Source organism: Aegilops tauschii, chromosome 3, assembly GCF_002575655.3.
Source record: "Aegilops tauschii subsp. strangulata cultivar AL8/78 chromosome 3, Aet v6.0, whole genome shotgun sequence".
Classification (NCBI taxonomy): domain Eukaryota; kingdom Viridiplantae; phylum Streptophyta; class Magnoliopsida; order Poales; family Poaceae; genus Aegilops; species Aegilops tauschii.
This window is the reverse complement of record NC_053037.3, coordinates 587,661,480-587,733,166: the sequence shown is the minus strand read 5'-3', so window position 1 is coordinate 587,733,166 and position 71,687 is coordinate 587,661,480. Positions and strand designations below refer to the sequence as shown.

At 46.8% G+C, this 71,687-nt stretch overlaps 2 protein-coding genes and 2 long non-coding RNA genes across 7 annotated transcripts; 2 read left to right on the top strand and 2 right to left on the bottom strand.

The window, feature by feature from the left end:
• Positions 1 to 23,293: 23,293 nt before the first annotated feature.
• LOC109775622 (uncharacterized) lies at positions 23,294 to 26,598 on the bottom strand. 2 transcript variants are annotated; one of them, XR_012205687.1, is made up of 4 exons: positions 26,378 to 26,598; positions 24,819 to 26,304; positions 24,269 to 24,683; positions 23,300 to 23,536 (listed from the first exon to the last, which is right to left on the bottom strand). It is a non-coding gene; the product is annotated as an uncharacterized lncRNA (long non-coding RNA). The 2 variants fall into 2 exon arrangements; XR_012205686.1 differs by lacking the exon at positions 24,269 to 24,683 and having other exon boundaries at positions 23,294 to 23,536.
• Positions 26,599 to 34,199: 7,601 nt separating this feature from the next.
• Positions 34,200 to 36,649, bottom strand: LOC109732334 (uncharacterized). Its single transcript, XR_002225377.4, has 3 exons — positions 36,555 to 36,649; positions 34,518 to 36,399; positions 34,200 to 34,430 (listed from the first exon to the last, which is right to left on the bottom strand). It is a non-coding gene; the product is annotated as an uncharacterized lncRNA (long non-coding RNA).
• Positions 36,650 to 38,237: 1,588 nt separating this feature from the next.
• Positions 38,238 to 45,357, top strand: LOC109732366 (disease resistance protein RGA5). The gene is made up of 6 exons (XM_073511203.1): positions 38,238 to 39,149; positions 39,630 to 41,571; positions 41,710 to 41,760; positions 42,432 to 42,630; positions 42,743 to 43,415; positions 43,981 to 45,357. Exons 1-2 carry the CDS (start codon positions 38,323 to 38,325, stop codon positions 41,554 to 41,556), a joined length of 2,754 nt encoding a protein of 917 aa, XP_073367304.1. The 5' UTR covers positions 38,238 to 38,322; the 3' UTR covers positions 41,557 to 41,571; positions 41,710 to 41,760; positions 42,432 to 42,630; positions 42,743 to 43,415; positions 43,981 to 45,357.
• A 366-nt stretch (positions 45,358 to 45,723) lies between these two features.
• LOC109732368 (disease resistance protein RGA5) lies at positions 45,724 to 52,210 on the top strand. Of its 3 annotated transcripts, none has more exons than XM_073511202.1 (5): positions 45,724 to 46,182; positions 48,517 to 48,924; positions 49,316 to 51,265; positions 51,375 to 51,411; positions 51,782 to 52,161. In XM_073511202.1, exons 1-3 carry the CDS (start codon positions 45,764 to 45,766, stop codon positions 51,249 to 51,251), a joined length of 2,763 nt encoding a protein of 920 aa, XP_073367303.1. In that variant the 5' UTR covers positions 45,724 to 45,763; the 3' UTR covers positions 51,252 to 51,265; positions 51,375 to 51,411; positions 51,782 to 52,161. The 3 variants fall into 3 exon arrangements, with proteins under 3 accessions (XP_073367303.1, XP_020147133.2, XP_073367302.1); XM_073511201.1 differs by lacking the exon at positions 45,724 to 46,182 and adding an exon at positions 47,953 to 48,143 and having other exon boundaries at positions 48,230 to 48,924; positions 51,782 to 52,210; XM_020291544.4 differs by lacking the exon at positions 45,724 to 46,182 and having other exon boundaries at positions 47,807 to 48,924; positions 51,782 to 52,210.
• Positions 52,211 to 71,687: the final 19,477 nt, after the last annotated feature.

Here is a 71,687-nt window from a genome sequence, read left to right as displayed (position 1 = left end):
GTGATTCTTCACAGGCACCGGGCCTTCTTCACGGGCACTTGGCCTTGCTTCATGGGTAGAACTTTCGATGGTGCTGGATGTTCCAGGCGTTCTGGATGGGTACCCCGTCCTGCGTTTCCAGGCGCGCGGCGCGAGGCCTGGACACATGGATGACCTTGAACGGGCCCTCCCACATAGGTGAGAGCTTGTGCAACCCTTCCCTGGAGAGGCCCGCCTCAGGACGAGATCACCCGCCTCGAGCGTCCTGGAGCGGATGTTGCGGCAGTGGTATCGCCCCAGCGCCTGCTGGTACCTTGCCGCCCTCAGTGCAGCCTCGCGGCGACGTTCCTCCCCCAGCACGAGGTCCATCCCCCGCGTGGCGTCCTGCTGCGTTTCATCAAACACCAGTACCCGTGTGAAGCGATGCTTGACCTCGTGAGGGAGGACCTCTTCGGTTCCGTAGACGAGGAAGAACGGGGTCTCACCCGTTGGCTTGGTGGCGGTGGTGCGGATGGACCACAGCACGGCCTGGAGCTCGTCGTGCCAGCCCCTGCTGCAGGCCTCGAGCTTCTTCTTGAAGGTCCTGGTCTTGAGGCCCCTCAGGACCTCTGCGTTGGCGCGTTCGGCCTGACCATTGCTCCTGGGGTGTGCCACTGAAGCGTAGTAGATCTGCCATCCAAGGTTAGCACAGTATGTTCTGAAGAGATTACTAGTGAACTGGGAGCAGTTGTCGGTGATGATGCGGTTGGGAACCCCAAAGCGGCTCACGAGGCCCTTGATGAACTTGACTACAGAGCCAGCTGGGATAGTGCGGACGGCTTCCACCTCCGCCCACTTGGTGAACTTGTCGATGGCGACGTAGAGGTAGAGGTAGCCCCCAGGCGCCCGAGCGAATGGGCCCAAGATGTCCAGCCCCAGACCACGAACGGCCATGTGAGCGGGATGGTCTAGAGGCCCTGAGCCGGCTGATGGATCTGCTTGGCGTGGAACTAGCAGGCTTCACAAGACTTCACCAGCTCGGCCGCGTCATTGAGCGCCGTGGGCCAATAGAATCCGTTGCGGAATACCTTGCCGACGAGGGTCCGTGATGACGAGTGGTGCCCGCAGTCCCCACCGTGTATGTCCGATAGCAACTCCTTCCCCTGGTCTCTGGAAATGCAACGCAGTGAGACGTCATTTGGTCGCTTCCTGTATAACTCACCGTCCCGGATGCAGTATGTTGTGGCCTGTCGGGCCACGCGCTCCGTGTCCTCCTCTTTCTCCGGCAGCGTCCCTTGCACCAGGTATTCCTTGAATTCCTTGGTTCAGCATCCCTCCTGGGGCTCGAGCGCCAAGAGTAGGCGCGCTCCCGAAGTCGGGCCACAGGCTGGGGCTCCTGTGGCAGGTGGCTGCGGGAGCTCCTCCCGAGGCTGGGCTGTTCTTGAAAGTGGTGGCGTTGCTGACGGCTTGAAGAGCCGCTCCTCGAAGACGCCAGGCTCTTGGGGCTGCCGCTTGGACGCCCTCTTGGCGATGTCGTCAGCTTCCTTGTTAGTGCCGCGAGGCACGTGCTGCAACTCCAGGCCCAGGAACTGCTTCTCCATCTTGCGCACCTGTGCGAGGTATGCCTCCATGTGCTCGTCCTTCGGCTCGTACACCTTGTTGGAGAAGTTGACGAGGAGCTGCGAGTCGCCCTTAACGGTGAGGCGCTTCACCCCCAGAGCTGCCGCGGCCTTCAAGCCAGCTATGAGGCCTTCGTATTCTGCGATGTTGTTGGAGACCTTCTCACCCCGTTGAAAGCAGAGCTGCACAGCGTAGTAGAGCTTGTCCTGAGTGGGCGAGATGAGTACCGCTCCAGCCCCCGCGCCCTGGTGCGCGAAGACGCCATCGAAATACATGACCCATCCGTCTGGCGCCTCACTCCCCGGCGAGGTGGACCGGTCCTCGCCTACTTCACACTACTACAAAAACAGCTATAGCCAATATGGACACTAATGGCGCACTGTACATGTGGTGCGCCATTACTAAATACTAATGGCGCACCATGTGTTGGTGCGCCATTAGTGTGCAAATACTAATGGCGCACCACATCCACGGTGCGCCATTAGTAAAAAAAATTAATTTTTTCAAAACTACTAATGGCGCACCGTGGGATGGTGCGCCATTACTAGTTCTAGTAATGGCGCACCATCCCACGGTGCGCCATTAGTAATTATGTTTCAACTTTTTTTTCAAATTTTTTTTATTTTTATTTTTTAAACTACTAATGGCGCACCGTGGGACGGTGCGCCATTACTAGTTCAACTACTAATGGCGCACCACTCCCACGGTGCGCCATTACTAGTTGAACTAGTAATGGCGCACCACTCACAGGGGCGCCATTAGTAATTTTGTTACAAATTTTGTTTCAATTTTTTTTTTTAAAACTACTAATGGCGCACGGTTGGGGTGGTGCGCCATTACTAGTTGAACTACTAATGGCGCACCACCCCCACGGTGCGCCATTAGTAACTTGGCCCATTCCACCGAATGCACCCCCCCCCCCCTCGTGGACCGCCTTTTCAGTTTTTTAAAAAATAAAAGAAAATGATGGAAATGTCAAAAAAAATAAAATAAAATAAGTTTCCCATGTGATATGCGGTCTAGTTGTTGGGAAAATTAACAAATATGAATTTCGACTTTATTTGCAAAATCTCTCTGGAATTTCTTAAAATGGGCATAACTTTTGCATACGAACTCGGATGAAAAAGTTTTTTATATGAAAAATCATCTACAGTAGGTTTAACACCAATATTAATAAAGAATGAGTTCATTACAGCACCTTTAAGTGGTGGTTTGTTTTATTTCGCTAACGGAGCTCATGAGATCTTCTGTTAAGTTTTGTGTTGCAAAGTTTTCAAGTTTTGGGTAAAGATGCGATGGACTATGGAATAAGGAGTGGCAAGAGCCTAAGCTTGGGGATGCCCCGGATGGCATCCCCTCTTTCGTCTTCGTTCATCGGTAACTTTACTTGGAGCTATATTTTTATTCACCACATGATATGTGTTTTGCTTGGAGCGTCATTTTATTTTCTTTTGTTTTTCTTGCTGTTTGAATAAAATACCAAGATCTGAAATTCTTAAATGAGAGAGAGTCTTCACATAGCTACATAATTATTTAACTACTCATTGATCTTCACATATATCTTTTTGGAGTAGTTTGTCATTTACTCGTATGCTTCACTTATATCCTATGAGTAAATGGTTGAATGATTTGAATGACATAAATCTGAAATTATATATGTTTCATATGCCTTTCCCATGGGGAGTAATGCCTTCACACATAAGAAGTAGAGGTGGTAAATTTATTGAAGGTTAGCAAATATTGTATTGGTCACTTGAACAATTCATGAAACAATATTGAAGGAAGAGAGATTTCACATATAAATATACTATCTTGGACATATTCTATGATTGTGAGCCCCATTAATTATTTTCAAACCTGAGCAAATTAGTTGAAGTTGGAAAAGGAAGATAGCATAATGAGTTATGCTTGGGTATATATTTGTATAGAAGTTATATTGTTATGGATCCTCTAACATGTGGTGCTTGCTATTTAGAATCCTTTGCTAGCCAAAATTTCTGTACTAAGCGGGAATACTGCTTGTGCATCCAAACTCCTTGAACCAAGTTTCTTCCATGAGTGTCCACCATATCTACCTATATGCGGTATTTACCTGCCGTTCCAAGTAAATTTGCATGTGCCAAACTCTAAACCTTCAAATAATAATCTGTTTTGTATGCCTAAATCGCGCATGCAGCGACTAGGGGCTGTCAGTATCTTCCATGCTAGGTGGGTTATTCTCACGATGAGTGGACTCCGCTCATCATTCACGAGAAAATGGCTGGTAACTGGGATGCCCAGTCCTATGATCAAAAGATCAAAAACAAAATCGCAAATAATTTTAAAAAAACTCCCCCAGGAATGTTGATAGTTGGACGGCACCCGTTGTTTCGGACAAGCCGTGGAGTGTGAATGTTGGTGGAGGGGGAGTAAAATCTTTACCTTTCTGCGTGGGAACCGCCTATAATGTATCTAGTATGGAAGATATTGGGAACTCTTGGTCGTTATGTTGATAATGAAGTTTTTGCTTCGAGCTCTGGCACCTCTGCAAATCCCTGCTTCCCTCTGCGAAGGGCCTATCTTTTACTTTTATGCAAGAGTCAGTAGCATTCCTTCTCATTCCAACCTACTCTTTAGTTGGCAAGCATCATGTGGTGGAGAAAGATCTAAGCATATATGGCCATTCAAATATATTTGATCATGAATTATTATTGTTGACAATTATCTATATGATAAATAAGTTGGGAGGCGAAACATTAAGCCCCTATCTTTCTCTGTGTTCGATGGATGCTATTTGTTCTAAAAATATGCTTTGAGTGGTAGCAATCATGGAAGACTATATGATAGTTGAGTATGTGGGGTTTGCTAAATCAAAGCTCTGACATAGACTCTTCCAGAAAATAAGATGAATTGTAATTGTTTGATGATTTATAACACGGTTTGTTAGTTTTCAAGAAAGTTTATGATCTATACTTTAACATGTGAATAGTTTGTTACTTGATCATGCAAAGTTCTATGAGTTGAACTACTGTTATGACATATACTGATGCTACAAAAGGTGATTGAAATTATCATTGATCAAATTTATGCACCTGCTAGCATTCACACTTCATAAATTCTTTCTTTTATCATTTACCTACTCGAGGACGAGCAGCAATTAAGCTTGGGGATGCTGATACGTCTCCAACGTATCTATAATTTATGAAGTATTCATGCTATTATATTATCCATCTTGGATATTTATGGGCTTTACTATGCACTTTTATATTACTTTTGGGACTAACCTATTGACCCAGAGCCCAGTGCCAGTTTCTGTTTTTTCCCTTGTTTCAGTGTTTCGCGGAAAAGGAATATCAAACAGAGTCCAAACGGAATGAAACCTTCGGAAAAGTTATTTTTGGAAAGAACTCAATACAGGAGACTTGGAGTGGACGTCAGGAGATCAACGAGGAAGGTACGTGGCAGGGGGCGCCCACCCCCTGGGCGCGCCCTCCACCCTCGTGGCTCCCCTTACCGACTTCTTTCGCCTATATATCTCCATGTACCCTAAAACCTTCGAGGAACAGAATAGATTGGGAGTTCCGCCGCCGCAAGCCTCTGTAGCCACCAAAAACCAATCGGGACCCTGTTCCGGCACCCTGCCGGAGGGGGGAACCCTCACCGGTGGCCATCTTCATCATCCCGGCGCTCTCCATGACGAGGAGGGAGTAGTTCACCCTCGTGGCTGAGGGTATGTACCAGTAGCTATGTGTTTGATCTCTCTCTCTCGTGTTCTTGAGGTGATACGATCTTGATGTATCGCGAGCTTTGCTATTATAGTTGGATCTTATGATGTTTCTCCCCCTCTACTCTCTTGTAATGGATTGAGTTTTCCCTTTGAAGTTATCTTATCGGATTGAGTCTTTAAGGATTTGAGAACACATGATGTATGTCTTGCGTGGGATACCCGTGGTGACAATGGGGTATTCTATTGATCCACTTGATGTATGTTTTGGTGATCAACTTGCGGGTTCCACCCATGAACCTATGCATAGGGGTTGGCACACGTTTTCGTCTTGACTCTCCGGTAGAAACTTTGGGGCACTCTTTGAAGTACTTTGTGTTGGTTTGAATAGATGAATCTGAGATTGTGTGATGCATATCGTATAATCATACCCACGGATACGTGAGGTGACATTGGAGTATCTAGGTGACATTAGGGTTTTGGTTGATTTGTGTCTTAAGGTGTTATTCTAGTACGAACTATATGATAGATCGAACAGAAAGAATAGCTTTATGTTATTTTACTATGGACTCTTGAATAGATCGATCAGAAAGAATAACTTTGAGGTGGTTTCTGTCAGGACCCCGATTCCAAGTCACACCGATCTAGCCTGTAACACCTCATATAACATTGCGGCCTCACGCACGGTACTCCCACGGGTGTCGCCTTACCATGGCCTGGGACCGTTTGCGCCTTTTGGCTCACGTATATGATAATGTCGCTAGCATCCATATGACAGAGAACCCGGGCCGACATGGCTAGTCGTGAACCCAAAGCAGCACTAACGTATGGGGACAGGCATACATGAATCAACATCGAACGTGTCGGTCAGCAGCGTGTGAATCCGGGCTGTAGCACTGGGCTAACAGGACTCCGGGAACCCGGGCTGTAGCAGGCTAGGCAGGACTCCGGATGTCACCGCGTGACATTTCCCCGAAGGGACAGACACAGGAACGATATGACTCACATGCCGGCCAGTCGAGTGTCCAGAGCAGTAGTGCTGGGCTAGCAGGACTCCGGGAACCCGGGCTGTAGCGGACTACTATGGCTCAAGGAGGCACTAGGCTACATTTCCCCATAAGAGAGGCTGCTAAAGATAAACAACTAGATTGTCGGATCCCACACATACCAAGCATTTCAAACATACACACAATATGCTCGATATGTGCAAATACAACATGGCATCACAACAAAACTCTACAACTCAAGTACTTTATTTAAAGGGCTCCGGAGAGCCTTACATAACTTGTTCATACAGATAGGGGTCACATGACCCGACACTCAAGTCATACAATCATACAAGCACATGCGGAAGCAAACTGTCTGGGTACAGACACTAGAAAGAAAGAAGGCTTGACGAAGCCTGTCTATCTACATAGGCCCTTCACAAGCCTAGATCACCACCTGGGTGGCGCGTCACTCGTCGTCGTCGAGTTCTACGTAGAACCCGTCAGAAGGGGCGGTGTTGTCGTCTGAAAACAGTAATTAAAGCAACATGAGTACAAAGGTACTCAGCAAGACTTACAACAGATCCTACTATACATGTTCATTCTCAAGAAGGTAGTGGGGTTATTGCAGCAAGCCAGCTTTGACTCTTGGCTAAGCTATCCTACGATACACCACTTGTGAAATAGTTTTCGCACACGAGTCCACTATTCACCAACTCAATACTCCACCGTGGATCCTCCCTCGTCATCCAACGAGAGGGCCATCCGCGGTACTCACACTTATCTTGAGGCTTTTAGTAGTATCCATTTACTTGTCTATGAACTGCATAAGCGACCAAGTAGTCCTTTACCGCGGACGCGGCTATTCGAATAGTTTCATACCCTGCAGGGGTGTACTTCATCACACACGCTCTCACCACTTATCGTCGCTACACGACGTGTACTCGGCAACCTTCAAGCGGAAGCCCAACGTGGGTGTCGGCCACAGCCTACCTAAACACTCGAGTCTCTAGTCCAGGTTTATCGCCTATTCAGGTTCCATCCGCAGGGAGTCCGGCCGAGGTTTCCACTTACGGCCCCGAACGATGTGTGCAGGGTTCCCGGTCACCAAACGGGCGACTCGGTACACCGGGCCACGAGCCTACCGCATCACAGCCCACCCCTTGGTCAGCGCTGTCCATGGCCTCCAGCTTACTACAAACACCAGAAACTACGTGCAACTCCTGGACAGAGGACAAGGGTGGATAAGAAGCCGAGGGGGTCCATTGGTTTCGGGCCCAATGTGTGGTAGTAGCTGAATCTTAAATCACGCATACAGATCTCAGTTCTTAGGGACGGTCTCAATGAAACAACCCACCATGTACTCCTACATGGCCTCCCATCGATACCTTTACCAAATCGTGTTCAACACTTCACTCTCTTTACCGACACACACACTTTCACTCCAGTTCATCACCCTGATGAGCCAGACCTGACACCACTCTAAGCATAGCAAGCATAGCATTGTAGGAACACAACATGGCTCAATCAACTCCTACACATGCTAGTGGGTTTCATCTAGTTACTGTGGCAATGACAGGTCATGCAAAGGAAAGTGGGTTCAACTACCGCAACACACAGCAGTTTGAATCGCGTTGTCTTAATGCAGTAAACGAGAGCAGAAGCGAGAAGATGGGTTTGTATCGAAATGATCAATGGGTTGCTTGCCTGACAGAGTGGTGGTGGGATACTGCCCTTCAGTTGGATACTCGTGAATATCCTCGGAGGCAGGACCTACCACAATGAACACATCGAAGCACAATCAACACCAAGCAAGTGCAACAATATGATGCATGCATGAGACATGGCAAAATGGATGTGTTGGGCTAATGCAACTAAGGCCAGAAGGGTTTGGACTAATTTGAATCAAAGATTCAAATTCCAAGTTCATAAATGGCCCATATTAGTGCTTTATCTTGTTCTGTATAAAACAGTAGGTTAACTTGCTTAATCATGCATGAAACCAGTACAGATGGATAGAATGGATTTTTCTGATCATTTTTCATATATAAATCTTTTCATTCTGAGCTATAGATTATTTTCTATGATTTTTTGAAGTTTGTGATAATTTCTGGAATTTCCAATATAAGAATAATTCCAGTAAATGCTTTACTGCGTCAGCCTGACGTCAGTGTGACGTCAGCAAGTCAACGGGGTCGTCCAGGTCAAACCTGACGTGTGGGTCCCCTGTGTCAGTGTCACTGTTAGGTAATTAGTTAATTAGGATTAGTTTTAACTCTAACCCAGATTTATTTAGCAGGCGGGCCCCACTTGTCAGTGACCCTGGGGGGTCAAACCGTGGTCAAACCACGCTGACTCGCCGGCGTTTAGCCGCCGGCGACGTCCAGACGCGGCGGTGGAGTGCGGGTTTGCTCCTCCGGCGACCAAAAGGACGGCGGAGAGCACCTACGTGTAGCTGGGGGCGTACCGCGTCGACTGGTGGTGGTAGTGGAGCTCGGGGTCGCCGGAATCGACGCCGGCGACGAGCCGTGCGGCTGCCGGGGTACGGGCGTGGTTGAAACCGTAGCTGGAGAGCACGGCGAGGAACGTACGAGGGTGCTACGGGTTCCTGGCGTTGCGGTGAAGCTAATGCTACGGTGGTGTGGCCGTTGGATGGCCGGAGCCTCGTCGGCGACGAGCTCGTGCGGCGGCGCGTTCGGGTGAGCTTCGTGCGGTGGCTACAGAGCTCGAGAGAGAGAGAGGAGAGGATGGGAAGGTGGCCATGCTCACGGCGGTTGCGACGGAGCAGGCGGCGAGGTCGGAGACGAGCTGTAGCAGTGGCGACGGCGGAGGGGATCTCCGACGGTGAGCGGCGAAGGCGAGGTCGGTGACGAAGCTTCGGGGCAACCGGGCGCTCGGGGCTCGGCTTGCTCGAAGGAGTGGGCGACGGCGGTGCTGTAGGACACGGTGGAATGGCACGAGGTCGACGGTGGGCGCGGTTACTCCGGTGGAGTGGCTGCAGCGGCGTCGGCCATGGTGGGGAGAAGGCGAGGGAGAGGCGACGGGGAAGAATGGCGATGTCCAGGGGCTCGGGGCGCGTCGAGGGAGGTCGGCCAACTCATCCGCGGCGAGGGCGGCAAGCAGGTGGCGCGGTGGCGAGCTCGCGCTCGCCGGCGTCACCTCTCTGCCTGCTCTGGCGAGAGCAGGCAGCTGACTGGCGCGGGCCAGCACAGTGCTGGGCCGCCAGGTGGGCTGCCAGGTGAGTTCTCTGCCTTCTGTTTCCTTTCTCTTTTTATTTATTTCTGTACTGTGTTTTGAAATAGTAAAAATACTATTTCATTTGGAAAAATCCTGAAAATATTCTGGGGCACCTTTGAGATTATTCCCAACAGCCTAAAAATACCTTCAAGATTATTTGGACATTTGAAAATATTTATAGCATTTAAAATGCCCAAATGCAAATACTTATGGCTTGTGCAAAAATCCAAGATGGCCTCCAAAAATATGAAACCATTTTTGGCAGAGGTTTTAGCCAAGACCAAAGGTGGTGAACATTTGTGGAGGGCATTTCAGGTTCATTGAAAAGAATTTTAGTAAACCCTAGTTGTTCCAGGGGGGGTGCTGGGGGTTTCTGACATCCCCATTTCAGGTTTCTGTGAAATGTAGACATGATGCAACACTCTAATGCATGAACTAACTAGGGATGTGACAACTCACCCCAACTCAAAAGAATCTCGTCCCGAGATTTAGGATCCGTTGGGAAGAAGGTGGGGTACTCAAGTCGAAGACGATCCTCCCTTTCCCAAGTAGCTTCTTCCTCGGAATGGTGTGACCATTGAACCTTGAGAAACTTGATGTTTTGGCGTCGAGTGGTACGCTCGGCTTGATCAAGGATTCGAACGGGATACTCCCGATATGTGAGATTATCTTGGAGATCAAGCGTTTCGTGGTCCACTCCACGGATAGGATCCGAGAAGCAACGCCTGAGTTGGGAAACGTGGAAGACGTCATGAACCTTGGAAAGATGCGGGGGTAGTTCCAATTGGTAGGCAACTTCTCCTCGCTTGGCAAGAATGCGAAAGGGTCCAATGTAGCGAGGGGCCAATTTGCATTTGATACCGAATCGATGGGTTCCCTTTAAAGGAGTCACCCGAAGGTAAGCCTTCTCGTCAACCTCAAAAGTTATAGCCTTATGTTTGCGATCATAATGGCTCTTTTGGCGAGATTGGGCTGTTTTCAATTTCTCACGAATAATGCGAACCTGCTCTTCTGCTTCCTGGATCATATCCGGGCCAAAGAGTTGTCTTTCCCCGGTTTCTGACCAGTTAAGAGGTGTTCGACATTTTCGTCCATAGAGAACCTCGAAAGGGGCTTTGCCCAAGCTAGCTTGATAACTATTGTTATAAGCGAACTCGGCAAATGGAAGGCATTTCTCCCAATCCATGCCGAAAGAGATGACAGAAGCTCGGAGCATATCCTCCAGAATTTGATTAACTCGTTCTACTTGACCACTTGATTGAGGGTGAAAGGCGGTGCTAAAAGAGAGACGAGTTCCCATAGCATCTTGGAAACTTTCCCAAAATCGAGAGGTGAAGAGACTTCCACGGTCTGAGTTAATTTCCAATGGAACACCATGAAGAGACACTATTCGGGAGATGTACAAGTCTGCTAGCTGGCTAGCGGTTATACTCTCACGAACAGGTAGGAAGTGGGCTACTTTGGAAAGACGATCGACAACAACGAAGATAGCATTATTCCCTCTCTTGGTCCTGGGAAACCCGGTAATGAAATCCATACCGATTTTATCCCATTTCCATTCAGGAATAGCTAGAGGCTGAAGGGTGCCAGCAGGTCGTTGATGCTCTGCTTTAACACGTCGGCAGACGTCGCAGTTAGCAATGTGTTGAGCAATTTCTCTCTTCATCCTAGTCCACCAAAACCTCTGGCGTAGGTCTTGATACATTTTAGTACTACCGGGATGAATGGTGAGAGGAGATTCATGAGCTTCCTTAAGGATCAATCGCCTCAGGTTGCGTACCTTGGGAACCACTAGGCGGTCTCCAAAGAACACGACACCTTGGTCATCAACGGAGAAACAATCCGCAACTCCCTTCTTGATGTTTCTCTTAATACGGGAGATTCCCGGATCTACCTTCTGAGCTTTGATGATCTGATCCGTAAGGGTAGGTTTCGCCACCAGGGTGGATAGAAATCCTTGAGGAACAATGTGAAGGTTAAGCCTACAGAATTCCTCGTGGAGAAGTGGTTGGCTTTGTTGTAACATCAAGTTGTTACAATAGGATTTACGGCTTAGCGCATCAGCCATGACGTTGGCTTTGCCCGGGGTGTAAGTTATTTCTAAGTCGTAGTCTGAGATCAACTCGACCCAACGTCTTTGCCTGAGATTTAAATCTGGTTGGGTGAAGATGTATTTCAGACTCTGGTGGTCGGTGAAAATCTCGCAACGATTACCGAGAAGGTAATGTCGCCATGTTTTGAGTGCATGGACTACGGCTGCAAGCTCTAGATCATGTGTGGGATAATTATCCTCATGTGGACGCAACTGTCGGGAAGCGTAGGCAATCACATGACGGTCTTGCATGAGTATGCAACCTAGTCCTTGTCGCGAGGCGTCGCAATAGATAACAAAATCCTTAGAAAAATCTGGTGGTACGAGTACGGGGGCAGATGTCAGGCGTCTTTTCAGTTCCTGAAAGCTGAACTCGCACTGTGGGGTCCACTCGAACTTCTTATCTTTCTTGAGGAGTTCGGTTAGAGGTTTAGCAACCTTGGAGAAATTCTCGACGAAGCGGCGGCAGTAGCTCGCTAAGCCAAGGAAACTCCGAACTTGCTTGACCGATTCAGGGGGAGTCCAGTCAAGGATGGCTTGAACTCGCTCGGGATTGACAGCAATACCTTTACCAGAGATTACATGGCCTAGATAGGTCACTTCTGGCAACCAGAATTCACACTTAGAGAATTTAGCGTAAAGGCGATGCTCTCGAAGTTTCGTCAGTACTAGCCTTAAATGCTCGGCATGTTCTGCCTCGTTCTTGGAGTAGATGAGTATATCATCGAGGTAAACTACGACGAACTTATCCAAATACTCCATGAAGATTGAGTTCATTAACCGAGAAAAGGTGGCTGGAGCATTGGTTAACCCGAAGGACATGACTGTATACTCGTATTGGCCGTAACGAGTAACAAAGGCCGTTTTAGGTATGTCCCCGTTCTTGATTTTGATTTGATGGTAGCCCAACCTCAAATCCATTTTAGAGAAGATTGAGGATCCAGCGAGCTGATCATACAGGTCGTTGATCCTGGGAAGCGGATACTTGTTCTTGATTGTGACTAGGTTGACGGGTCGGTAATCTACAACCATCCGATCCGTACCATCCTTCTTCTTGACGAAGAGGACGGGGCAAGCCCACGGAGAAGAACTAGGACGGATGAAACCCTTTTTCAAGGACTCATCGAGTTGTTTCTTAAGCTCGGCTAGCTCTAGGGGTGCCATCTTATAGGGTCTTCTAGAGATTGGGACGGTTCCTGGAACAAGGTCTATCACGAACTCAACATCCCTGTCAGGTGGAATACCTGGCAGTTCTTCAGGAAAGACATCCGGAAAGTCACGGACTACCGGCACATCTTCGAGGTCTGGGAGAGGGTTGGCATTTAGTGAGTAGAGCTGACGCTTAGACACTCGGGTCAAAACATTGACTGTCTTGCCCGACGGATGGGTGAGTTGAACAGTTCTAGTAGAGCAATCAATCTTAGCATAATGGGCTGACATCCAGTCCATACCCAAGATGATGTTTATGTCCGAGGACTTGAGAGCTATTAGTGATGCAAGGAAGACCAGTCTGTCAACAAGAATTTCATTTCCATGGCTTATCTTAGAGGTTTGCCATCTAGAACCAGGAGTTTGAATTTCCATGGAAGTAGGCATGTCACTAAATGTGGTGTTGTGTAATCGAGCATAGCTCTCAGAGATGAATAAATGAGATGCCCCAGTATCGAAAAGAACAGTTGTCGGATGGCAATTAACAAGGAGCGTACCAAGGACGACGTTGGGATCCTCATGAGTTTCTTCAGCTGAAACATAGTTGACATGGCCACGTGCAGTGGTGGCTAGCTTGGCGTAGTAAGTCTTTCCTGCTGGCTTACCACGGCCAACGGACTGTCCAGGTTGATTGAGGTTGTTTCGGGGGCACTAGCGCAGATAGTGACCCGTTTCTCCACACTTGAAGCATGTCACAATGTTGGGGCGTGGAGCAGCATTAGCAGCGGGGCCACCATAAACCTTGGGCGGTGCATGCTGCTGGTTGGGGCGAGGCGCCTCGAAGGATGGCCTCGGAGTGAACCTGGGTGGCAGAGCAGTATTTGGAATCCAGACCCGGCGCTTCTGAGATCCGGAGCCAGATGAGGAACCAAAGTCACGAGAGTGCTTGCGTGTAGCGTCATAGTCAGTTTGTCCTGTCTCGGCACTGATGGCCTTATTGACCAACTTCTGGAAAGAGGTGCACTCATGCAGACGGAGATCACGGCGAAGCTCGGGGCTAAGTCCCTTGCGGAACCTTGCCTGTTTCTTGGCGTCGGTGGATACCTCTTCAGGAGCATAGCGTGCTAGATTTCCAAACTCACGGCTGTAAGCATCCACGGTCAGTCTGCCTTGGGTGAAGTTGCAGAATTCTTCCCGCTTACGATCTATGAGACCCTCCAGAATGTGATGCTCACGGAAAGCCTCACTGAATTCAGCCCAAGTAGTGATTTGGCCAGCTGGGCGCATAGCCTCAAAGTTCTCCCACCAAAGGCTAGCAGGGCCTTCGAGGTGATAGGCAGCGTAGGTAACCTTATCAGCTTCGGCTACGTTGGCAGAACGTAGCTTATGGGTAATGCTGCGAAGCCAATCATCCGCATCAAGGGGCTCGACGGAGTGGTTGAATTTCGGTGGGTACAGCTTGATAAAGTCATTGATAGACACCAGGTCATTCCTCTGGTGACGTGCAGTATTCTGCTCAATTCGCTCTAGCAAGCGGTTAGTCTCACGCTTGTTTCTTTCTGCCTCCAGCATAACTTCGGCCAGTGAAGGCGGTTGGGGCAGATCCTCCGCCCTGGCTGCATTGGCTTCATCCTGCGCCTGGACAGCAGGGTTGTTGCGGGTGTTAACCATCCTAGGAGAAACAAAGCAGCGGTTTAGACGAGGATGGCTAAATCTTGATAGGGAAAAGCGGAATGTAATGGATAACACGGAATGCAGAGATGACCATCAGTATGACATGGTAACATAGCTACAACATACACCAACGGTCATACACGCCATACATAGTTTAGTACAAGCCCAGGCTAAGGTACAACTACGATGAAAGACGATACATCTCATCAGAGGCATTCCAAGCTCCTATACATTATTTTTCTACACCTCCGGAACGTGATACACACCAAGTCGTATCCCACAAGACACGCAGGACTGTGGAGATTACAACTGTTACATTACTAGTGGAACTACTACCAACTCAGACGTCCCCGTAGTAATCCTCATAGAAGTCACCACCATGTCCTGGAAGCTGAACATGATCATCTGGAAACAGTCGGTCCTGTGGAACTTGCGGTCCATGGGGACTCGGGTGTGGCCTTGGTCCAACAAACGGTGGCAGACGGGGTCCACGAGGAGGGGTGATGCCTCCTACATCACGCCATTCCATACATTCTGGCAGACCAGATCGCACGGGGTATATGTCCCTCATGTCCATGAACCCAGCTTGCACGGCAGGTGCAAACCGTGTCAGAGTGGCCCAGTGATCAGCACGAGCATTAAAGAGCTCCATTCGCAAGGCACGATTCTCACGGTCCTTGTCCTCAAGCATCTCGGTGGTGGTACGGAGTAGTGAGCCCTCATGGGTAGAATCACAGTAAGTGGCCTGATAGTACCCCTGTGCCCCAGGGAGTGCTGCTGGCATATAGCAGAAGTCGGTGTTCTAAAGCAAGGCAGTTCTGGCTCGCATGATAGTCATCATCGAGTAAGCTGCGTCCTGCACGGACATCTCGATAGTAACCCCAAGTCCATAAGAACAATGGAGGGGTTCAGTGGCTCCAGGGTAGGATGGGAAAATCCTGACGGTGCAAAGATATTGACTTTGATTAAAGTCTCGGAACTGCTCCTCGATGGTATACTCGGGATACCAACGATAGCCTGTCTCAACCATCACTCGGACCAACATGGCCGTGTGACCAGGTACGCCGATGCACCGGGTCAGACGAACCACTTGGTTCTGGGAACGGGTGGCCATCTGAAAGCACGAAATAATGCAAGGCATTAATATTTCTAGGAAAATTTGGACAGCATAACTGTTGTAAATGCTCGAAAAGAGGATTTGAGACATTCGCAACAGTTTGCAATACCACTCAACAACATCATGTCAAGGTTCTGGTTCAACCGACAACATACTAGGGTAATAGAAACTGAACCGAAGCATGGAACCAACAATCCTATAAGTTACTACAGATTAGTAACACGTGAACCTGATAGAGAGGAGAGAGCCTAATCCTTAACCCGCGTAGAATGGGAAGAGTATGACTCAGATCAGAGGGCATGAGGTAAAGGAGTAAAAGCACCTTACGTTCCCTCCCACAATCAATTCCCCTACATATAACTAAAGCATTTCTACACTCGACATCGACCAGTTTGGCTTATCGCACCTACAGGCAGTCCGGCTCTGATGCCAACGCTGTCAGGACCCCGATTCCAAGTCACACCGATCTAGCCTGTAACACCTCATATAACATTGCGGCCTCACGCACGGTACTCCCACGGGTGTCGCCTTACCATGGCCCGGGACCGTTTGCGCCTTTTGGCTCACGTATATGATAATGTCGCTAGCATCCATATGACAGAGAACCCGGGCCGACATGGCTAGTCGTGAACCCAAAGCGGCACTAACGTATGGGGACAGGCATACATAAATCAACATCGAACGTGTCGGTCAGCAGCGTGTGAATCCGGGCTGTAGCACTGGGCTAACAGGACTCCGGGAACCAGGGCTGTAGCAGGCTAGGCAGGACTCCGGATGTCACTGCGTGACATTTCCCCGAAGGGACAGACACAGGAACGATATGACTCACATGCCGGCCAGTCGAGTGTCCAGAGCAGTAGTGCTGGGCTAGCAGGACTCCGGGAACCCGGGCTGTAGCGGACTACTATGGCTCAAGGAGGCACTAGGCTACATTTCCCCATAAGAGAGGCTGCTAAAGATAAACAACTAGATTGTCGGATCCCACACATACCAAGCATTTCAAACATACACACAATATGCTCGATATGTGCAAATACAACATGGCATCACAACAAAACTCTACAACTCAAGTACTTTATTTAAAGGGCTCCGGAGAGCCTTACATAACTTGTTCATACAGATAGGGGTCACATGACCCGACACTCAAGTCATACAATCATACAAGCACATGCGGAAGCAAACTGTCTGGGTACAGACACTAGAAAGAAAGAAGGCTTGACGAAGCCTGTCTATCTACATAGGCCCTTCACAAGCCTAGATCACCACCTGGGTGGCGCGTCACTCGTCGTCGTCGAGTTCTACGTAGAACCCGTCAGAAGGGGCGGTGTTGTCGTCTGAAAACAGTAATTAAAGCAACATGAGTACAAAGGTACTCAGCAAGACTTACAACAGATCCTACTATACATGTTCATTCTCAAGAAGGTAGTGGGGTTATTGCAGCAAGCCAGCTTTGACTCTTGGCTAAGCTATCCTACGATACACCACTTGTGAAATAGTTTTCGCACACGAGTCCACTATTCACCAACTCAATACTCCACCGTGGATCCTCCCTCGTCATCCAACGAGAGGGCCATCCGCGGTACTCACACTTATCTTGAGGCTTTTAGTAGTATCCATTTACTTGTCTATGAACTGCATAAGCGACCAAGTAGTCCTTTACCGCGGACGCGGCTATTCGAATAGTTTCATACCCTGCAGGGGTGTACTTCATCACACACGCTCTCACCACTTATCGTCGCTACACGACGTGTACTCGGCAACCTTCAAGCGGAAGCCCAACGTGGGTGTCGGCCACAGCCTACCTAAACACTCGAGTCTCTAGTCCAGGTTTATCGCCTATTCAGGTTCCATCCGCAGGGAGTCCGGCCGAGGTTTCCACTTACGGCCCCGAACGATGTGTGCAGGGTTCCCGGTCACCAAACGGGCGACTCGGTACACCGGGCCACGAGCCTACCGCATCACAGCCCACCCCTTGGTCAGCGCTGTCCATGGCCTCCAGCTTACTACAAACACCAGAAACTACGTGCAACTCCTGGACAGAGGACAAGGGTGGATAAGAAGCCGAGGGGGTCCATTGGTTTCGGGCCCAATGTGTGGTAGTAGCTGAATCTTAAATCACGCATACAGATCTCAGTTCTTAGGGACGGTCTCAATGAAACAACCCACCATGTACTCCTACATGGCCTCCCATCGATACCTTTACCAAATCGTGTTCAACACTTCACTCTCTTTACCGACACACACACTTTCACTCCAGTTCATCACCCTGATGAGCCAGACCTGACACCACTCTAAGCATAGCAAGCATAGCATTGTAGGAACACAACATGGCTCAATCAACTCCTACACATGCTAGTGGGTTTCATCTAGTTACTGTGGCAATGACAGGTCATGCAAAGGAAAGTGGGTTCAACTACCGCAACACACAGCAGTTTGAATCGCGTTGTCTTAATGCAGTAAACGAGAGCAGAAGCGAGAAGATGGGTTTGTATCGAAATGATCAATGGGTTGCTTGCCTGACAGAGTGGTGGTGGGATACTGCCCTTCAGTTGGATACTCGTGAATATCCTCGGAGGCAGGACCTACCACAATGAACACATCGAAGCACAATCAACACCAAGCAAGTGCAACAATATGATGCATGCATGAGACATGGCAAAATGGATGTGTTGGGCTAATGCAACTAAGGCCAGAAGGGTTTGGACTAATTTGAATCAAAGATTCAAATTCCAAGTTCATAAATGGCCCATATTAGTGCTTTATCTTGTTCTGTATAAAACAGTAGGTTAACTTGCTTAATCATGCATGAAACCAGTACAGATGGATAGAATGGATTTTTCTGATCATTTTTCATATATAAATCTTTTCATTCTGAGCTATAGATTATTTTCTATGATTTTTTGAAGTTTGTGATAATTTCTGGAATTTCCAATATAAGAATAATTCCAGTAAATGCTTTACTGCGTCAGCCTGACGTCAGTGTGACGTCAGCAAGTCAACGGGGTCGTCCAGGTCAAACCTGACGTGTGGGTCCCCTGTGTCAGTGTCACTGTTAGGTAATTAGTTAATTAGGATTAGTTTTAACTCTAACCCAGATTTATTTAGCAGGCGGGCCCCACTTGTCAGTGACCCTGGGGGGTCAAACCGTGGTCAAACCACGCTGACTCGCCGGCGTTTAGCCGCCGGCGACGTCCAGACGCGGCGGTGGAGTGCGGGTTTGCTCCTCCGGCGACCAAAAGGACGGCGGAGAGCACCTACGTGTAGCTGGGGGCGTACCGCGTCGACTGGTGGTGGTAGTGGAGCTCGGGGTCGCCGGAATCGACGCCGGCGACGAGCCGTGCGGCTGCCGGGGTACGGGCGTGGTTGAAACCGTAGCTGGAGAGCACGGCGAGGAACGTACGAGGGTGCTACGGGTTCCTGGCGTTGCGGTGAAGCTAATGCTACGGTGGTGTGGCCGTTGGATGGCCGGAGCCTCGTCGGCGACGAGCTCGTGCGGCGGCGCGTTCGGCTGAGCTTCGTGCGGTGGCTACAGAGCTCGAGAGAGAGAGAGGAGAGGATGGGAAGGTGGCCATGCTCACGGCGGTTGCGACGGAGCAGGCGGCGAGGTCGGAGACGAGCTGTAGCAGTGGCGACGGCGGAGGGGATCTCCGACGGTGAGCGGCGAAGGCGAGGTCGGTGACGGAGCTTCGGGGCAACCGGGCACTCGGGGCTCGGCTTGCTCGAAGGAGTGGGCGACAGCGGTGCTGTAGGACACGGTGGAATGGCACGAGGTCGATGGTGGGCGCGGTTACTCCGGTGGAGTGGCTGCGGCGGCGTCGGCCATGGTGGGGAGAAGGCGAGGGAGAGGCGACGGGGAAGAATGGCGATGTCCAGGGGCTCGGGGCGCGTCGAGGGAGGTCGGCCAACTCATCCGCGGCGAGGGCGGCAAGCAGGTGGCGCGGTGGCGAGCTCGCGCTCGCCGGCGTCACCTCTCTGCCTGCTCTGGCGAGAGCAGGCAGCTGACTGGCGCGGGCCAGCACAGTGCTGGGCCGCCAGGTGGGCTGCCAGGTGAGTTCTCTGCCTTCTGTTTCCTTTCTCTTTTTATTTATTTCTGTACTGTGTTTTGAAATAGTAAAAATACTATTTCATTTGAAAAAATCCTGAAAATATTCTGGGGCACCTTTGAGATTATTCCCAACAGCCTAAAAATACCTTCAAGATTATTTGGACATTTGAAAATATTTATAGCGTTTAAAATGCCCAAATGCAAATACTTATGGCTTGTGCAAAAATCCAAGATGGCCTCCAAAAATATGAAACCATTTTTGGCAGAGGTTTTAGCCAAGACCAAAGGTGGTGAACATTTATGGAGGGCATTTCAGGTTCATTGAAAAGAATTTTAGTAAACCCTAGTTGTTCCGGGGGGGTGCTGGGGGTTTCTGACATCCCCATTTCAGGTTTCTGTGAAATGTAGACATGATGCAACACTCTAATGCATGAACTAACTAGGGATGTGACAGTTTCGTACCCTACCATAATCTCTTCGTTTGTTCTCCGCTATTAGTGACTTTGGAGTGACTCTTTGTTGCATGTTGAGGGATAGTTATATGATCCAATTATGTTATTATTGTTGAGAGAACTTGCACTAGTGAAAGTATGAACCCTAGGCCTTGTTTCCTAGCATTGCAATACCGTTTGTGCTCACTTTTATCATTAGTTACCTTGCTGTTTTTATATTTTCAGATTACAAAAACCTATATCTACCATCCATATTATACTTGTATCACCATCTCTTCGCCGAACTAGTGCACCTATACAATTTAGCATTGTATTGGGTGTGTTGGGGACACAAGCGACTCTTTGTTATTTGGTTGCAGGGTTGCTTGAGAGAGACCATCTACATCCTACGCCTCCCACGGATTGATAAACCTTAGGTCATCCACTTGAGGGAAATTTGCTACTGTCCTACAAACCTCTGCACTTGGAGGCCCAACAACGTCTACAAGAAGAAGGTTGTGTAGTAGACATCACTTCACTGGGCGCATGTTGGGGCATACCCTTAAGTGATGCTGAATCACCTCTCTCGGGACCCCCACCAGCTGATTGGGCTCCCATGCAAATATATCCTTATTGGCGCGCAAGAACTTCACCAATGCTTTCTCTTGGCTTGGGTCGAGGCCGGCACCTATGGTAAAGGTGGCTCCTGAGGTCCCGTCCTCATCGACCGGCACTTGATTAGTTTCCGCCTTGTCTTGGGTGAACAGCTGCTTCTTCTTTGTTGGCGCGGCTTCCTTGGCCTCGAGGGTGCCTGCGTCGACGGGCTGCGCTGTCGCGGCGGTCTTGAAGGCAAGCTTGAGCGCTACCAGGGCCTCCTTGGTGTCCCCCTTGATGGTGAGGACACCCTTGCTTCCAGGCATCTTCATGAGGTTGTAGGCTGGATGGGTCGCTGCCATGAATTGGGCCAGTGTTGGGTACCCGAGGATGGCGTTGTACGGGAGGCCGATGCTGGCGATGTCGAAGTCGACCAGCTCGATGCGGTAGTTGTCGCGCGTGCCGAAGGTGACAGGGAGACGGATCTGCCCCAGGGAGTGGGCGGCGCCGCCGCCAACTCCTGAGAAAGGCTTGCTGAGGCTGAGCCGCTCGAGTGGCACGTGAAGAAGGCTGAAGGCCTCTACGGAGAGCACATTGAGACCGGCGCCGCCATCGATGAGGGTTTTGGTGACGGCCACGTTGCAGATGGTGGGCGTGCAGAGCATCGGAAGCACTCCCAAGCCGACGGTGGTGACGGGGTGGTCTTCTGAGTCGAAGGTGAGGTCGGCTTCGGGGGCAGCCCAGCCCGGCAGAGCCCCCGAGCGCTTGGAAGCGGCTCCGACCTGGCGAAGGAATGGCTTGATATGGCGATCTGAGGGCGGTGCTTGGGAGCCGCCTAGGAGGGCCACGACCGCGTGGTGCGCCGGGGCCGCGTAGCGCGCAGCGAAGAGACCGCGCAGCTCCTCCCAAGATGCCACTGTGGATCCGGGGAGGTTGAGCAGCCAGGAGCGCGGCTCGCCAGCGAGGGCCATGGGAAGCCAGTTGGCCATGACCTTGTCGTCGCCTCCGGCCTTGAGGACGGCCTCCTCGTATGCCAGCAGGAAAGCTGACGGGTCCGCCGCTCCGTCGTAGCGCGACGGCATCTCCGGCTTGAACTTGGGTGGCCACTGCACTTGTCGCAGGGCGGGGTCCAGGGCTCGGAGCCCCCTGGCCGCGTTGTCGGCGTCTGCTGTCGGAGCCGGGAGCGGGACGCCTGCCATGCGGGCGGTGCGTGGTGGTGATGAAGCGCAGATCGACAGAAGGAAAATCACGGCGCACCCCTACCTGGCGCGCCAAATGTCGGATCACGGGTTCCGGCAAAACCCTTAAGGTTCGAACTCTGGGGTGCGCGCAAAGATCTTTCTTCCTACCGATCTAAGCCCTGGATTCGCTAAGATCTCGCGGACGAACTCGCAACACAAAGGACACGAAGATTTATACTGGTTCGGGCCACCATTGTGATGTAATACCCTACTCCAGTGTGTGGTGGTGGATTGCCTCTTGGGCTGATGATGAACAGTACAAAGGGAAGAACAGCCTCCTGAGGTTGAGGTGTTCTTGTGCTTGTGTGTGGCTAAGGATCGGCTCAGAATCCCTTTTGTGGTGGCTAGTTCTACTTATATAGGCCCTGGTCCTCCTCCCAAACATTGAGCGTGAAGGGAGCCAACAACGGCCAATTCGAAAGGGGACAACTAGTACAGCTTATCCTGACAAAAGCAGTCTTCGCCTGCAAAAGGCTCTGGTCATGACGCTTCCTTGGGCTCCATGGTGACCTCCGTCTTGCTATCCTCATGGTCTTGGTCTCGTTGCACTGATATGGAAACCTTTGCCTGATGCCTCGGTACCCCGTGCCTGCGCTTGCCCCCCTTAGCACCAAAGGGGAAACAAGGACGCCGCACGCGCTGGTGCCCGTCTGGCGCCCGCCTGATCTCGATCGTCATGGCTCACGTCGCGAGAGCCTCGTGAGGTTTGCCTCGCCTTGATCTCTCCGCCCCTCGCGAGCCAACCTGGCGAGGTTGCTCCTGAAGAGGTCTTGTGTCGTCTGCCTCGCGAGGCTTGGCCCCTCGCGAGGGTCTTGAATGCCTTGTTGATGAAGATGGGCCGTACAGGCTTGCTAGCACAGCCACGCCGTGGGCCGCAGGCAGACAAGTCTGGGGAGCCCCGTTCCCAGAACGCCGACAACTGCTGGTTGGTTAATTTGCCTGTTCAGACTTGTTTTACTCAAGGCTTGATAAAAGGTTGTTCACTTGATAAAATCTTCTGAAATTTCGCTTTTAACTGTAGCTGCTGTGTTTCTTGTTTCTTATCGCCTTGTCATGGTACAAATTTCACCAAAAAATACTCGGAAAGACAGTGGGTGTTAGTGACCATGAATTGATGTCGGTGTCTGAAGTTAAGAATAATTTCGTGAGCAAACCATATGATGCAACTTGTTAGTTTTCTAATGTAGCTGCTCGTTAGACGTTAGTTTACACCACATGCCATGATGGTACATAAGCATGATTTTAGGATGACAAGGTACACAGTAAGCAAGCAATAGGAAATACAAAATCATCAAAATAAATAAATTTAGTTTTGAAAGATAACATTACATAATATGACGTGCACACCCGTCATGAGCACCTATTCACCTATTCAGTAGTTCTTGCTTTCTGCGTGTTTTCGCCTCTAGTTTGGCTGCACTTTTCATACCCCCATCTTTTCTAATTACTAGTATAATGCCCGTGCGTTGCCACGGACTTTTGAAATATTTTGGTCATCGCCCCCTACCCGAGTCGCCGCCTCCGCCGCCGGCCAACCCTCTAAATCGTGCCACAATCTCAGGCACATGCGTTGCTACGGGCTTTTGAACTCTTTTTTCTGGTTGCATCCCCTTCCAACGATATCGTCAGGACCCTTGCCAATGGATCTTTTTGGGCGTCCACATAATCCACCTCCATCTCTCTCATAATCTGCAAAATAAACATATACAGAAATACATCTTCTGTATTATCGCATGCAATATACAGTATATGTAAAGAACAATTATTTCTATGCATCCCTTCTAATTCTAAAATTTCGATTAGTTTTCAGTCCACTCGGTTAGTTACGTCTGTGACTTTGTCAATCGACATTTTCAAAAGCATCATCCGAAGCCATCGGGTTTTCTCTCTGATCTACAAGTGAACATATAATAAAAATAAATGGCTTATATACATTGATCAGCTGCTAGATGCAAGCAGGTGATCACTTTTAGTCAGAGTGAGTGTCATCATGCTTTTTATTATAGTGAGTCGTATCCCAAGTTTTAGTACAAATGACTTGTTAGGGTTTGTTATATTTTGGTGACAAGTCATTGCCCGCCCCCTCCTCTTCCCTCCACGGCATCCCAGGCCGATTCCCGGTGCCAAGGTGTGCACTCTATCGTAGCTGAGGGTGACCACCATGATGATGCAACCTGCTGCTCATCACAGCATCGCACCTTCCCCGAGTACGGCGGCCATAACCAGGTCTCAAACTTATATGTCCACCCTTTAATCTAGTTATTTATGTGTCTTTGTGGGTCATCTTTTCAGTGTTAATATGGAAAAGTAAAAGCAAAATCTGTGGTGTGTTTTTGTTGCCATAATATACGCACAAGCAAGCAAGGAAATGGAATCCTATGTAATTTGTATAAGATAAGAAAATTAAGTATCCATACTTACCAGTTATGATAAACTCCAATCAGGCCCTATCATATATTTCTCCAAGTGACAACGTCTTTTTAGCAGCAAAAAGATTTATAACCATGATCAGGCGCTGCTGCAACCACCAATCCTCAAAAGAATGCATTCATGCCCATTACATTACGTATTAGTCCAACATCTAGTTTCACACCAACTGATCTGTTGTAATATGACACTCTTTTAGCCCACTTCTGTTTATCTACTTGAAACAAGGTTACACCATCATCCCTGAGGGAGACCTAGCAAAATGTTTAGACAACCTATTTGGCCAATAACATCACGGATAGCGATCGCTGCTGACTTCACCCGACTAACATGTGTCTTCCTCTTCCTTGCCCTTCTTCAATAACCACATTGCACTCCCTTTATTCTCATCATCCTTGTCACTCATTTTCTTCAGCACTCATGCAAGAAAATAAGCTTCAACCGGAAAGTGGATTATGTGTATATGTTCACGTCCATCTGGTTACTTGAAATATTCAAAATGTAATATGCACATAATAAAAGAGGTAGTGATGTTGCTATTTACCTGCACACGCCACCTACCACTGCTCCGACACATGCCACCATGACCTCGCGTCGCGCCGTCCTCACCAAGATCTCCAACCTCCACGCCACCTGCCGCTGCTCCGCCTCCCTTGGGGCTCCCGTGCTCCCCTCCCTCCGCGCTTGCCGCTGCTCCCCTCCCTTCAGTGGCACCCGTTGCTCCTCCCTTCCCCAATCGACGCATGTTGCTCCTCCCCTTCCTCACACATGAGCCTTCTCTCGTGCCACACGATCTGGCCTCCCTGGCCGCCGATCCAATGAGGAGGGGGCAGAAGAGCTCGCTGCTCAGGCCTGACCACCCGTGCCGCTGGCGCATCAGGATCTAGTTGGGTCAACCTTGAGGAGAGTATCGGGAGGATCTCTCGTGCCATCGACACATGAAAATGCTTCGAGTCCCTTTTAACACCCCCTGTAATTTTTGGTAGCTGATTGGTTAGTTGATTCACATACTAACCAAATATATGAATGTAAATATTTAATTTCGTATTGATTTAAATATTTATATTTCAAACAACAGATAATTTCCAGAATTAGATCGGTTCGGACAAAATCTACTTTGATCACATGGCTAAACGTTTCATATTTTATATTTATATCCCTTGACAAAGTACAAAAATTGATTTGAATGTAACATATGTATGACTAATGTCTTGGATATAAATGATCGCCCAGTTCACATTTTTTTACAAAAATTACAGAAATTGTAATATGGACATATATCTTGTCCCCTTTGTTTGGAGAATAGAACTACATTTTGTAGTTTAAATATATGACTAATGTCTTAGATCTAAAATGACCACCCAGTTCACATATGTTAAAAATAATACAAAAATTTCAGTTCAGCAATATATCTTCTCACAACCGGTTGTAAAAGAGGAGAAAGCATTTGGTACTTAAAAAATAATAGCTTGCTCTTGCTTGGACATGTTTCATTGGTATATGTAAGAGATTTATTCCCTCCAAATGGAGGGTGTTTTTCTTGATAGAACAGTACAATATAGTATAGTGGCGTCAGGGCATCTTCAATGGGCGGCGCTTATTCAGGCGCTTGAGCAAAGGAGAAAATGGGATCTTAAGCGTAGCGTCCCCGTCTGTCCAACGCTAGTAGAGGTCTATAGACGCTTAGTGATTAAAAAAATAAACGCAAAAGAGCTGGAGCGTTCGGCGCCAGACCTGGCATCGGCGCCAGGCCAAATCCTGGTCACGGGCGGGAACCAGGCAAAATAGCCAGGAAATCAACCCTGTCGCCCGAGCTAAGCGGCCGCGTTGTACATGCCCTAGTACGCGTGATTTCATTTTAAGTTCACACATTTGGTAGAACCAGGAGTTTATTATTTCTTTTACCTTATATTGAACATGGGACGCAACAGGACCTCCTCAACATTTTCCTAGTTAGCACTATGACACGACAATTCTCTCCAAACATGCAGGCCCCACCCAAAAATTTCTCCTATCAGCCTGTGAAAGCGCTGCAAGATCATGGGTTGGTTTGTTACATCCTCTATTCACTTTCTCAAAAATTCCAAAGGCAAGGTAGCTGACCTGATTTCTCTGTACACTGCATGTTTCCCGCATGGATCCTGGTCACAGTTAATTTTGGTGATTACGCAGAACAGTCAGATCCAAACAATATAACAAGTACCAGCGATGTGTAAAAACCTAGATCTATGGACAAAGAGAGGATGTAGCATCAATCATAATGTCTCTGATCACATCAGCATGAACCACATTATCTGGAAAACTAAAAATAAATAAAATTCAAACCTTGTCTCTGATCACATCAGCATGATGCCATCAGGTTCTATGCCAAGATCGAGGTAGTAGAGCTCCCTCAATCTCTCTTGCCAAGCCCTCCCTTTGACCATCAATAGAACAGTCGCTCTCGCTTGCCCTGCTTTTGAAATCTCCTTCTGCACCGCTGCAGATCAGTTGGCAGCATAGGCCGAGCTCTCCCATCTATCATCACGTTGAGCGCATCTATGCTTACTTCCCTTGTATCATCACAACGGATGCTATAAATTTGCTTGTGTCCTTGTCATAAATCTGCGTTCTGCACAATATGAAAAAGAAAGAAAGTCTGTTAATACAACATAATGATAGATCCAAGGAAACATGTACTACGCCGAAACTGGCCATGATAGTACGGATGTCATGTGGATGGACGTAATTGTGCAGGAATAACCGGACGAGTACTCGGATATCGACAACCCACCGGAGAGATCAGTGCACCCTACTTCAAACGTAGTTTCCTGGTGTCGCCACGGTGGTTGATGTTGCAGCAGTACCTGAGTCTTACCTCGAACTCCAAAGAACATGGCGCCGCCGACAACGCCCCAGGATGCAGGGAGAGCACGGAGACCGCTCGGCCAAACGCATTCAACGCCACGTTCAGCAGGAACAGGTACTGCCGGCATTGGGCACGGGCCGAGAAGACGTCACTACCAGAAAAACTTCGTTTGCCGACGGCCAAATCTATGCCGACGGCACCCGTCGGCATAAATGCCACTATGCCGACGGCCAAGGGCAGGCCATAGGCGTAGAAAAGCCGTCGGCATAAATACATATATGCCGACGGGGCCGTCGGCATATACGAGGCCGTCGGGACCGCTCGAGGTACGCCTACGGGGCCCGTCGGCATAAGAGCGGCCGTCGGCATAGCCCTTGCCGTCAGCGCTGACCGTTTGACGACGTTGAGCCTACGCCGACGGGTGGTAACGGCGGCCGTCGGCATACCCGTGCCAGCCCTATAGCCGTCGGCATAAACCTGGCCCATACCCCTCTGCCACGTCATCGATCCGTGTGCTATGCCACGTCATCGATCCGTGGGACTGCACCTCCGTGTGTGCACAGATATGCCGACGGCCTAGCCGTCGGCATACATTTTTTTAGTTTTATTTTAAATTTCGCTTTATACAACCTATGGCAAATATATGCCTACGGTATAGCCGTCGGCATAGGCCCCTCTGCCACGTCATCGATCCGTGCGCCATGCCACGTCATCGATCCGTGGGACTGCACCTCCGTGTGTGCACAGGTATGCCGACGGCCTCGCCGTCGGCATACAATTTTTTTATTTTTACTTTATTTTCTCATTTTTACTTTATTTTAGTTTTTGTTTTTGCATAAGATAATTATGTCTTATCTAAAAAAACATACCCTGATTGTATATCGATTGCCCCCCGTTACGAACGTCGCTATCGCCGTGTCACAAATGGGGGAAACGGTCGACACGGAGGGAATTCTAGTTGGTAGGGGGATTCGGGGTGTAGCTATGTCACCAAAACATCGCACGGGTCCCGATGCATATGTGAAAGTGTTCAGGCATGCGTAGACGCCCGTCTTGGGGCTCCGCGGTGTGCCCCCCTGCACGCAAGGCAGTGCCGCCGTCACTTGGATGGGGGCACACCCCGGAGACGCGTGCCGCCTCTTCGGACATGCCACCACACCACCCCGCATGTATGAGGGCCCGGTGCGACGCTCGGGTGGCATTGCTACCCCCCAGGGCCCCCGTCCCGCCTAACCCTGTAGCGACCACGGGATCTAGCCCTTTGACTTTGCACGGACGGGCTTTGAGCAGTGGACCTATCCACCCGGTTGTGGTAGGTCAGTCCATAAGAACACTTTGGAGCAACATCCGGGCCAGACCCACGGCAAGATCCCCTCCGTGTAGACCCGACGCGTCCGTTTCCCCCTCCAGGTGCCGGCGGCGGCGCCGTCCGTGAGGGGGGGCACACCCCGGAGACGCGTGCCGCCTCTTGGGACATGCCACCACACCACCCCGCATGTATGAGGGCCCGGTGCGACGCTCGGGTGGCATTGCTACCCCCCAGGGCCCCCGTCCCGCCTAACCCTGTAGTGTTTGACCACGGGATCTAGCCCTTTGACTTTGCACGGACGGGCTTTGAGCAGTGGACCTATCCACCCAGTTGTGTTAGGTCAGTCCATAAGAACACTTTGGAGCAACATCCGGGCCAGACCCACGGCAAGATCCCCTCCGTGTAGACCCGACGCGCCCGTTTCCCCCCTCCAAGTGCCGGCGGTGGCGCCGTCCGTGAGGGGGGGCACACCCCGGAGACGCGTGCCGCCTCTTGGGACATGCCACCACACCACCCCGCATGTATGAGGGCCCGGTGCGACGCTCGGGTGGCATTGCTACCCCCCAGGGCCCCCGTCCCGCCTAACCCTGTAGCGTTTGACCACGGGATCTAGCCCTTTGACTTTGCACGGACGGGCTTTGAGCAGTGGACCTATCCACCCGGTTGTGGTAGGTCAGTCCATAAGAGGCTTAATTACCGAAAGGGTTATCTGTAAGATAAACAGGCAACTAGTCAAAGGTCCTGAGAGACAGAACAAGCATCTCCGACGGAAATGTGGAGACAAAGCTAAGATTGAAGCTTCCATAGCTGAGGCAGTTTTCCTAGAGGAGGTGTCAGACCTCAGGACATCATACTATCCAGACCACGTTCCCCATCTGCATAACAAGGTGCCTCGATACAATATAGAAGAGCCGAATTATCAACCCAAGCTCTATCTATTCAACGCGCAAGGTGGGAGGGCTGGGGCCTCGAAACCTTATAACATGCCACGACAAGAGTGGGAGGACCTCATGTTCTATATCTTGCACAACATCAGGGAAGTTGAGGAAGTGTGGATGAGGTAATACCACTACACCATTCCTTTATGTCTTCCACATCATCATGTTTTATGTTCACTTAGTCCCGGTTTAACACCGGTTTTCTTTTTTTTAGTGATTTCGTTCAAGAGGAATGGACGGGAATGAATCCTCCTACTGAGGCGGAGGCACTTACTCTTCTCCGTCATGGAAACCCTGGACGTAAAAAATTTGTTGCTTGGTTCATGGAGAAAGTAATTGTCCACACTCCCCTATTAAATACCTAGTTCAACATTTATTAGTTAACTAATGCACGCAACAATTTCAATTATACTTGTAGGGAAAAGATCCGAACATATCTATGGATGATGAATTGAGATGGGTTTCCATGGGTTTTGACCCTGCCGTCATGACATGTAAAAAGTATGATGTGAATGGGTATCGCTTCCATACAGAGGATCACCAGAACAGCCGGCCTGATCCCAAAACTATAAATACCGGAGTGTACACCCCCGGTCAAAATTCAGTAGACTACTACGGAAGGGTACAAAATAGATACGAGATTAAATTCCACCAGGGGCGCGAGACCCTAAGTCTGCCTGTGTTCAAATGTCGATGGTTCGATCCGCGGGAGGGTGTAAAACATACGCCTTCCATTGGTTTGGTCGAAGTTAAACCATCAACCGTCTATGCCGGAGCCGATCTCTTCATTGCGGCTACCCAAGCTACACAAGTATATTATCTGCCTTACCCATGCCAGAAAGAGTACCTAAAGGGTTGGGAAGTTGTGTTCAATGTGTCGCCACATGGTAAGCTATCGAACCCGAATGAAGACGATTACTACAACATTAGCCCCATGACATACGAGGGAGTGTTCTATCAAGAGCAACCTGATGATGATGATGTGGTTAGAAACGATGACGCTAGACCATTGGGTGATGATGATGTGGATCCAAACGACGACGAAGCACGGAATGATGGTGAGACCATTGTCAATGAAAATGACATTCTTATGCTAGAAAAGTTAAACTTAGACGCTGACGACGAGGAAGAGCCTCCACCTCCGTCAGACAACGAAGATGATATGATTGATAGTGATGATGAGACGGACCGAGAAAGAGGTTACAACAGTGATGATTCATATGGTTTCTAGCAGATGTACGTGTCAAGTCTTTTTTTCTATAGTTTAGGAATATGCCTTTTATGCCTTTTTATTAATGTGTTTATTTTCATGCCTTTTCCTTCATTTCATTAATTCACTAATTGCTTATTCTCTTTTCAATGCAGGTTCGTGGAACATGGGCAAGGGGAAGGCCGACGGCGTGGGTTTCCTACGCAAGGTCGTTGGCCTGCCTAGTCGGAGTGGTCGAGCACGTAATCCTCCCCCCCCCCCCGGCTACTTGATGATGACTCCTCACAGGGAGGTCGAGGGAGAGGTGCCCCTAGAGGAGGAGGGGGCGGGGGGAGAGCCCCTAGAGGGCGAGGTGGGGGAGAGCCACTACAGGGGGTCGCGACCAGAAAGAGCGCACCCTCACCGACTTAGGGGTGTTGTCTTCGAGGCCATCCTCTAGTGAGGTACCCTCCTCTAGTGAGGTACCCTCCTCTGGTGAGGAGGAGGAGGACGACGAGGCAGGCGAGGAGGAGGAGGTTCGAGATGGGGCCGAGGAGGAGGTGGAGGAGGAGGACGAGGAGGAGGAGGATGAGGAGGAGGTTGGAGAGGGGAAGGCAGGCGAGGAGGAGGGTGGTGGCGGGGATGATGGTGCTGGCGGGGAGGGGGTTGACAACAAGGGGTGGCTGCGTGGTAACGCAAAGCTACCAAAGCAGGTTCCTGCTACTGAGGAGCAGAAGTGGCTCATTGAGCCCACGGGGAAAGAGTAAGTGCCACTTTATAATAATTTCATTATTTTGCTTGTCACATGCTCATTCCGGTAGTTATTTATTTTGCTTGTCACATGCTAATAGTTCATTCTTTTGCAGCAACTGGATATATTCTAAAGGGGCCCGTATTCCCAACGGCCTCATCACCGTCCTGCTGAAGTTACACTGGACGGGGTTGTACTGTCCGGATCCAGTCAGGCACCCGGACCATCGGGTCTTGGCCACGAGCTGGGAGCACTGGGAAGCGGCCCTCCACGCGGAGCATGGGACCCATGCCAAGGCCGTGATCACCACTTTCTGGGTGAGTTCTCTTCAGAAGCACAAGTCCATTCTAGTTTCATGAATGATTTAACTCATGGCTTCTTCCATTCTTGTTTCGTGCATGATTGTAGAAATTCTATCGAGTTCTCCCGGAGCACAGGGGCAGAGCGGACCAGATCGTGCTACGCCAATGCAAGAAGAAGGCCTGCCAGATGCAGTACGAGGTGCGCTATGTGGCCATCTCGACATACTACCACGACTATCTTGGTGTGAAGATGACCAAGGAAGAAGCGCGGAGGATGGCCATTACCTTGGAGAGGGACGAGTTCTTGGCGGTAAGTATAAAAGATTTTTCATTATGCTTTCATTACCTTGTGGTACATTTCACCGTTTCGTGTTGACATGTATTATGTAGGTGTGTCCAAATTGGTGTTATGGAAAAGACGAGTCCTGGGCGGCATTGGTGGATCTTTGGTGTGATGAGGCTGGAGCCTGGGCGGCTATGAGAGTCAAAAACAAGGCTAACCGAGGGAAGGAGGGAGTACATGCTCAGGGAAACCGAAACCACTATCTCCACAAGGCAGTTAATGTATGACTAGCTAACCCCATTAAACATTCTTCTTCTTCTATTTACCATCACTTTCTTATGTATGACTAACCTCTGTTTGGTGGTGCAGGAGGAGAAACTGAAGCGGCCGCTCTCACACATGCAGGCGTGGGAGATCGCCCATACGTGGAAGGACCCCAAGCCTGGCGAGCCCAAGTACTACGGCAAGAAGACCGCGGGGAGGAAGAAGGCCTACTCCGAAGGGTATCTGGCATTACATCCTGACACACCTGACCCATTGCGGCGGATCTGGACGAAAGGGTGGTGGTGGGCATGGGGCCGAAGGAGCACGGTCGGGAGGCGGTTCTCGATGCTGTGATCGCTCCGTCTATCTCCTACACACAGCTCCGTCGGATCGACCCGACCCTGAGCCAGCGCACGCGCACGCGCATGAGCAGTGCACCGTCACTGTCCCTCTTTCAGGAGCAGCAAACTGTAAGTATTTTCCCTTTTATCTTCATTGTTCCCTTTATTTTCTGCATTTAGTAGTTTTATGAGTCTCATCATGTCATATTGTAGGCCTAATGGAGTACACACGCCAGGAGACCATGGCGTGGCACGACCGCCTTCATGCATACCATCAGCAGAGGGATCGCGAGATGCAGCATGCTTTTCAGGAAATGGCGGCCGGCAGGTGTCCTCAATGGCCATCAGCAGAGGGTCCTCCAGCACAACCAGTGCTGCTGACCTTTGAGGAGTTTGTGGCACAGAACGCTGGCCCCTCGCCAGTTAGTTCATCCCCAATCAATTCACCCAAAGCATGTCATGCCTTTCAACACAGTCTTATATCCCGTTAATATATCTTTTCAACATCCAGGGAACATGTGCATCTACCGTTGGCGGTGGTCTTCGCAACACTCCCGAGAAACGGAGCCCGACCACTCCGATCCACGGAGACGGAGACGGAGGCGGTCTTGGCGGTAGCGCTGCCGCTAGCAGTGATGACCTGGGCTTCGGCGGTCTTGGCGGTGACGACCTCCGCGGTGCTCGACGTCCTGGCGCTTAAGCCTTTCTAGATGCTATGATACTTGCTTGTTCTCGATGCTATGATACTTGTATGCTTGTGATGATACTTATCTTATTGTTGTTTGTGAGATTCTTATATGCTTTGTGGTGATGATACTTATATGTGTGATGCTTTGCGATGCTTCTTAGCGATGCCAATTTGTTGTGTGATGTTGTGTATATGCTGTTTGTTCTATATGCTCTTTGTTATATATTCAAATGAATTGCGCTGAAAAGAAACAGAAAAAAAAACTGGACAGAATCTATGCCGACGGCCTGGCCGTCGGCATAGGCCTGGCGTGAGCTCCCAGTGGACGACACGTGGAAACTATGCCGACGGCTAGGCCGTCGGCATAGGCCTGGCGTGAGCTCCCAGTGGCCGACACGTGGCACGTCTATGCCGACGGCCAGGCCGTCGGCATAGACCTGCCCCAGGAGCGCCCAGTATCTGACACGTGGCGTGTCTATGCCGACGGCCTAGCCGTCGACATAATTTCAAACTAAGCCGACGGCCTAGCCGTCGGCATAGACACGCCCATGCTGAACGGCGTCTCGCCACGTGGCGAGAAACCATTGGGCAGCACTTGACGGCGGCCGCCGTTAGGCGATGACGTTGCCGACGGCCAAGGCCGTCGGCATAGATGTACGGCCATCGTCGGCATAGGGTGTATGCCGACGGCTTTTCTATGCCGACGGTCATCCTGGCTACGCCGACGGATATGTTGCCGACGGCCCTATGCCGACGGGGGCCGACGGCCCTATGCCGACGGGGGCCGTCGGCATAGGCCTGACCCGACGGCTAGTCATGGCTATGCCGACGGCCAGGGCCGTCGGCATAGGGTGCGATTCCGGTAGTGCGTTGAAGCCGTCACAGAGCTGGACCTCGACGCACGCCCAGGCCCAAGCTCGGTCATGCACGGCCACCCGTGCGTGTCGGCAAAGTGGTCCAGGAGTGCCGCCGTGGAGCTAGCGGAACCGCAGTCTGCCTGCGGGCAATAGCACGGCGTCGTGAGGGCATGCCTTGAGGTGGTCGGGGTGGTCATAGTAGGCCGGCGTGGCAGTGCAGCCGTGGGCGGCGTTGGCGCACGGCACCCGGATGGACTCTGTTAGCCTCTCCAGTGCGATGTTCCAGCGATAGCCGCCGGTCAACCGGATGTGACACACACACGGCACCTCCTTGCTGCCACCATCTTGTCGCGGCACCGCGAGGATATGGTATGACCGACGCCACACTGCACCCGAGCAGAAATGATGTTCAAGTGTTATTGGTACACAAACTTGTAATGGATCGGCCTAGGATGGACGACGAGCGTACGCACCTGGAAGACTGGTGGCTTGAGAGGGAGGTAGCAGATGCCGCAGTTGAGGGTATCGTCGCCATCCACTATCATGTTTGCGAGCGCCATGCGCTTCGCCGCCGGCTCCATCGTACCTGGAACCCGAGATTGCCGTCGTTGTTCTTGTTCTTCTTCTCTTGTTTTTTCCTATGGAAATACTAACATCGTCTCCTCCCTCGTCGGAGGTCTAGGGCCAACACCTTGAATCCACGGGCGCTCCTCGTGATGCCACAAACCCTCGCCGCCGACTGCCTCACACGAATGGCCGTCCCATCCCGCATCCTGACCTTGTACCGCACTGCCGACACCAGCACCACCGATCACCGTTCCAGGCCCCATCGCTGCCATCACAAATTAAATAGGTACATAAATGCTTTCATCGTGAGGTTTATTTGTCATGATAGGTATATGCACGTGTGTTGCACCGGAAGTTGATTTTTTTAAGCAACAGGGGAACATATGGGCACACATCATGATGCAAATCAAATAACAAAAAGGAGATTATGTTTTGGTTATGAACCATAGAACTTCTGACAACTTTGTCCTGAGATATACTAAAGCCAAAGAATATCATAGAGGGAAATCAAATTATCTGAACGACATGATGTTATTTCACAAAATAAGTTAAATTTACATTTAAATTTTAAAATTACCAATTGGTCATCTTTACATGTAAATAAAAAGGTGGGAGTCAATATTACAATACGCTTACCAAAAATGTTCCTCTACAAAAAACTATCATGAAGAATCACCTGCCAAGAATAAAAACTGAGAGCAAGTCTGCAAAATAACAAATTGTTAACAATACATTCAGTAATATAAATCTCACTGTTCTTGCACACCCTTCAGAGCATACCAATTTTTCCCTTCAGACTATACTCTCGTCTATGAACAAAAAAGAAAACCATAGAAACTAAGTTCAAGTCTGCAGAATAACACAAAGAATCACTAACAGTTCAGTACCATGTGAATGGAGACATACCATACCATCCTTTTTACCTTCTGACTGCACTTCTATTTGTGAGAATTCCAGTAAGTAGATGGCAATTTAGCAAAATACAACCATTGGAATATGGGAAGCCGTATAAACTGAATTATGTAGATAATATCACATGTGCATTATTGGCCTCTAAGATGGAACAAAACTGAATACTACCCAAAACAACACACAAATCTGGCTAACAATTTTAAAATTTCATATCTCTCCTATAATACCTAATAAATTCAAGTTGTATACACCTTTTTCAATTGCACAAAAATTTAATTCAGTTTCTAAAGTCTGCAATACCCCCATAATTCTAAACAGTCTGCAATACCCCCATTACTAACTCTAGTTCAGCAAATCCCTGAGGAAGAGTCATTGGTGAGGATGGGCTAACTCCGCTATATACCATAACTATTCTCAACTACCATGTCCAGAAAAAGTATTGTCAATTTGAGAGGATACCGAAATTGAGTTACAAATAGAAATAACAAAAGTAAAATGTCAAGCATAAGTAGTCTATTCAGAGGAATCATTCCCAAAAGAAATTCTGAGCTGAACACCAGAGCACAGCGAGTTGTGACAACTCACATCCCAAATGATAGCAGATTTATTTAAACTGCCAGTAGCATCACAGTACAGACGTTAAAACCAGTAGCATTATAGGAACACTGTACAGTCAGTTCCTGCATGCATACCTGCCGGTAACCTTGGTACCATCACCGCTCACACTCCTTTGTGTGTCCTTCATCGTCATCTTTCCTTCGTCAAACAAATCCAGCAAACGCACACAATCGAATCACCTAATGCTTCGGCAACTCCAACAGTACGTTGTTGCTCCAAGCAATCAGTGAACACCACGGAGAGGGGCGTACTTGGATCCTAAACTCCAAGCAAACAATTAATTAAGATCCCTTGCACACACACACACACACCGAGAGAGAGAGAAAGAGAGAGAGAGAGAGAGAGAGAGAGAGAGAGAGAGAGAGAGAGAGAGAGATCAGGGTATCCCAGGGTGAGGGATGAGAGGAGCTGACCTACGGAGCGCGGCGCCAGCAGGTTTGGTGATCGCGAGCAGGCGGCCTCCATCCGCGGCAGCGTGCGTGGGCGAGCAGGGGATCGGCGTTGTTTTCCGAAGGGGATCGGCGGCGGCGACGATCCAGAACTGACGACGAGGGCGAGATCCGGTGGGGTCTTCTCGAGTCGTCCGCCAGCTGCGAGATCCGACGGGGCCGATGGGGTAGGGGTGGTTCGGGCGTGCGATCGGGCGGCGGCGGAGATCGATCTGCTGTGTCGGGCGGCGGCGGAGATCGATCTGCTGTGTCGGGCGGCGGCGGAGATCGATCAGCTGTGTGAACGAGGGATCGATCCCAGGGGTTTTGTTTGCACCGGTTTTTTTCGATCGAGTAAGGCAGAGGTGGTGCGATGACGAAAAAAAAACGGTGATGGGAGTATGACGAAAATAAACCAGCGAAAATTAACCGCGCGGACTATTCACCAAGTCGTCCATTAGGAGTAGAGATTTTCACAACCCAATTTGCCTATTTTATTTATTCATTGGAAAACTTGAAGAATGGAAATTTTGTGGTGCGATAATAGCATATTGTGTTGATGTTGTCAAATTTCTTCCCACCAACCGTGCCCTCCTCCAGTTGATTGTATGCACAAGCGTGCCACCCCATGACGGTAGGAAACGAGCACAACTGCACCATTGTTTAAATCATCTCGTCAGAGCTTCATCAGTTTATAATGGCATATGTTTGTCCACAAGCGCATCACCGGCCCCGGTGCGCCAAATATATTTTGTAACCACCCTTATCCTTTCAATCAACCATCACGAGGAAATAGTCTGAGAAGTTCGCAGCCACATTGTCGTTGTGGAGTCTATATCAACCACCATTCTTAAAATTAGCTACGTGTGATCAACTTGGTCCACCACCTACGCAAGGAGGTGCGTGGTGCGGAAGTTGATTAATCCAACCAAACGTGCCTGCTTGTCTCTAGATAATACAAACTAAGATGTCTAACTAAACTAATGCATCTGCTCAAAGGCATCAATCGCATCGGCGCAAGCGTTCAGAGGTCAGACGACCATTGGCAAGCACCAAAGGACGGGGCCATACGCTTAGAAACACCTACATGGCCGGGTATTAATTACTAGAGTGTTGCAACGCGTTCGCAAAGTCAGCACACGGAGATTGGTGCCGCAATGTAATTTGACTCTGGCATGACAGTCCAAGCGGCATCTCTAGGCCATTTTGGCTGGCCTCAGGATCGGATCTGATTCCTTGATAGGAAAGCTAGACTGGCACTGTTAGCTAGTATTACCTCCGTTCGGGTTTATTAGACCCCATTGTATTTTTGTCCAACTTTGACCATATATTTGACTAAAAATGTATAAAATATATGCTATAAAAAGTATATTGTTGAATTTGTATTTGAAAGAGGCTTTCTATGACACAATTTTTGTGACATATAGTTTACATTTTATTAGTTAAATTCATGATCAAACTTTGGCACAAAATAAAAAGGGGCCTAATAAACTCGGATGGAGGGAGTACTACATGGGACCCAGACCTGTAGAGGCCCACAAGGTAGTGAGCCTGTGCACATGATCAGCCATGTCGATTTGCTATTCGCCTGATAAATTAAGAGCATGCACTACAAACATAGCTTCTCATTTTAGGACAGCAACACGAACATTGCCACAACACCTTTCTTTGTAATCACAGAGCTCGTCCACTTAGCTTCTTTCGACCCAAAACACGCCCGCAACAGTGTGTAGCAAGAGGGATCGAGCTTGCCATGGAGATTGCTGTGGGGGCTATCGGCCCTCTCCTCCCCAAGCTCGGTGCGCTCCTCGTTGGCGAGTTCACCCTGGAGAAACGCGTGAGAAAAGGCATTGAGTCTCTTGTGACAAAGCTCACGCTGATGCATGCCGCCCTCCATAAGGTGGCAAAAGTGCCGCCACAACAGCTTGACGAGGGGGTCAAGATTTGGGCAGGAAAACTGAAAGATTTGTCCTACAAAATGGAGGACATAGTTGATGCTTTCATGGTGCGTGTGGAGGATGGTGGTGAGCCTACCAACCCAAGGAATAGAGTCAAGAAGGTACTCAAGAAGACAATCAAATTATTCAAGAATGGTAAGACTCTTCATTGGATCTCTGATGCTCTAGAGGAAGCGGTTCATCAAGCTAAGCAGTTGGCCGAGCTACGCCAAAGGTATGACCAAGAGATGAGGGACACTAGCGTTGGTCCTAGTGTTGACCCTCGCATACTAGCCTTGTACACGGATGCGGCAGAGCTCGTTGGTATTGAAGAATCACGAGATGAGTTGATCACCAAGTTGATTGAAGGCGATGATTGGTTGAAGCACCCGTTGAAGACAATCTCTATTGTTGGATTTGGTGGATTAGGAAAGACAACTCTTGCCAAAGCAGTATATGACAAGATCAAAGTGCAATTTGATTGTGGTGCTTTTGCCTCGATTTCTCAGAATCCTGACATGAAGAAAGTTTTCAAGAATATTCTCTATGAACTTGACAAGAACAAGTATGCACAAATTCGTAATGAAGAATGGGAAGAAAAGCATCTGATCGATGAACTCATCGAATTCCTTAGTTGCAAGAGGTACATGTGTTTTCTTTCTTTTGCAGATTGATTGTCGTTTTTTCTAGTAAAATAAAAGACTAGCACACAAGCATCTTGATACCATATTGTAGATTTAATGTTTAATTTTTTTCATGTAAATTCATGTAGTTGCTACGATAACCCATCTTTCAATGATAAGGGAGTGCATGTATTAATCAACTAAGAAATTTGTATGCCTAAGTCAACGATCAATTGTAGTACAATTGCACGTTGCTAGCTACAGCTATAATTGCACACGAGTTTTTTGTGTGCTGAAAACTAGGTTTCATAATATGCTAGTTCATGAATTATAAATATGTTTTATTAATTTAATCTACTAATAAAATACTCATCCGTACCACAATATAAGACGTTTTTGTAGTTCAAATTAAACTGCCAAAATGTCTTATATTATGATACAGAGGTAGTATATCTTCATTGTATTGATTTTATAACCGATTCCAAAATGTATTCTTAAAGGTACATCATCGTAATTGATGATATATGGGATGAAAAAGTGTGGGAATTCATTAATTGCGCTTTCTCCAAGAAGAGTTTGGGAAGCCGACTAATCACGACCACCCGCATCGTTACTGTCTCTGAAGCATGCTGCTCATCTAGAGATGATGTTTACAGAATGAAACCTCTTTCTGACGATGTGTCAAGAACACTCTTCTGTAAAATAGTATTTTCTCAAGACAAAGGGTGTCCTCAAGAATTGGTGCAAGTATCCAAAGATATTTTGAAGAAATGTGGCGGCATACCATTAGCTATTATTACTATAGCAAGTCTCCTTGCTAATAATCACCAGATAAAGCCAAAGGAGCAATGGTATGCTTTGCTCAATTCCATTGGTCATGGACTTACAGAAGATCGCAGTTTGGAGCAGATGAAAAAGATATTATTATATAGTTATTATGATCTACCTTCGTATCTAAAACCTTGTTTGTTATATCTTAGCATCTTCCCAGAAGATTATAAGATTATGAAAATCAAGCTAATATGGAGATGGATTTCAGAAGGTTTTGTTTATAGCGAAAAACAAGAAACTGACTTATATGAGCTCGGTAAGAAGTACTTCAATGAGCTAGTAAATAGAAGTATGATACAGCCAATTGGTATTGATGATGGAGAAGATAAACAAGCGTGTCGTGTACATGACATGGTGCTTGATATCCTATGCTCACTGTCAACTGAAGAAAACTTTGTAACAATATTGGATGGCACCGGAAGAAAAATGCCTAATTTGGAAAGCAAGGTTCGCAGATTATCCATCCAAAATAGCCAGATAGACGTCGATATCACTAGGATGACACAGATGAGATCTCTTACTGTTTTCATCAATAATGTTGTCGGAAAAGTGTCAGATATATCAAGTTTTCAAGTTCTTCGTGTGTTGGATTTGGAAGGTTGTGATATCTCAGATATTGGATATGTGAGGAATCTTGTACATTTGAGGTACTTAGGGCTAAGATCTACTCATGTTGAGGACCTTCCTACTGAAATCAAGAAGCTACAATTTTTGCTTACCTTGGACTTAAGAGGTACTAAGATAAAAGTTTTGCCGTCAAGTGTTGTTCAGCTAAGACGTCTAATGTGCCTGTATGTTGATTTGCATATGAAGCTGCCGTCTGGGATAGATAACCTAGCTTCCCTAGAAGTACTAGGGACAGTGTTGCTGTATGACATGGACCTCAATGCTGTGAAAGAATTGGGCCATCTGACCAAGCTTCGGGTGCTCCAATTTCACTGTGATGATGATGAGAGCCTGGGAAAAGCTTTGAAGGAATCTCTTAGTAATCTGTACAAACTGGACAGTCTAGATATATTTGTCCGTGGTGGAGACATCAATATCCTGAGCGAAGACTGGGTCCCTCCTCTACAACTCCGTAGATTGGCTTTCCCAATGCCATTCAGTTGGTTCAAGACACTGCCGTCATGGATCAATCCTTCATCGCTTTCTCTCCTCACCTATCTGGATATAAAGGTGGCTGAAGTGCGATCGGAGGTCATACAACTTATTGGGATGCTTCCTGCTCTTTGTGTTCTTGAGATAATGGATGTTTCTAAGTTCTATGAAGAGCGAGTGGTGGAAATGTCCGCCCTTTCCTCTGTTGCGTTATTCCCGTGTGCGACAAAGTGTCACTTCTTTTGTATTGGTGCAGTGCCGTCTATGTTTCCACGAGGAGCTGCACTGAGGCTTAAGCACCTTGGCTTCACCTTCTCAGCTAAGTGGATCGCCCGTGAAAACATCGATTTGTGCATGCGCCACCTCCCTTCCTTGGAGCGAGTCGAGGTTAAAGTTATTAAGGAGGAAGCTAGTGATCGCGAGGTGTATGAAGCAAAAGCAGCGCTGAGGGCCGCAGCGGAGGACCACCCCAACCGTCCCGTCCTTGACTTGCATTGACATGCATAGGAATAGGTACGCACACTGGTGTTCATTGCTCTGTTTCTTTCTCAGTTTCACGTGGAGGCTAGCTCCTCGAGCTAACATCTGCTGTACGTGTATTCTTTGGTTTTCTGACCAAGTTTTTAATTCCTCTCCTCTTCTGTTGTTCAGTTTTAGGCAGCGGGAGTGCTAGGTCGATTCACCAAATCTTCCACTCAGCAGGTATTATGCTAGCAGCATTGAGCTATTCTTGATTGCAATATTTTATTTGGCTAGCTAGGTCGATCGATCTGGCCCCTAAAGCCTAAATATTGTAATATGAACTACTTATGCTACAGAGGTACAAGATTACATATATGAAGTACTCCCTCCGTAAAGAAATATAAGAGCGATTAGATCAGTAAGTAGTGATCTAAGCGCTCTTATATTTCTCGATCTAAGCGCTCTTATTTCTTTACGGAGGGAGTAATTCAGATTAGTGAGCAATCCACTAAGCAATATGCGCTTCTATTGGATGAAACATGTGGTCTTTATTTTCTGTTCGAAACATTTGACTGAACCATTTGTATGCCTGTGCTTCCATGATACACATCTGTATGTATTTGCTAGCAGTATATGCACGCGCCTATCTGAAGTTCCAACAAATCTGCAATGTGGATTTCTCCTTGGTTACTTAGGGTGCATAAATATATAGCATAAATTGTTACTTCTGCTTGCCACAAGATCACATATAAAGTGCTCCACATTACATTAGCAAGCAATCCACTAGTAGTACTAGTATAAATATGTGCCCTGTATGTGTGCCCTTTTCGTAGTTGAATGGAGTATGCTTTGTTCTTCTGTAACATTTAGCTGGGCCGCTCACATGTATGTCCTTCAATATGGCATTGCAGGCGGCATGAGCTAACAAATGTCGTCAACATGTAGTACTTGATTGCGCATGCCTCCGTTTCTTCTCCAGCCATGCTGTCAAGCACACTGCGTTTGCCATGCCATTTCTTCCGTCTTCGTTCTGCAACCGACTCTTCTATCTTTATACAGGGGAGCAAATCATATGGTGATGTTTTTTTTTTTTATCTTGCAACGAAATAAGTGACGCATACAAAGACGATGATCTCATAGACCGATTATCATAGCAGTGTTTTGTTATGTTGCCCCTCAGTTAATCCATGGTTACTCTTTTTTTTTGAGCGGTGCGTGAGAGTACACTTGTTATGATCAAAGCCACACGCATTTATTTTTCTCTCAGCTGTACTAGTGCTGTAGTCTGTAGATGTCGATGATGCTAGCCATTCGGTTTCGGCGGCCGCAGTTTCGACGGAAATCTAACTGAAGCTGCAAGGCTGAAGCCACGCCAAATTCAGTCAGACAAATTCAGTCAGACACATTCGGTTGTAAATTAGTGGCCAGGTCCTGGCGTTGTTGTGAGGTATTCCGATTTGTCACCACACGTTCCAGAAATCATCTGGTCAGGTCCTCTGCTGTCTGTAGCAACTTCTGCGTGGAAATGATCCTCCAGTGAAAGCGAAATCACGCACGATGAGACCAGGAGATCTATCAGACCTCAACTTAGTTGTTCATGTTTGTCTTAGCTGGATGACACATGGGGCCATACCGGGCAGAGGACCCACATGGCAGCAGCTCTGTGCCGGCACGTGATCTGTCGGATCCGTTAACAGGCCCTCTGCTCCCGGCGTCTATTTCTACAGCGTTTGGAGAAGGGGGAGTCTGTCAGTCAGAGACAGAGGTCGAGCCGTGGAGTAGATCTCGCGGCGCCGGACAGGTTCCTGCCGGCTCCGGCGACCTCCTCGTCGTTGAGTACGTGCAGCAGCCCGGGGAGGTGCCAAAGGCTGGATCTCGCAGAACAAGGACATGAGGTATATTTCGTTTCTTCCTGATCTGGATCCGATGAACTTTAACTCATGGGGGTGTGCATCTTCAGTTCAAATTTCTGGTCTTCTTCCGTTCTAGGTTGTTTAATCTAGTTTCCTCAAGTACCGGCCGGGCAGCCACTGTGCGCATCTTAATCCTTCAGTGCAAATCCTTGATTATCCATGTTAGATTTACTCGTAAGGTCTGCTTTAGTGAGGCCATTCGTTGCCAGATAATTAGCACATGATTCACTACTGACCTCTCTTTGTGAAGAAACAGATGCATCCTGATTTGTTTGCCAACTAAACGGTACAAAAAGTTCATAAGGTCAGCGTAGGATGGAAGTCAAAACTAAACTGTGTGTGGACTTGAAACAGATGCTAGTGAGGATATTGTTATTTAGCCATTGCCATCTTAAGTGCAAATCAGTTGCGATTCACTCTAGATTCTGCTTATTTTTCGCCTTGATAAATAGCTCATTATTCATTGTTATCTTCTCTTTATGAGTAAATAGTATACTCATGTTGACTTTCCTGCCAACTAATTGTTTCAAAATCTTCGCATGCATAGGTACTTGGGCATGGAATGGGAATCACAATTGTTCTGGTGGAAATGAAGAATGTCCTGTTATTTGGCTGCTACCATCGATGTTCTTTTAGATTGAACATTGCCATGATCGTTTCTCTACGCAACGAATATATTAGATCAAGCATCATGTCATGGACACCATAAGACTTTTCTGCATTGATAGTGATGTCTACGGGTTGGACTGTGCTTCTGTTTATCAGCTCACTGAAGTAACTCTCCTAGCTCAAATGGGTTAATTTCGTGTTTACATGATACACAAATCTTCAGCTATCCATCTTCATATGAATTGGTCTCGCTTAATTTTGTAATCTTCTGGATATATGCTTACGTATAATAAATGATGTGAAGATAGATCATAGGACAAAACCATAATCTTTAGTCTTAAGCAAGTTAGGGTAAACTAGAGAAGTAGAGATAGAACACAACAGAAGCCACACACACAAATGACATGGAAAGCAGCAAAGAAATAGTAAAAGAAGCTCTTGACTTGTAGATTATGTCAAAGTGATAATCTAGAGTCAAGCTTCTTTTACTATTAGTTTCGATCTACCTTGTCATCATCTATAGGATTAGTTATTATATCTAAGTATGTTTTCAGAAGATTAGAAGATTAAGCAAGGTCACTTGATAGGTAAACTGATAGCCGAATGTTTTGTTTATCATGGAAAACCAGAGATTAGCCTATTTAAGCTCGGTGATAGAGTTACTCAATGAGATCATAAATAGAAGCATGATTCAACCAATAGACATCAATTTGATGAAGGCATGAAAAATCTTATTGTGTTATGATATGATGATTGATCCAATATGTTTTTGCCAAGTGAAGAAAAACACTAACATTGCACTGAGTGAAAGCGATCTATACAAAGGCAAGATTTGAATATTATCCACCCGAAAGAGAATGTCAGATATGACCACCATCAGAAGAAGCAACAATGCCACAAGTGAGCTCTCTTGTATATCCACGTGCTATTGTCGATTCAGTGTCGCGTATGTTGAGCGTTTATGTTCTACATGTGTTAGATTTAGAATATTGTGGTGAGCACTTCCATTCTTGCCAATTGAGATGGTGAGGCTCAGGAACACTGCATTTGCCATGGTGTTTTGATTTGTCTTCTGCAGCAACATGAAACTCTCATTGTAATTGTACCCACTTATGCCTGAATACTGCTATTACTTCAGTTAGATTCAAGAAGCACCAAGTTTCTGCAGCGCTCCTGCATTTTGCTAATGATGAACTTCCTTCTCCATTTCTTTCTTTTGTAAGGAAGAGTTATGTACTAATGATGTATGACTGGCTGGTTAATTTTCTGTCAATTCAACAACCAGTTTGTATGCTGGCCAGTGCAATTTGGCCGTATGAACCATTAGTTATTATATATGTACTGATGTCTGGTTTGCCTGCTCTCCTGCATTCTTCATTACACTCCATTGTTTGTAATAACTTTATTTCAGACTCGCAACCTAAAATGTCGCAAGTTTGCATCTGGGCCTTGTGAGACTATCATTATCTACTAGTACCACAACCGCTGATGCATGGGACCCAGCTGTCTGTCAGGCCCGCAAGCCAGTCGGCCTACGCCATTATGGTCGTATCCAATCTTGGATCTCGTCATTAAATTAGAATTATGTACTCCCCAACTCTGGTTTCTATACCAGTCTAGTTTATTGTCTAGGACATGATAATTGGCCAGAGTGCCTCCGGAGCAACAACGTAGCACTTCCAGCTCTCTTACACACAAAACACCACGAGAGAGGTCGAGCCATGGAGATCGCCATGGGGGCCATTGGCCCTCTCCTCCCGAAGCACGGTGAGCTGCTCATGGGCAAGCTCACCATGGAGAAACAAGTAAGGAAAGGTATCGAGTCTCTCGTAACAGAGCTGAAATTGATGCATGCTGTCCTTAGCAAGGTGTCGAAAGTGCCCGCAGACCAGCTGGAAGAAGGGGTCAAGATCTGGGCAGGAAATGTCAAGGAGTTGTCCTACCAAATGGAGGACATCGTTGATGCCTTCATGGTGCGTGTGGGGGATGGTGGCGAGTCCACCAACCCGAAGAACAGAGTCAAGAAGATACTGAAGAAGGTCAAAAGATTATTCAAGAATGGCAAGGATCTCCATCGAATATCCGATGCCCTGGAAGAAGTGGTTCTTCAAGCTAAGCAGTTGGCCAAGCTACGTCAAAGGTACGAGCAAGAGATGCGGGACACTAGTGCTAATACTAGTGTTGACCCTCGCATGATGGCCTTGTACACAGATGTGACAGATCTCGTCGGCATTGAAGAAACACGAGACAAGTTGATCAACATGTTGACTGAAGACGATGATTGGTCGAAGCATCCGTTGAAGACGATATCTATTGTTGGATTTGGTGGGTTAGGCAAGACGACTCTTGCCAAAGCAGCATACGACAAGATCAAAGCGCACCATGAAGGCATCCATTAATTATTGCAAGTATCCAATGAAATTTTGAAGAAATGTGGCGGTATACCGTTAGCTATTATTACTATAGCAAGTCTTCTAGCTAATAAGGGTCATATAAAAGCAAAGGATGAATGGTATGCTTTGCTCAGTTCCATTGGTCATGGACTCACAGAAGATCAAAGTTTGGAGGAGATGAAAAAGATATTATTATTCAGCTATTATGATCTACCCTCATATCTGAAACCTTGTTTATTATATCTTAGCATCTTCCCAGAAGACCACAAGATTATGAGAGATAGACTGATATGGAGATGGATATCCGAAGGTCTTGTTTACAGTGATAAAGAAGAAACTAGCTTATATGAGCTCGGTAATAGCTACTTCAATGAGCTAGTAAATAGAAGTATGATCCAGCCAATAGGCATTAATGTTGAAGGAAATGTAGAAGGTTGCAGGCAGCACACGTACAAATGAGTTTGAATATTGCATGAGTGGAGTAATTAACTAGATTTGCTCACAGGTACAAATGGTCTCGATCAGGGAGCAAGCGAGGAATCTCTCCTCACATTTTTCTTGGGCACGACAGCACGCGAGTAAAGTGCGCGCATGGAGACAGGTGACGCCGTGTAATTTAACATGTCACTGCAGTCGAAGCCGCATCCAAGGAAACTTTTCTCCCATCTCAAGATCGCATCGACCGACCTTCAGCCTTATGACATGACACTTGGTACCGTGTCTACCACCTAGCTTAAACACACAAATGGGTGTTAGTTAGTGTTGAGCACATGGCTTAGGGAGCAGCAGGAATCTCTCTCATTTTTCTAAATCAACGCTAGCTTGGTGATTGGTGGGACGGTATATAGTTTTGAGCCATTAGGCTAGGGGAGTATATTTATTATTTCCCCCGTTACAACGCACGGACCTTTTTGCTAGTATGGTAAAGGTTATAGTAACTCACTTTGAGAAATGTGAGACAGATACCATTTCTGCCTCAGTAAACATTCCACGCCATTCCGGAACCAGTCTTACAATTCGGAAATAAGAAAACTCAATGGGCGTATGTACCTAGTCAATGTTACAATTTTCTTCGCATGTAGTATGTCTCCGTAACAAGGCATGCCTCTTTTGAGGTTTAATTTTAGTTTCTATGTGTGTGATCCATTTAACTCGAGCTGCAATTTAGCAGACAGTTGCCTCGAGCAGGAATCTCTTCTTTGCTTGATCATGATGTGAACGCTCTTGACATTGGTACGTACCATGCTCAGCTTTAAGACCTAATGCAGCTGTCCAACAGTGGCCAGTCTGGCTCGTACTACCAAGTGGTACCGTAGTATTGAAGCTGGGACCCCGCTGTATGCGGCAGCATAGTGCAGAAGCCCACAGGCTGCAGCTGCACATGACCATGCCGGTTATGTCTCGGTCTGGTTGGTGGCTAAATTGATGTCTTGTACTGCTCGCTACATTTATCTCTTCCTTACACCCAGCGAACCATCATTAATCTCAACCACCCAGCAAACCATCATTAATCTCAACCCAGCTACACACCTTCTCATCCTCTCCAGAACAACGAGCGAACACACCACGAGTAGAGTCCTTCATAGAGCAGCACGGAGGTACCAGCTTCTTCCTCCCCACACCACCGCAATCTCGCAAGTAGAGAAAGAGAGAGATCTAGCTATGGAGATTGCCATGGGGGCTATCGGCCCTCTCCTCCCGAAGCTTGGCGAGCTGCTCATCGGCGAGATCACCCTGGAGAAACAAGTGAGAAAGGGCATCGAATCTCTGGTAACAGAGCTGAAATTGATGCAGGCTGTCCTCAGCAAGGTGTCGAAGGTGCCGGCGGACCAGCTTGACGAGGGCGTCAAGATCTGGGCAGGAAATGTCAAGGAGTTGTCCTACCAAATGGAGGACATCGTTGATGCCTTCATGGTGCGTGTGGGGGATGGTGGTGAGTCCACCAACCCCAAGAACAGAGTCAAGAAGATACTCAAGAAGGTCAAAAAATTATTCAAAAATGGCAAGGATCTCCATCGGATCTCTGCTGCTTTGGAAGAAGTGGTTCTTCAAGCTAAGAAGTTGGCCGAGCTGCGTCAAAGGTACGAGCAAGAGATGCGGGACACTAGTGCTAATACTAGTGTTGACCCTCGCATGATGGCCTTGTACACAGATGTGACAGAGCTCGTCGGCATTGAAGAAACACGGGACAAGTTGATCAAAATGTTGACTGAAGGTGATGATTGGTCGAAGCATCCGTTGAAGACGATATCTATTGTTGGATTTGGTGGGTTAGGCAAGACGACTCTTGCCAAAGCAGCATACGACAAGATCAAAGCGCAATTTGATTGTGGTGCTTTTGTCTCGGTTTCACAAAACCCTGAAATGAAAAAGGTTTTGAAGGATATTCTCTATGGACTTGACAAGGTCAAGTACGAAAACATACATAATGCAGCGAGGGACAAAAAGTATCTCATAGACGTTATAATTGAATTCCTTAATGACAAGAGGTATGTACGTATGCTTTTTTCCTCTTATACACACCGTTACCATTTCATCTAGTAAAATAGTGACATCGTTTAATACTAGTGCATATGCATCTTGATAGCATATTGTTAATTTATACTTTTCATGTAAATTTCTATAGTTATTATATAAATCATATAATGTAATAATTAGTGAGTGCATATTTTTAAGGTAATTAAAAATATATATTCTAGGTCGACGATCTCAATTATGTGTGTGTGAGTGGCCGGGGGTGGGTGGGTAATACAATTCTCTAATTATGCAATTTGGTCGAGTTTGCTTAGAAGTAATTTATCCAAAGTAATATAATAATATATTATTTTGTTATCTTCATTGTATTGATTTGTTAACTAATTATTAAATGCATTCATAAAGGTACCTCATCGTAATCGATGATATATGGAATGAAAAAGCATGGGAGTTAATTAAGTGTGCTTTCTCCAAGAAGAGCCCCGGAAGCCGACTAATCACGACAACCCGCAATGTTAGTGTCTCTGAAGCATGTTGCTCTTCTGAGGGTGATATTTATAGGATGGAACCCCTTTCTGATGATGTATCAAGAACACTCTTCTGTAAAAGAGTATTTTCACAAGAAGAAGGCTGCCCTCAAGAATTATTGCAAGTATCCGAAGAAATTTTGAAGAAATGTGGCGGTATACCGTTAGCTATTATTACTATAGCAAGTCTTCTAGCTAATAAGGGTCAGATAAAAGCAAAGGATGAATGGTATGCTTTGCTCAGTTCCATTGGTCATGGACTCACAGAAGATCGTAGTTTGGAGCAGATGAAAAAGATATTATTATTCAGCTACTATGATCTACCTTCATATCTGAAACCTTGTCTATTATATCTTTGCATCTTCCCAGAAGATCAAGAGATTAGGAGAGATAGACTGATATGGAGATGGATATCAGAAGGACTTGTTTACAGTGAGAAACAAGAAACTAGCTTATATGAGCTTGGTAACAGCTACTTCAATGATCTAGTAAACAGAAGTATGATACAGCCCACAGACATTGATACTAATGGAAATGCAGAAGGTTGCCGTGTACATGACATGGTGCTTGACCTTATATGCTCATTATCAAGTGAAGAAAACTTTGTCACAATACTAGATGACACCAGAAGAAAAATACCTAACTCAGAGATCAAGGTTCGCAGATTGTCCATTCAAAATACCAAGATAGATGTGGATACCACTAGGATGGAACATATGAGATCTCTTACCATTTTCACAAGTGATGTTGTTGGGAAAGTGTTGGATATTTCAAGCTTTCAAGTTCTGCGCGTGTTGGATTTAGAAGGTTGTAAAAATGTCTCAGATGTTGGGTATGTGGGGAATCTGTTGCATTTGAGGTACTTGGGGCTAAAAGATACTCATGTTAAGGACCTTCCGATGGAAATAGGGAAGCTGCAGTTTTTGCTTACCTTGGACTTGAGAGGGACTAAGATAGAAGTACTGCCATCGAGTGTTGTTCAACTAAGACGTCTAATGTGCCTGTATGTTGATGATGATATGAAGCTGCCATCTGGGATAGGTAACCTGACTTCCCTAGAAGTGCTAGATGAACTGAGGTTATCTGGCGTGGACCTTGATTTTGTGAAAGAATTGGGCCGTCTGACCAAGCTCAGGGTGCTCCGGCTTGACTGTGATGATTTTGATGAGAGCCTGGGTAAAGCTTTGGAGGAATCCATTAGTAGTATATACAAACTGGACAGTCTAGATGTATATGTCGTTGCTGGACTCATCAATTGCCTGAGCGAAGATTGGGTGCCTCCTCCACAGCTTCGCAGATTGGCTTTCCCGTCAAATCTAAGTTGGTTCGAGACATTGCCGTCATGGATTAATCCTTCATCGCTTCCTCTCCTCTCCTATCTGGATATAACATTGTTTGAAGTGCGATCGGAGGTCATCCAACTTCTAGGGACTCTGCCTGCTCTTGTTTATCTTGAGATACGGGATTATTCTGTGTACAAAGAAGCGCATGAGGTGGAAGCGCCCGTCCTTTCCTCTGGTGCTGCGTTATTCCCATGTGCGACGGAGTGCCGCTTCATTGGTATTGGTGCCGTGCCGTCTATGTTTCCACAAGGAGCTGCGCCAAGGCTTAAACGCCTTTGGTTCGCCTTCCCAGCCAAGTGGATCTCCCGTGAAAACTTTAATTTGGGCATGCGGCACCTCCCTTCCCTCCAGCAAGTCACCGTTGAATTTATCAGGAAGGGAGCTAGCCATCAGGAGATGGAAGAAGCAAAGGCTGCGCTGAGGGCCGCAGCGGAGGACCACCCCAACCGTCCCGCCCTTAAATTCTGGTGAAACATGAAGAAAAGGTTCGCTCCCATCTCGTCCACGGCCGGGCTACGTATATTCGTTCCAGTTCCTTTGTTCTCTCTACAAGGTTCAGTATTCATCCTTCCTTCTTCACTTTTCCTTTTTCAGGTGGAGGAGGGCTTGATTAATCAGATCCTTTACGCAGGTACTACTTACTCCATCAATTAATTACTAGCGCCGAACTATTCTTTCATCATTTCTTTATCCTGCCTACATCAATCAGGTCCCTAAAGCCTGGCATTACTGCTGATTTAAAGAGTCAAGAATATTGCAATGTGAATTCCGCTGTGGTTACTTATGCCGCAAAAATACGTAGTAGCAGAAGTGTTGTTATTTATGCATGCTACAAAATTACACGTAACCTGATCAAAATTAGTAACAGACAACCCAACAGTAATACTGAATTGCTGATGCACGTGCCTTTTTCTCTGTACTTGGATGAACTCTGCTTTCTTCCTTTCCGAAACATTTAACTGAAGCATTTCAATGTGTGTTTCTTCCAAATGGCATTGCAGGTCGCACAGTAGGAGCTAGCAGTTGTCGTCTCGTCGACATGGATTCGATCGCGGGTGCCTCCAACAACTCCTCCTGTACTCTGCTGTTTGACCTGTCTCCCCTCTGCATCCAGATGAACCGCCTCATTCTGTCAGCTTATGTTTGGATTCTCTTCACGCTTCCGCCAACTCAAGAACCATTATGTTGAGGGCGCCCAGTGTGTTTCGCCCTCGATGAACCATTAATTATGATGTACTGCTTGGCTGCTTTGCTTGCTCTCATTTCGCATTGCACTGCTTTGTTTGGAGCAGCTCAATGTTTTGTTTCAGACTCGTAAACTATGATGCCCGGTTCAGTTTGCCGTATTGGTTTCATGATGAAATAAACATGCCTGTATTAAGTACATCTTTGTATTGGAGTAGAACTGGAATTTGAATATCTCTTGGATACTACGGTGTGCCTCTACTGTCATATACAGTACTACTCTGTAAGATTATTGTCCCTGAACTTATGCAATGATTTCTGGATGATATAAATAGTTCGGTATCCCTTAACTGACTACCTTAATTATACATGGAGCAAATAATTAGATTTTTCTTGCTCGCGATGATGCAAATCATACGATGTAATGCACATGAAGGCCCGCTTATTACCAACTCAATGACAGTATCTTGTTATGTTGCCCCCATCAGACTTGCTTTTGTTTGTGTGTGTGTGGTTACTCTTGTTGCGGTCGAGCTACAAGTGTTTGTTCGGTTGTTTCTGCTAGCATTTAGAGTTCATCTTCCTTCATTTTCCCCATTTCTGGTGGAGCGATTGAATCATCAAAATCCTGCATGAAGGTACTATTAATATTTTTTCCAGCATCTATGTCCTTTAACCCGTTTAATATGGCTAGCAAGTTTGGTGCGTCAGAAAGGGCTTAGGTTTCCGTCCATTTAGAGTGGCAAGCAAATTGCAACGTGAATATAATTTCGCCCTGGTTATTTATGTATTACGGTGCCTAGTTACATATACAACATGAATTGTTACCTCTGCCTGCCATGAGATTACACATATAACGTGCTTCAGATTAGCAAGCAGCCTGCTAGTTATATTGTTGCCCTTTTCTGCACTTGGATTGGATGAACTCTGTTTACTTCCAACTGAGATATTCACATGTATATATGTCCTTCCGCAGAGTCAACAAATTTCGCCGACATGGATTCGGTCGTGTGTGCCTCCAGGCTCCAACCCCCGTCCTGATTCCGATCCAACCAAGACAGTCAAGACTCAACAACATTGCGTCTGGGTTTGCCTTGCCGTCTGATCCATCTTCCTTAAGCAACGAGAGGAAGCTCTTATTCTGTCCACCCATGTCTGAATCTTCTTCTTGCTGCTGTCGATTCATTCAACAACATTTAAGTTTCTTCCTAAGATTAGATCAGGGGTTTGTTTGCATTGTACTGCTGGCTTGTTTATGTACTTGAATCACTGGCTGCTCTGCTTTCTTCCTAGCAACTACAGACCCAATTTAATTCGAGACTCACCAGCATTCAGTTGGTGAGATCTTCACCATCTGATTCTATCACTTGTTTTGTCTGTCTCCTTACATTTGTTACTCATGTCTTTCTCTTTGTTTAGAACTGAACTGGGACTTGCCTGAATCTTTGTATTAGCATCTTGGTTCTGCTTTTGTTTGACAAATGGCACGAGCTCTGTGTTTTTTTTTTCTTTTGTTTACAGACGCTCAGAAGCTCTGTTTTGCACTACACTAGTAGAAGAGTAGAGTGGACATGGTTGGAACTGCACTGTTCCATTACAAATCTGCTTCACCTGGACAATGTACTGTGCGAAGAACGCCCATTGATTCTGCCCGCAAGAATGAAATATCTCCGGTTGATATCAATACATGTGAACTGTGTACCAGGTTTGGTTGGATTACACAGATGTTGTTAGCCTTTTCCTTTGCTCGGTTGATAGTGCGTCCACAAGCTCCATAACCACATCGATAAACATCTGTGTACCAGGTTTGGTGCAACGAATTAGTTAGTACAACACACAACTAAACTGTAGAATAAGGAGAAGGGACTGACTACTAATCTCATTTTAATCATGTTCTTCTATAATATAAGCTTGTGTGCCGTAGTATATTATCCAAATTATAGTACAGTAATCACCTTTCTTGTTGAGGAATCAACATCGGCTGGTAATCGTAGCCGCATGCAGAGAATGCAAGGGATATCATTCTGCTGACAGTACCCTGACACACGAGCAAAGGTTTCTTGCTTCATGTATATTGTAATGCTGCCCTCTATGTATCCACTGGTCTTCCTCCCAGCCAGCACATCCATCAGTGTAGTCTTACCAGCAGCACTGACACCCATGAGAGCTATAATAAGCACACCTTACCTAAATGAACCACCGATACCCTTTTCAATAGTCCCAACCAGTTCTCTTTCACACCTTGTGCTTTGACTTCCTGTATTTTTATCAGAAAGACTATTATAATATATCAAAGGGGTTATTTTTAAGTCTGTTATATTACATACCATATTTCGATTGATGAATATAAAGCAAATACTTTGCCGAGTGTTGCTGTATTGCTACGCCCTGTCGGTGCCTCTTCTAGAATTTCACCAGTTAGATTAGCATGCTTTATCTTCGTCGTTTCATCAGATATTGTTTGCTTATTGCTGTCAAATGCTGGAGGGCCAAATCTATAGGATGAAAATTAGACCTCCAATTGTAATTCTAAGGACCCTTCCTGTTGGCATCCCACGTAGTACAAGTTATAGTAACTCACGTTTGAGAAATGTGAGACAGATACAATTTTTACCTCAGTAAACATTCCACGCCATTCCAGAACCAGTCTTGCAATTCGGAAATACGAAAACTCAATGGGCGTATGTACCTAGTGAATGTTACAGCTTTCTTCGCATGTAGTACGTCTCCGCAACAAGGCATGCTCTTTTGAGGTTTAATTTTAGTTTGTAGTATGTGATATGTGATCCGTCTCCGCAACAATTTTGCTTGATCATGATGTGAACGCTCTTGACATTGGTACGTACCATGCTCAGCTTTAAAACCCAACGCTCTTGACAGCGGCCAGTATTAAAGCTCTGGACCCCGCTGTATATATACAGCACAGCAGCATAGTGCAGAAGCCCACAGACTACCGCAATCTTACAAGTAGAGAGAGAGAGATATATATATCTAGCCATGGACATTGCCATGGGGACTTGTGTTCTTTTGTTTCTTTCCACTTTCACTAATAGAAAACAGGGCTTTGGTCACAGCTCAATGTGTACATTAGTTCCGGTTGCATTACGAACCGGGACTAATATGAGCATTAGTCCCGGTTCCAGCGGCTAGAGCGTCGGGAAGGCACTAGTCCCGGTTCAAATGAGCTCTTTAGTCCCGGTTTGAGATACGAACCGAGACTAAAGGGCACTAAAGGGCGCGATCCCTTTAGTCTCGGTTCGTATCTCAAACCGGGACTAAAGGGCCCATTTGAACCGGGACTAATGCCTTCCCAACGCCCTAGCCGCTCGAACCGGGACTAAAGATTAGACCTTTAGTCCCCTGCCCCCCCCCCCCCCCCCCCCCCGGTGTATCGCCATTTTAGTTTCGAAAAAAAATGATAAAAACTTCAAAAAATAAATCCTTTGAGATGTAGTTATATTACTACATCTACTAGTTAGGAAAATTAAAAAACTTAAATTTGGACATGTTTTGCAAAAAAGTGTTATGAAAAAGTAAAACTGCTATAACTTTTGCATATGATGTCGGAAAAAAACGTACAATATATCAAAATGTTCAGCACGAAAATCCGCATCCGATTTTAACCGCCGTAGGCCGTTTTGCAAATTTTTAGAATCCTCAAATTCTAAAAGGAAAAAAGTTATGCTCAAATTTCAGTTTTTTTTTTAATTTTGGTTAAATCTGGTCAAACTACTTATTCAAGAAGTATTAGTATTACTAAATAATTATTCAAGAATATTAGTGTTACTAAATAGTTATTTCAGTTTTTTGAATTTTGGTCAAATCTGGTCAAACTGTGGTGAAACTATGGTCAAACTACTTATTCAAGAAATATTATTGTTACTAAATGATTATTGTTTTTTAGAATGATAGTTTCAAACTCAAACAGTGAAACGTGTGACTTCATGCTCAAGCTAAACTCCTGAGGGTTAATAGGATTGACATCTTACTATTGTCAGGAAAACAACAAGTGCAGACTTGGAAACTAGGGGGAATAGAACTCGGAAGTTAAGGGTGCTCAGGCTGGAGTAGTGACAGGCACTAGTAGAAAACTGGGCTTTGGTCACAGGGCAATATCCACATTAGTCCCGGTTCAGTCACGAACCGGGACTAATGCGAGCATTGGTCCCGGTTCGTGCGGCCAGGGGCCTGCCGGGCCTCGTGGGGGCATTGGTCCCGGTTCGTCCGGCCCCTTTGGTCCCGGTTGGTGGGACAAACAGGGACCAATGGGCCACGCTCCTGGCCCACCACCCTTTAGTCCCGGTTCATACCACAAACCGGGACTAAAGGGCTGGTCCTAGTTGCGGCCAGTGTTTAGTCCCACATCGCCAACCGAAGGGCGCTCACACCAGTTTATAAGCCCGTCCCTCTCTGCCTTGTTGAGCTCCTCTCAAAGTGAAAATAGATGCCCTTATACAGGGAATTTGACCTAAATTCACAGTAAATTTCTTTGAATTTCATAGAAATTTATTATGAATTTAGGTTGAATTTTCTCTATAGGCGCATCTATGTTCATTTTTTATAGTAAATAAAAATAAATAAACCTTAATAAAATAAAATAAAATAAACTATAGTAACTAAAATAAATAAACCTTAATAAATTAAATAAAAATAGCAGCAGTAAAATAAATAAAAATAAAATAATTAAAGTAAAATACATAAGTAATTAGAAATAAAATAAATAAGTTTTTTGTTGTAAGTAGAAACAAAACAAAACAAATAAAGCAAAAGAGAAAACAAAAAACAGAGAAAAAATTATGCCACCTACTGGGCCACCACGGCCTGAATACGACTTGAAGCCCATCCGTGGGCCAGGATTCAGGCCCGCAGAAGGCCCAGTAGGCCCCACAGGCAAAGAGAACAGTTAGGCCCGAAAGCCTGCAGTTGAGAGGAGCTCGAGAGGGTGGGCGCAGCAGCGCTTATAAACCACTCTCGAGCCCTCTCAACTAGCGAGGTGGGACTAAACTTTTGACGCGGGGCAGCACAAGGCCTTTGGTCCCGGTTGGTGGCACCAACCGGGACTAAAGGGGGCATTGGTCCCGGTTCGTGGCACCAACCGGGACCAAAGTCCTTTAGTCCCGGTTGGTGCCACGAACCGGGACCAAAGAGTTCCCTATATATATCCCATCGCCACAGCAGAGCACTCCACAGTGCTCTGTTTTTTTTGGCCGGCGAGGGGAGGGCATTTGGGTGCTCTAGCTCACCTCCTATGCACATGAGGTGTTCGATGAAATGTCTGAGCCACACTAGTTAATCTTTCTCCTCTCGAAACTCGACCTCCGAGCTCCATTTCCCCCGAGATTTGTCTAGGTTTAGCGGTCCGTCACGTCCCGTCCCCGTCTTCACCGCCGTCGATCGCCCGCGCCGATCTCGTCGCCAGCACCACCGTGGTGAGCCTCTTGTTCTTATCTTCTTTCTAAATGGTAAAAAATTCTTACTTTAGATAGTTACTTGTCTAATTTTGTTACTTTTATTATTCCTTCTTATTACATAGTGCGATGGTTTTGGTATCTGCCCCCATCGGCCCTCGTCCTGTCTATGATTCGGATGTGGTATATATTATCTTTTTATAACTATTTGGTTCATTTATTGTTTATGACAATTATGCCGACCAACGTGTCATAGATTTTATTTATCTAGGAGGTGGTTGAACCGGAAATTCCAACCGACCCTATTGTCGAGAGGTTAAATTTAGTTGAAGAAGAAAACAATTACTTGAAGGAAAAAATAAAAAAAATTGAGGAGGAGAAGATGATATTGGAGTTGCATGTTGCGGATGTCGTCGATGATCACAAGATCAAGATGGATGCAATGAGCTTGAAGATTAGAAAGATTAGAAAATATGCCATTCATACCGAGGCTTGGTATCATTATGCCGTTGGATCAATTGTTACCTTGGTTGCGATTATGATCGCATTTGTTTTCGCATTGAAATGTTTTACATAGTTTCAATGTATGGTTTAATTAATTAGATGCTCTGGAGAGCTATATGTTGTTAGATGAGAACTATGTATGTACTTTGGTTTTAATTTGGTCACTTAATTATCTATTCATGATGTTCTGTAATGGTTTTTGACACACTTAATTATATATAATGCACGCAGATGAACCGGCAATGGATGTACGGTGACAGACACACCTCTGAGTACATTAAGGGCGTGCATGATTTTCTCGAAGTGGCTGAGGCAAACAAGCAGAATGGTTTTATGTGTTGTCCATGCCCTACATGTGGGAATACGAAGTCTTACTCTGACCGGAAAATCCTTCACACCCACCTGCTTTACAAGGGTTTCATGCCACACTATAATGTTTGGACGAGGCACGGAGAAATAGGGGTTATGATGGAAGACGGCGAAGAAGAAGAGGACGATGACAACTATGTGCCCCCTGAATACGGTGATGCTGCAACGGGGGAAGCTGCTGAAGATCAAGAGGAACCAGACGATGTGCCCAATGATGCTGCAAGGGGGAAGCTGCTGAAGATCAAGAGGAACCAGTGCCCGATGATGATGATCTCCGCCGGGTCATTGTCGATGCAAGGACGCAATGCGAAAGTCAAAAGGAGAAGCTGAAGTTCGATCGCATGTTAGAGGATCACAAAAAAGGGTTGTACCCCAATTGCGAAGATGGCAACACAAAGCTCGGTACTGTACTGGAATTGCTGCAGTGGAAGGCAGAGAATGTTGTGCCTGACAAAGGATTTGAGAAGCTATTGAAAATATTGAAGAAGAAGCTTCCAAAGGATAACGAATTGCCCGACAGTACATACGCAGCAAAGAAGGTCGTATGCCCTCTAGGATTGGAGGTGCAGAAGATACATGCATGCCCTATGTATTGAAGAAGTGACTCTATGTATGTATAACCTTCCTCCTTGGATGTGCATGAAGCGGAAGTTCATTATGATGCCAGTTCTCATCCAAGGCCCTAAGCAACCCGGCAACGACATTGATGTGTACCTAAGGCCATTAGTTGAAGAACTTTTACAGCTGTGGAATGGAAACGGTGTACGTACGTGGGATGAGCACAAACAGGAGGAATTTAACCTGCACGCGTTGCTGTTTGTAACCATCAATGATTGGCCTGCTCTCAGTAACATTTCAGGACAAACAAACAAGGGATACCACGCATGCACGCACTGTTTAGATGACACTGAAAGTATATACCTGGACAAATGCAGGAAGAATGTGTACCTGGACCATCGTCGATTTCTTCCGACCAACCATCAATGTCGAAAGAAAGGCAAGCATTTCAAAGGCGAGGCAGATCACCGGAAGAAGCCCGCCATGCGTACCAGTGATCACGTACTTGCTATGGTCAATGATTTACACGTAATCTTTGGAAAGGGTCCCGGCGGACTAGCTGTTCCGAATGACGCCGAGGGACACGCAACCATGTGGAAGAAGAAATCTATATTTTGGGACCTACCCTACTGGAAAGAGCTAGAGGTCCGCTCTTCAATCGACGTGATGCACGTGACGAAGAACCTTTGCGTGAACCTGCTAGGCTTTTTGGGCGTGTATGGGAAGACAAAAGATACACCTGAGGCACGGGAGGACCTGCAACGTTTGCACAAAAAAGACGGCATGCCTCCGAAGCAGTATGAAGGTCCTGCCAGCTATGCTCTTACGAAAGAAGAGAAAGAAATCTTCTTTGAATGCCTGCTCAGTATGAAGGTCCCGACTGGCTTCTCGTCGAATATAAAGGGAATAATAAATATGCCAGAGAAAAAGTTCCAGAACCTAAAGTCTCATGACTGCCACGTGATTATGACGCAACTGCTTCCGGTTGCATTGAGGGGGCTTCTACCGGAAAACGTCCGATTAGCCATTGTGAAGCTATGTGCATTCCTCAATGCAATCTCTCAGAAGGTGATCGATCCAGAAATCATACCAAGGCTAAGGAGTGATGTGGCGCAATGTCTTGTCAGTTTCGAGCTGGTGTTCCCACCATCCTTCTTCAATATCATGACGCACGTCCTAGTTCATCTAGTCGACGAGATTGTCATTCTGGGGCCCGTATTTCTACACAATATGTTCCCCTTTGAGAGGTTCATGGGAGTCCTAAAGAAATATGTCCGTAACCGCGCTAGGCCAGAAGGAAGCATCTCCATGGGCCATCAAACAAAGGATGTCATTGGGTTTTGTGTTGACTTCATTCCTGGCCTTAAGAAGATAGGTCTCCCTAAATCGCGGTATGAGGGGAGACTGACTGGAAAAGGCACGCTTGGAGGGGACTCAATAATATGCAGGGACGGATATTCTTGGTCTCAAGCACACTACACAGTTCTACAGAACTCTACCTTGGTGACCCCGTATGTCGATGAACACAAGAACAGTCTGCGCTCCAAACACCCGGAGGAGTGTGACGACTGGATTACATGTGAACACATCAGGACTTTCAGCAGTTCGTTGGAAACACGTCTCAGAGGTGACACCACTGTTTGTGATGAGTTGTACTCGTTGTCCAGGGGACCATCTTCGACTGTATTGACTTACAAAGAATACGAGATAAATGGGAATACATTTTACATGATCGCCCAAGATCAAAAGAGCACCAACCAAAACAGCGGTGTCCGCTTTGATGCAGCAACCGAGAGGGGAAAGGACACATATTATGGTTACATAATGGACATATGGGAACTTGACTACGGACATGATTTTAAGGTCCCTTTGTTTAAGTGCAAATGGGTCAATCTGTCAGGAGGCGGGGTACAGGTAGACCCACAGTACGAAATGACAACAGTGGATCTGAACAATCTTGGGTACACTGGCGAACCGTTCGTCCTAGCCAATGATGTGGCACAGGTTATCTATATGAAGGACATGTCTACCAGACCGAGAAAAAGAAAAGATAAGGAAGCGAATACATCATACGATGAGCCAAAGCGCCACATAGTTCTTTGAGGAAAAAGGGACATTGTGGGAGTGGAGGGCAAGACAGACATGTCTGAAGATTATGAAAAGTTTCATGAAATTCTTCCCTTCAAAGTCAAGGCTGACCCAAGCATCCTGATAAACGATGAAGATTATCCATGGTTACGGCGCAATAAGCAAATGACACAAGCGAAGAAAAAGTGAAGACTTTCTCCCGCAACTATTATGATGATACCATGCCAACTTTGTAACAGACGAGTATGATACCATTGTCCGTTTTGTACACGAAGTGCATCTAGTTTTTGCCGTAACCCTCTCAACTTTCTTGCACATGCTATGTGGATGAAATGATGATACCATGCCAACTTTCAACCTTTTCAGAGTTCATTTGAAATGCTTTTCAATTTTAGGGTCTTATAGCTCAAAATAATTAGTAAATGCATGAAAAATAACAGGCCAAAAATTAAAAATTATGCCACCTACTGGGCCACCACGGCCTGAATACGATTAGAAACTCATCCATGGGCCAGGATTCAGGCCCGCAGAAGGCCCAGTAGGCCCACAGGCATGTACAGAGAGGTTAGGCCCGTAAGCCTGCTTTAGAGAGGAGCTCGACAGCTCAGGCGCACCGCACCTTATAAACAGGTGCGGCTCTCTCTCAGCTAGCGAGGTGGGACTAAACTCACCACCACGCCGCTGTGCAAGGCCATTGGTCCTGGTTGGTGGCACGAACCGGGACCAATTCCACCCTTTGGTCCCGGTTGGTGCCACGAACCGGTACTAATGAGGCTGTGGCCCCACGAGCACCTTTAGTACCGGTTCGTGGCACGAACCGGTACTAGAGTTTCTTACTAAGCAGTTTTTTAGTCCCACCTCAATAGCTGAGAGGCACTAGGAGTGGTTTTATAAGCCCTGAGTGTAGAGACGATGAAGAAGAGGCGCAATGCTCACGTTGCTTAGCTTCAAGCCTTGAGGAATAAGGTAGACTGCATGGAGCTATGTGCAGTGCAGTCTACACTATTCCGAAAGGCTTGAAGCAAATCAACGAGCATTGCGCCTCTTTTTTATTTTTAATAACTTATTACAACTCCGGACTTCTTGTGTTCCGACAAAATAAAATAAACTTTAATAAAATTTATGAAACTAAAATTAACAAACTATTTTCTGTTCAAAACATTATAAGAAACCTCTAGTATTATTGAAACTAAAATCATATAAAATTGATGCAACTAAAATTATCAAAGTATTTTCTGTTCAAAATCATTAAAAGCAAAAAGAATTTTCATAAAGAATTTTTTTGATAGAAACTTTAAAAGCAAAAAGAATTATCATAAAGTAAAATAAATAAGTAATTAGAAACAAAATAAAATAAAATAAATAAGTTTTTTGTTGTAAGTAGAAACAAAACAAAATAAATAAAGGAAAAAAGAAAACAAAAAAACTAAATACAGCAAAAAGAATTTTCATAAAGAACTTTTTTTGATAGAAACTTTAATAGCAAAAAGAATTATCATAAAGTAAAATAAATAAGTAATTAAAAACAAAATAAAATAAAATAAATAAGTTTTTTGTTGTAAGTAGAAACAAAAAAAAATAAAGCAAAAAAGAAAACAAAAAACTAAATACAGCAAAAAAAATTGTTGGGGCGCTGTCCGCTAGGCCCTCCAACCCCCGGGTTTGCAAATACAGGCCCAGAAGGGCTACAGGGCTCAACGGGCAGCGCGCCAAAGTTAGGCCCAGAAGCCTGCTATAGAGAGGAGTTCGAGACAGCAGCCGCAGCGGGGCTTATAAACCACTCCGAGCCCTTCTCAACTAGCAAGGTGGGACTAAACTTTTGGCCGCGACGCGGGCAGCAAGAGGCCTTTGGTCCCGGTTGGTACCACCAACCGAGACTAAAGGAGTGCATTGGTACCGGTTCGTGGCACCAACCGGGACCAATGCCCCCCCTTTAGTCCCGGTTGGTGTCACCAACCGGGACCAAAGGCCGCCGCTTCCCGCCCTTTGCGCTGCTGAAAAGAGGGCTTTGGTCCCGGTTGGTGGCACCAACCGGGACTAATGCCTATCTTTAGTCCCGGTTGGTGCCACGAACCGGGACTAAAGGCTTTGCTATATAAGTTCACACTTAGGAAATTTTCAGAGTTACCTAGCAGTTGCCGCCCCGACGACGCCGACGCCGCCCGCCGCCCCCGTCGTCGCCGTCGCCGTCGCCCGTGCCCGTCGTCGCCGTCGCCATTGCCCGCGCCCTCGCCGTCAGCCGCGCCCTTGCCCCGACGCGCGCCGCCCCGGCCCGTCCCCGTCGTCGCCGTCGCCCTGCCCCGCCCTTCGCCGCCGACGCCTCTGGCCCTGCCCCGACCACGCCGCCGTCGCCTCTGCCCCTGCCCCGACGCGCCGCCGTCGCCTTGGTCAGGGCCGGCACTGCCCCCTAATTCCTCCCTGTTTTTTCTGCACATTTATATGCTTATATGTATATGTATGAGTATATGTATGTGTGTATATCTGTTTATATGTCCTTTTTTTAGATCTTTTTTTTTGCATTTTCTCTGTGTATATGTATGTATATATGTTCTCTGTGTATATATATGTTAATGTATATATGCAAAGATAGATTTTTAGAAAAGTTAGGATTTTTTCTGTTCATAGATTTTTTTTGGTGATATTAATTATTGTAGAATATGCAAATGTTTGTATATTCATATGAACAATGCATTAGGCAAAACCTTTACTTTTTTTCGAAATTTTCTATTTGAACATTATTTTATGAATGAGAGGAAAAAGGAAAATAAGAAGAGGAAGAAAGGAGAAGAAGAGGAGAGGAAGAAGAGGAGAAATAAATAAGAAGAGGAAAAAAGAAGAAAAAGAAGAGGAGAAGAAGAAAGCAATAGAAGAGAAGAAGAAAAAATAGAAAAAATTCTATTTTTTCTTCTTCTCTCCTCTATTCCTTTCTTCTTCTCCTCTTTTTTTTCTTCTTTTATTTCTTCGATCTTCTCCTCTATTCCTTTTCTTCTTCTCCTCTTTTTGTTTCTTCTTCGTTTTCTTATGTTTTATCGGGTCTGTCGTCGTCGATATACCCCTCTCCCGATAACTTCAACACGAGGGGGGGTCGATATACCCCCTCCCCGATAATATTATTTTCCCATATACGTTCATTGTCGTTGTCGATATAACCCCCACCCGATAACTTCAACACGTGGGGGGGGGGGGGTGGATATACCCCCTCCCCGATAACATTATTTTCCCACGTCTGTATGTCGTCGTTGTCGATATATATAACTCCCTCCCAGATAACTTCGACATGATGGACGGTCGATATTTATACCCCCTCTCGACCGTGATAACTTATACCACGGGAGCACCCCCCGGCCCTCTCGCTCGACCAAAACTCTCGATCACACCCAAACCGTAGAAAAAAACGATGTCGGTCTCCTACCCCCTCCCGCCGCGCCCCTGCCCTTGAAGCGTTGCTGAGGCCACCCCAAACCCGGAATAAGCTAGGTCTACGTTTGCACTAACCACCTGCTGTCATGTTTGTGTAATAATTGCCATGTTGTAATATTTGCAGAAACAATGGAGCACGGACGAGACGAGCAAGCAGAAGAGGTGTTGGGGGACATAATCTTAGCCGGAGGTGATATCTTGTCGTATCTTAACGACAATGATGGTCTGGAAGAACAGGGTGAAGAAGCAGGCTATGGTGATCGAAGAGTGGAGGAGGAAAGACATGATTATGATGGCTCCGGTGACCCAATGCTGGTGCAAGAAGGAGCCCGTTGTGACGGCTCCGGTGACCAAACAGAGTCCGGCCAGGTAAATAGATTAGTTAAGCCTGTGCTGACTAGCTAATTGATGCATTCATTGTTTTGGTATGTACACATATTAATTAACACTCGTCTTTCTTCTTTTTTCTAGCCCTCCGGATCGAGCACAACTGCGGTAAAGAGACGAGGCCCGAAGAGAAAGTTGCGCTCGGATGAAAGGTTTGAGATCACAACAATCGCGCGCGACGGCCAACCGATTGAACCCATCCGGACAAACGATGCATTTGCTGCTCAGTGCGGGGTTCTAGTTAGGGACAAGATCTCGATCAGCGTCCACCAATGGTATAAGCCTAAGAAGGAAGACCCTGAGGTGTCTTATGTCAATGATATGCAGAAAGATGATCTTTGGACTGAGCTGAAGGCAAATTTCACCCTACCGCCAGAGGAGGATCCGGAGAAGCCAGTTAAAGAGCAATTAATCAAGTTTCATGCTCTTAAGAAGATGGTAGACCTATTCAGGAGGTGGAAGAATGAGCTGAAAACGTTTGTCGACAAAGAAGAGACACCAGAATTCATCGGCCGGTATGAGAAGATCAGAGATCACTGGCCCGCATTTGTGGCCCACAAGACATCGGAAAAGAGTAAGAAGATGTCAGCGACAAACAAGAAGAATGATGCGAAGAAGAAGCTTCACCATCGCACGGGGTCAGGTGGCTACCTCAAAGCCCGGCCTAAGTGGGCCAAGGCTGAGAATGATCTGCTTGAAAAAGGGATCGAACACAGACAATGAACTGGACAGTCTGTTGCCGGACTTGGTTCTTCGGGGCTGGCGGAACCTTGGACCCTGTATCAGGGAGGTGCGTTTAGACGAACGAGCTTTTGAGAATACCAGTCAAGAAGATTCAGCAATATATCGATGCAGCGCAGGAAGGGACGTTCGTTCCAGACAGAGAGAACGACGAGCTAACAATGGCCCTCGGGAATCCAGAGCACCCTGGACGGACACGAGGCACGCCAGCCTCTGTTCCATGGAAGGCTGGTTTTCCAGACGCAGGCGGTTACAAAAGCCAGGAGAGGAGAAAAAAATGGAGCAGACCCAAATTCAGAAGCTGCACGAAAGGGTTCAAGCGCTAGAGGAACGAGACAGCAATCGACATGCCGAAACTACCCCCGAAGCTACCCCGCCATCTCAGCGGAGAAGCAGCATGGCTTCCACCGAGCTGCTTCAGCTGGAGCATTTCTTGACGGCTCCTGCTAGCTACCCCGTGGATGCTATCACGGAGTCTCAACATTGCCACCTTATGGCGCAATGGCAGAACTTCAAAGTCAAGGCGGTTGTTGGCTCTGTTTTACCTCCTGAACCCGGCGCAACCTACCATTGCCGGCCGATTCTAGAAGGATATGCTAGGGTGATGGTGGATGAAATAGCGGAGGGATTTGAGGACCTCCAGCTTGACCACCCTACCGGTGAAGGGGAGACTCGGCTGGGTTTAGCTCTGAAGACTCCGTGCCTATGGCGAAGGAGCTCATCAACCTTCCGAACTGGACGGCTCCGGCGAGTAAGGGCAGTCCGCCTCCTCCTCCGCCTCCTCCTCTGGCGAGTGATCAGGGCACTCAGCCTCCTTCTCCGGTGCGTGGCGGCACTCCGCCCTCCTCCTCTGCCTCCTCCTCCGGCGAGTGATCAGGGCACTCAGCCTCCTTCTCCGGCGCGTGGCGGCACTCCGCCTCCTTCTCCGCCTGCGCCGGCGCGCCAGAGCAGCCAGCCTCCTCCTTCACCACCTCGTCAGCAAGGGCGGAAGAGACCCGCCGCCGCTGCGGCTGCTCCGGCGCGTCGTAGTCCTTCTCCTCCGCCTCGTAAGCAAGGAAAGAAGACAGCCGCAGCCGCTCCGTCTGCTCTGCTGGCGTCTAGCAGTATAGCTGCCAGAGGCGGGAGGCAATACAGATTCGGTCCTTCTCTGAAGACTCCAGAGAAGTTACCATACGAGAGGACCAAGGAGGAAACCAGGAAGATCGTGCGAGCCGAAGTGACAAACTTCTTTGAAGGGGTGAAAGCAAAGAAACATCCGCCTCCGGAGGAGAAGGTAGATCCGGTGAAAGCAAAGCGCACTCTGGCTGCCCTGACAAAACCACCAAAGTCTCCGCCGAGAGGCAACTATGAGCGCATTCTTGCAAAGACATATGCCGAAGCGGAGCGGTCGGGAAGTACTGTCAGTGATCAAAGGTTAAAAGAACGACGAGCTGGGAAAAAAATTGCCCAGCTTGGTGAACAAGCGAACCAATCGTGCCCGCCGCTCAAGGTGTCAAAAGACATCGTCGCTAATGATCCAAGGATGGTGCCCGGTTATAGCAATCTTGGAGATTACGTGCCCGACGATGTACATTATGAAATCATGGAGGTGGACGAACACAAATACCATTACGGGAAGCCTCTCGTCAAAGATGAAAGATCTCTAACAACGATGATGCGAAGATTACATGATTGGTACATGAAAACCTGCAGAGAGTCTGATGGGACGAGTACTTTGACGCTGAGAGTTAAACCGGAGCATGACCTCGTTGGAATTGAACTGCTGAATGTTCCATTTGAGGATTTCTTCCAGTTTTACAATCAAAAGGCCCTCGATAAAACAACGATCACTTGCTACTGTCTGTAAGTAGTACTACTTCTGTCATTAAGTCTCTCTATATAGGTCAGCTCTTTCATTGCATGTATTTATAATTATCCTCACTATATTATGCAGATTGAAGATCGCCGAATTGAAGAAAAGACAAATCGGTGATATTGGGTTCATTAACACAAATCTCATAGATGCATATACGGTTGAAAAACATCCCAAAGAAGCCGAGGCCAACTTGCTACAATCGTTGGTATTAAATCAAAACAAAGGTATAATACTCTTACCTTACAACTTCAAGTGAGTGTTACTGTCTTGTGCAAATTCGGTTTCCCTTATTAGTCCAGGTTATGGTAATGTAATTGATGACTTATGCATGCATGCGCAGCTTCCACTATATTCTCCTAGAGATTAAGCTTGAGCAGGGAGTAGTAACCGTCTTAGACTCGAGACGAAAAGATCCCCAGGACTATGCGAACATGACTCAAATGCTCGAGAAGTAAGTTAAATCGATCATTATCCACCATATCAGCAACTTTGTTCATTTCCTGATATCATGTAATTGTTTTCTTTGTCTGGCAGGGTTTGGAGAAAATTCACCACAAAAGCTCCGGGACTGCCGAAGAAGCTGCAATTTAAACACCCGAAAGTAAGTACTATAGTAGCATGTTCCGCGCATCTCCTAGTGATTCAGGCGCTAGTTTCATCAATACCATTTAACATGCTTGCTTATCAGTTTGATTGACCTCTATTTCTTGTAAAGTGGTTGTGGCAGGAACCCGGGAATAATTACTGTGGATACTACGTTTGCGAATCCATCCGCTACACGACCTGTGAGCGGGGCTACTCTGACGAACAATATGAAGTGCGTAAGCAATAATATTCACAATTTTATTTTATTACCATCATTTGTGTTGAGTTTCATTTATTCATATATATATGTATTGACCCCCTTCTTCAAATTAGATGTTTCGGAAGCGGGATGAACTCCTAGCACCAGATCGTATGCGAGGAATTCAAGAGGAATTGGCGGCATTCTTCCTTGACCACGTGATCGCTGAAAACAGAGAATACTATGTGGACCCTGTGTTCTTACAATTTAATTAGGAGATTGTATTGTAAGAGATAATTATTGTATATATGTAGCCGGTAGTGTCGGATAGATATACGAGAACTTGTTGTTCGACCAATCTCTCGGAGAAGGAGAGGTGGTCGATATCACTTCTCTCTGTATGCATATGTTCATGACGATCTTCTATTTCTTTCATTTGATTACTAGCTAGCGTGTCTAGTCCTCTCCATACGTATATAGTACGTAGCGTCGACCAAGCACGGAGATAAGAGAGGACACTTCTCTCTATTAATTAGCTAGCTAACACAATATATGAAACACCTAAATTAACCCCCAACCCCCCCCCCCCCCCCTACCAAAAAAAACAAAAACCCCAGCCCCTGAAATGCTGACGCGTGGATGCCTATTGGTCCCGGTTGGTGACACCAACCGGGACAAAAGGCCCTGCCTATTGGTCCCGGTTGGTGGCACTAACCGGGACCAAAGGCCCCCCTGCCTGGGCTGGCAGCAGCGGCCACGTGGAGGACCTTCTGTCCCGGTTCGTGTAAGAACCGGGACTAAAGGGTAAGGGCTTTAGTAACGACCCTTTAGTCCCGGTTCGAAAACCGGGACAAAAGGCCCTTACAAACCGGGGTAAAAGCCCCTTTTCCTACTAGTGGTCTGTTACAAAGGGATTTTATTTTTTTTGAACTTATTTGAACTCCATAGTTTTTCTGTGTTCAAAATGCATCATTCAAAGCCACATTATCAATTTTCAACCCTTTCTGACTTCATTTGTTATTTTTCATGCATTTACTGATTATTTTGAGCTATAAGACCCTGAAATTGAAAAGCATTTCAAATGAACTCTGAAAAGGTTGAAAGTTGGCATGGTATCATCATTTCATCCACATAGCATGTGCAAGAAAGTAGAGATGGTTACGGCAAAAACTGGATGCACTTCGTGTACAAAACGGACAATCTCTTTCGAAGTATCAGGGTTTCATACGGAAACTCGTCTGTTACAAAGGGATTTCATTTTTTTTGAACTTATTTGAACTCCAAACTTTTTCTGTGTTCAAAATGCACCATTCAAAGCCACATCATCTATTTTCAACCGTTTCTAACTTCATTTGTTATTTTCATGCATTTACTGATTATTTTGAGCTATAAGACCCTGAAATTGAAAAACATTTCAAATGAACTCTGAAAAAGGTTGAAAGTTGTCATGGTATCATCATTTCACCCACATAACATGTGTAAGAAAGTAGAGAGGGTTACGGCAAAAACTGGATGCACTTCGTGTACAAAACGGACAATCTCTTTCGAAGTATCAGGGTTTCATACGGAAACTCGTCTATTACAAAGGAATTTCATTTTTTTGAACTTATTTGAACTCCAGAGTTTTTCGATGTTCAAAATGTACCATTCAAAGCCACATCATCAATTTTCAACCCTTTCTGACTTCATTTGTTATTTTTCATCCATTTACTGATTATTTTGAGCTATAAGACCCTGAAATTGATAAGTGACCTAATTAATAGAAGTGCATCATCACACTAAAACCAAAGTACATACATAGTTCTCATTGAACAACATATAGCTCTGCAGAGCATCTAATTAAACCATCCATTGAAATTATGTAAAACATTTCAATGCAACAACAAATGCGATCATAATCGCAACCAAGGTAACAATTGATCCAACTGCATAATGATACCAAGCCTCGGTATGAATGGCATATTTTCTAATCTTTCTAATCTTCAACCGCATTGCATCCATCTTGATCTTGTGATCATCGACTATATCCGCAACATGCAACTCCAATATCATCTTCTCCTCCTTAATTTGTTTTTATTTTTTTCCTTCAAGTAATTGTTTTCTTCTTCAACTAAATTTAATCTCTCGACAATAGGGTCGGTTGGAATTTCCCGGTTCAACCACCTCCTAGATAAATAAAATCTATGTCACGTTGGTCGGCATAATTGTCATAAACAATAAGTGAACCAAATAGTTATAAAAAGATAATATATACCACATCCGAATCATAGACAGGACGAGGGCCGACGAGGGCGGATACCAAAACCATCGCACTATATAATAACAAGGAATAATAAAAGTAAGAAATTAGACAAGTATCTATCTGAAGTAAGAATTTTTTTTTTCTTTCAGAAAAAAGATAAGAACAAGAGGCTCACCACGGTGGTGCCGGCGACGAGATCGGCGCGGGCGATCGATGGCGGTGAAGACGGGGACGGGACGTGATGGACCGCTAAACATAGACAAATCTCGAGGAAAATGGAGCTCGGAGGTCGAGTTCCGAGAGGAAAAAGATTAACTAGTGTTGTCTCAAACATTTCATCGAACACCTCATGTGCATAGGAGGTGAGCTAGAGCACCCAAATGCCCTCCCCTCGCGGGCCAGAAAAAACAGAGCACTGTGGAGTGCTCTACCGCGGCGATGGGGTATATATAGGCAACTCATTTGTCCCGGTTCGAGCCACGAACCGGGACCAATGCCCACGAGGTCCCGGCCGGCCTCCTGGCTCACGAACCGGGACTAATGCCCGCCATGGGTCCCGGTTCATGCAGAACCAGGACTAATGGGCTGGCCAGGCCCGAACAAAAGCCCTGTTTTCTAGTAGTGGTCCATTGTCCTTACGTGTCGCAAACTGAAAGGTTGGAGCGCTGCACGCGTGGACGTGTCCGGCCGAAAGTTCGGCTGGCGGAAATCCCGATCTGTTGGAACGCCAGCGTGACCAGAGAGAGATTCCTGGCGGAAAAGGAGGCGGCGTCCAAAGGAAGAATTCCCTTAAGAAGGGAAGAGGGACGAGGAAGTTGCAGACGCTAAGACATAAGTGTAGTACTACCAATTAAGCTCAGTACGTACCGATCGATCTGTCACATGAGGATTCCGGTTCACTATTGTCCGGCTGGGAATGGACCCGGCCGTGACTTGTTTGGTTGCAACCTCCATATCCCGTGCTCAACGACGCCATGCATGCATGGCCCGATGGATGGATTGCTCTAGAATCAAATATATGCATGCGAGTAGGTTATCTTGCTCAAAAAAAGGTGGACACTATGAGGATGAGGCGTACTAGAGTACCAATCAAGAGAGCTCGATCACTAGCTAGTTTCCTCCGAGTCTTGTTGATGAACCCGTTGTTTGCGTCTAGGAGCACTCCTACTCTACTGAAGGTTTTGGATTTCGCTTTTACATTTTTACGGGAGCCAAACGAAATGGGCGAAATCCGCTATTTCGGATTTTTTGGGAAAGACTAGGACGAAAAGCACAAATTGAAAATTGAAACTTAAAATAAAAAATGACCGAATTTTGGACGAAAAATGACCGAAATTTTCTATTAAAAAAAAGGTTGGACGGAGAG

Coding starts and splice junctions, on each gene's coding strand:
- LOC109732366 (XM_073511203.1), top strand. CDS start 38,323: ATGGAGATTGCTGTGGGGGCTATCGGCCCTCTCCTCCCCAAGCTCGGT. Junction 39,150..39,629: donor GAATTCCTTAGTTGCAAGAG/GTACATGTGTTT, acceptor GTATTCTTAAAG/GTACATCATCGTAATTGATG.
- LOC109732368 (XM_020291544.4), top strand. CDS start 47,861: ATGTCTTGTACTGCTCGCTACATTTATCTCTTCCTTACACCCAGCGAA. Junction 48,925..49,315: donor GAATTCCTTAATGACAAGAG/GTATGTACGTAT, acceptor GCATTCATAAAG/GTACCTCATCGTAATCGATG.